The sequence below is a fragment of the Eleutherodactylus coqui genome, chromosome 3 (genome assembly GCF_035609145.1).
Source record: "Eleutherodactylus coqui strain aEleCoq1 chromosome 3, aEleCoq1.hap1, whole genome shotgun sequence".
NCBI lineage: Eukaryota > Metazoa > Chordata > Amphibia > Anura > Eleutherodactylidae > Eleutherodactylus > Eleutherodactylus coqui.
In genome coordinates, this window is record NC_089839.1 from 272,352,620 (window position 1) to 272,403,259 (window position 50,640).

At 44.4% G+C, this 50,640-nt stretch overlaps 1 protein-coding gene across 1 annotated transcript; it reads left to right on the forward strand.

Annotated features, from left to right (window-relative positions):
- The first annotated feature begins 2,489 nt into the window (after nucleotides 1–2,489).
- QSOX1 (quiescin sulfhydryl oxidase 1) lies at nucleotides 2,490–46,766 on the forward strand. The gene is made up of 12 exons (XM_066597434.1): nucleotides 2,490–2,779; nucleotides 27,806–27,906; nucleotides 28,053–28,101; nucleotides 29,367–29,469; nucleotides 32,382–32,472; nucleotides 33,924–34,069; nucleotides 34,149–34,280; nucleotides 37,383–37,512; nucleotides 38,480–38,602; nucleotides 38,739–38,883; nucleotides 41,508–41,684; nucleotides 45,771–46,766. The coding sequence occupies exons 1-12, from the start codon at nucleotides 2,545–2,547 to the stop codon at nucleotides 46,556–46,558; spliced, it is 2,220 nt and encodes a 739-aa protein (XP_066453531.1). The 5' UTR covers nucleotides 2,490–2,544; the 3' UTR covers nucleotides 46,559–46,766.
- Nucleotides 46,767–50,640: the final 3,874 nt, after the last annotated feature.

Sequence of the window (50,640 nt, forward strand, 5' to 3'; positions counted from 1 at the left end):
AGACAGTACATGTATCATGGAGGACAACCGGACAGTACATGTATCATGGTGGCCAATTGGACAGTACATGTATCATGGAGGACGACCGGACAGTACAAGTATCATGGCGGCCAACCGTACAGTACATGTATCATGGAGGACAACCGGACAGTACATGTGTCATTAAGGACAACCGGACAGTACATGTATCATGGTGGCCAACTGGACAGTACAAGTATCATGGTGGCCAACCGCACAGTACATGTATGATGGCGGCCAACCGGACAGTACATGTATCATGGCGGCCAACCGGACAGTACATGTATCATGGCGGCCGACCGGACAGTACATGTATCATGGCGGACAACCGGACAGTACATGTGTCATGGAGGACAACCGGACAGTACATGTGTCATGGAGGACAACCGGACAGTACATGTGTCATGGCAGCCAACCGGACAGTACATGTATCATGACGGCCAACTAGACAGTACATGTATCATGGAGGACAACCGCACAGTACATGTATCATGGAGGACAAGCGGACAGTACATGTATCATGGTGGACAACCGGACAGTACATGTATCATGGTGGACAACCGGACAGTACATGTGTCATGGAGGACAACCGGACAGTACATGTGTCATGGAGGACAACCGGACAGTATATGTATCATGGTGGACAACCGGACAGTACATGTATCATGGTGGACAACCGGACAGTACATGTATCATGGTGGACAACCGGACAGTACATGTGTCATGGAGGACAACCGGACAGTACATGTATCATGACGGCCAACCAGACAGTACATGTATCATGGAGGACAACCGGACAGTACATGTATCATGGTGGCCAACTGGACAGTACATGTATCATGGAGGACGACCGGACAGTACAAGTATCATGGCGGCCAACCGTACAGTACATGTATCATGGAGGACAACCGGACAGTACATGTATCATGGAGGACAACCGGACAGTACATGTGTCATGGAGGACAACCGGACAGTACATGTATCATGGAGGACAAGCGGACAGTACATGTATCATGGTGGCCAACCGCACAGTACATGTATCATGGAGGACAACTGGACAGTACATGTATCATGGAGGACAAGCGGACAGTACATGTATCATGGTGGCCAACCGCACAGTACATGTATCATGGTGGACAACCGGACAGTACATGTATCATGGTGGACAACCGGACAGTACATGTATCATGGTGGACAACCGGACAGTACATGTGTCATGGAGGACAACCGGACAGTACATGTGTCATGGAGGACAACCGGACAGTACATGTATCATGGTGGACAACCGGACAGTACATGTATCATGGTGGACAACCGGACAGTACATGTATCATGGTGGACAACCGGACAGTACATGTGTCATGGAGGACAACCGGACAGTACATGTATCATGACGGCCAACCAGACAGTACATGTATCATGGAGGACAACCGGACAGTACATGTATCATGGTGGCCAACTGGACAGTACATGTATCATGGAGGACGACCGGACAGTACAAGTATCATGGCGGCCAACCGTACAGTACATGTATCATGGAGGACAACCGGACAGTACATGTATCATGGAGGACAACCGGACAGTACATGTGTCATGGAGGACAACCGGACAGTACATGTATCATGGAGGACAAGCGGACAGTACATGTATCATGGTGGACAACCGGACAGTACATGTATCATGGAGGACAACTGGACAGTACATGTATCATGGAGGACAAGCGGACAGTACATGTATCATGGTGGCCAACCGCACAGTACATGTATCATGGCGGACAACCGTACAGTGCATGTATCAAGGCGGCCAACCGGACAGTACATGTATCATGGAGGACAAGCGGACAGTACATGTATCATGGAGGACAAGCGGACAGTACGCCCGGACAGACGGCAGAAAGCGGGCACTTTTTTCCTGGTTTCTGTGGGTAAAGCTAGCCGTGTGGGGGTATTTCAGCGGTTATCACCCGTCCGCCGCTCACCTATAGACTTCTAACATTTATATTCTTTATTAGTCAGTAATATTTAAAGTCTCCGGTGATTTCTGGATACATTGCCCAGAATAAGGAGAGCTGCCGGCCGCCCGGGTGTGGAGGGGCTCTCTGCGCATAAACCCCTAACTATCCCCAGCATGGGGGGTTGGGGGGGGGGGGGGTCTCGATCACCGCTACTGATGGCTGCCCTCATACGGCTCTCACCGCACTTTTCCGCCTTTTGGGCATTTGTGGGCGGGGCCAAACTCGGGGCTCAGCCGCCTGCGGTGTGTGGGTGGGGCCAGGTTCGGAGCCCCGCCGCCTGCGGTGTGTGGGCGTGGCCAGTTTCGGGGCTCAACCACCTGCGGTGTGTGGGCGTGGCCAGGTTCGGGGCTCAACCACCTGCGGTGTGTGGGCGTGGCCAGGTTCGGGGCTCAGCCGCATGAGGTGTGTGGGCGGGGTCAGGCTCGGGGCTCTGCCGCCTGCGGTGTGTGGGCGGTCCCCTCTACCTCTGCCCGGGATGTCGCTCCTGTACGCTCGGGCTCAGAGGTGTGAGGATGCCGGGAATGGTGCTGGGTGTCCTCGGCGTGTGGCTGCTACTGTCCGCGGTGCTGCTGCCGGGACAGGCTCACTTCTACGACGAGCATGACCCGCTGGTGTCTCTGGAGAAGGGCGCCCGCTCGCTGCTGCTCAACTCCTCCAGCTGCTTCTTCGCCCAGTTCTTCGCCAGCTGGTGCGGCCACTGCAGCAAATTCAAGCCGAGCTGGCTGAAACTAGCGGACGATGTGAAGGGTGAGATACATGTAGGACGTGCGAGGAGTGGGCTGCAGGACGGGACTGTGATGTGCAATACCCGGGTTATATCTGCAGTACCTGGGTATAGATGGGTGATACAGGATACAGCACCCGGGTATAGATATGTGATACAGTACCTGGGTATAGATGGGGGATACAAGATACAGCACCCGGGTATAGATATGGGATACAAGATACAGCACCCGGGTATAGATATGGGATACAGTACCTGGGTATAGATGGGGGATACAAGATACAGCACCTGGGTATAGATATGGGATACAGTACCTGGGTATAGATGGGTGATATGGGATACAGTACCTGGGTATAGATGGGTGATACAAGATACAGCACCCGGGTATAGATATGGGATACAGTACCTGGGTATAGATGGGTGATACAAGATACAGCACCCGGGTATAGATATGGGAAACAGTACCTGTATCTAGATGGGTTATATGGGATACAGTACCTGGGTATAGGTGGGTGATATGGGATACAGTACCTGGGTATAGATGGGTGATAAGAGATACAGTATCTGGGTGTAGGTGATTATGTTGTATGCAGTCCCCAGGCATGGGTGGTTATAGTGTATGGAGTACACTGACATAGATGGGTTTATAATGGGCAATACCTAGGTATAGCTGTTTTATTTGTAGTACCCAGCTAGAGATGGTTTATATTGTATACAGTACCTTGGCATAGATGTGTTTTATATAATATGCAGTACCCAGGTATAGGTGGTTATATTGTATGCGTTACCCAGGTATAGGTGGTTATATTGTATGCGTTACCCAGGTATAGGTGGTTATATTGTATGCAGTACCCTGGCATAGATGGCTTTATAATATGCAGTACCTGAGTATAGATGGGTTTATAATATGGTTTACCCAGGTATAGGTGGTTGCCTTGTATGCAGTACCCAGGTATGGATAGGTGATGTAATATGCAATACCCCAGCATAGATGGGATTATAATATGTAATACTTAGGCATAGATGTGCTATATGCAGTAAACGGGTGTAGATGGGTTATATAATATGCAGTACCTGGGTATTTGTGGTTATATTGTATGTAGTATCCCAGCATATATGGGTTTGTAATACTCGTTATGCAGGTATAGGTGGTTGTCTTGTATGCAGTACTCGGGTATAGACAGGCTATATAATATGCTGTGCCCTGGCATAGATGGGTTATATTATGTGCAGTATCTGGGTATAGATGGTTTATATTGTATGCAATATTGGGATCTAAATGGATTATTCTAAAAAGCAGTCCCCGGGCATATATTGTCATATAATATGCAGTACTTGGACATAGATGGGTTGTAGAATATGCTGTATCTGGGCATAGGTTATATTATATGCAGTACTAAGGCTTGGATGGGTTATATAATATATATGCAGTACTTTGGTATAGTTTGGTTATATACCATGCAGTCATATCCAGGCATAGATGAGTTATATTATATGCAGTACACATGGAACAGATTGCTTAGTGTAAATATTGTGTAGCATCTGAGCATATATAGGCTATATAATATTCAGTACCCGGATATAAATGGGATTCCGAGACCATGCAGCTAAGGCATAGATGGATTATATAATATGCAGCACTCGGGCACAGATGGTTTGGTGCTAACAATGTGGCGTACCCGGGCATAGATGGCTTATGTTTTGTCATATCCGGGTGGAGATTAGTTATATAATATGCAATATCTGGGTATAGATGCGTTATATTGTATGTGGTAACCGGGATATAGATGGATTAAATAAAATGCAGTACCTGGGCATAGATGGCTTATTATAAATATTGTGTAGTACCTGGAGGTAGAGGTTTTATGATAAACAGTACCTGGACCTAGATGGGGCAAGTACTATATAATACCCAGATATAAACGGAGCATAGTTGTGTTATATAATCCATAGTACTCCGACCGATATTATTATATGTAGTACACTGGCATAAATGGGTTATTATAATTTACAGTACCCGTGCCATAGATTGCTTATACAATGTGCAATACCCAGATTAATGATATGCAGTACTCTGGCATTATACATGAGTTATCATATGTTGCAGAACCAGAGTTTAAATTCTGGCCCTAGATCAGCCAATTTTACTGATACCATGCGTTCTCTACTCAGTCCCTGTGCCAGGCGTCTGTGTCCCAGTACCTAAATGATCCGACTCGATTCTGAAACGTACGTATCCTAAGCGGTTCATCTGTGAAAACAGGTTGCTTGGCGTATTATTCCCGAATCTTTCCATATGTGGGCATAGAAATGCTCTCCGATAAATCCGTATCTGCGCACGCGGACTATATTGGTTGGGGTATTTCTGTAGAACATGTGCTGTTGTACCGCTACCACCTATTTATGGGACTCTGTTATTATGAAATGATCTGACTCAGTTGCACAGCTTATTGGGCCAACAGGGTTGTTTTACCGTTCATTGACTCCAGGCTTCTCTGACGCTCACAGCGGGGTTGGAGGAATGTTGTGGCCCCTGCTGAACGCAATCTGCAGCATCGGCCTTGTTTTTTAAGACTTTCAACTCAAAATATTCGTTTTCTTTCCCGAAGGTTGAAGGAGAGGTTTTATAACTTCTCAGTATGGGAATGCTGTAAGCGCAGGAAGCTTGTAAGACTCTGATCTCTTCACTTCTGTGTTTGGGGTTTAAACTGAAACATTTGTGTCTATTTTTCTGTCTGTATTCCAAAATAGAGAACTTCTGTTTAGGCATACAGACAGAAAAATGGAAACAAATGTTTCAGTTTAATCTCCCATTTTCTCAATGGAGCTTTTAGGGGTTTTACTTTCTGCCCGTTCCATCAGCCTCTTGTTTACTTCACGGAAACAATACTGTAGTTTGCTGGGGGAGGGGGGGGGGGGTGTTACTAAAATAAAAAAGGAAATTTCTTTTCTTTTTTTATGTTGTAAGTGGGAAAAGGATGAAAACAGAAATCTATTTGATCCATTTAATGGATCCATTTTCTTCTGCACGTTCAGAAAGAAGTGCGGAAAAAAATCTATTTACACTCAAAAAACGGATCCTTTGAAACAGATACTAAAATTATACTAATGGGGGTTAAGGGCGGCTTCACATGAATGTATTTGAGCTGAGTCATACACAGAGGATAGAATCCATTAACGGTTTTTCTTGCACACATTTCGGTTGTGTTAAAAACCAAAGATAGTACCTGCTTTATCTTTCTGCGTATTTGCACACTAAAGGGCCCCATAGAAGTCTAGGGGAGGTACACAATTGTGCAATTCTGCGAAAAAGAGAACAGATCTGGACCTCATTGGGCATTTATCCGTGCCTGAAAGCGCTGCGGAATAAGTTAGCGCTATACAAATAAAGATTACTATATTATTAAATTACAGCAGGGGGTGTCTGATGCGCATATAACAGGCACAGTATAATGCACTGATACATGCGCAAAGCAATCTCGTTACCTGCGTAAATACGTTGCACTGAAGCGTACGCTTATTTGAAGAAGCCCTAATGTTTGGGGTTTTTGGATGGGTCTTTTCTTTAAAAGGAAAAAATGTGTTTTGTTTCCTTTATTTAAGGTTGGCAGCTTTTTAAAAAAAAAATGCATTTATGGGATTGTAGATGGATCTGTTAAAAACGAAAATGTGAACAGAGCCTAACCTTACGTCAGATCAGGGCAAAGGTTTTATATAATATATATACTTTTTTTTTTTCATTGTTCCTCATGGAGATTCCTATTTAATTTTTCTACTCATACACTTTTAGAAAATGTTATTTGAGGTCAATATATATTTTCTTTAGTCTTAGTTGCTCTATTTACTTATAATCGTTCAGGCTCTTGCCCCTTTTGGAGCAGAAGTATTTGGTATTTTGGGTATTGGTGGTCTGTATAAGGCTGTTTAGGCACAGACTGGTCAGAGTGTCCATGCTGACTCCTGTCCTCTGCTGAAAGTGCCTACAATGGCCACGTGAGCCTCAGAACCAGACCATGGAGCAATGGATGAAGGAGACTTAGTCTAATGAACCTCCTTGTCTTGTGGATGGCAGACAAGCTGGTGGAGGTAGTTTGGGCCGAACGAACTGCACATGCACCAGTCCGACTCCAGGGTGAGTGAGGGAGAAGACTTATCAAGATGCTCTCCCTAAGGAAAAAAATATAGCGTTCCTGACCCACATCACCGGCCTCCTGGTAGCCAAGTCAGAAACCTAATGCATACTGATGAGGGGCAAACACCCGGAAACAGCTGGATTCTGGCTTGGCTTTCAATTCCCAGTCATTGTTACAAAGCTTGTATAAAGAGTCTAACATTGACTTGCCGGAATGCTGCTTTCCAATAGGTGGCACTGCAGAGGTATTGTTCCATCTCCCTTATTTCCAGTCTGACTCCAGGGACGCTAGCATCTCTACAGGCAAGGAGTACCCCCTGCGTTGGTGCTAATCCTGCTATTCGACTACTACCCCATCTGTAAAGACCAATTAGAATAAAATTGCAGGCACAATATATTGCTATTCCGAGTGCTTGTTGTTACCTTTCCTCCACACTTGAAGAAAACAGAGTTTGGGCCCTAGACGGAGACCAGTCCAGGTTTCAAATGGATTATTTGCCCAGTCACTTCTTTGTATGCTTAGAACATGGCCTAGTTCTGTAGTCCTCGTAGACGAGCCGCTCTTATAAATATGCAGTCCTCCCTGCTGCTCTGGGATACAGAATGTGCTGAGGCTTTTCCTCTTCTAGTTGTTTTTGCAGGACAGCATGCTGCGTTCTCCATCCTAGGAGGTTTGTCCGCTCTGTCATTGCCTTGCAGCTCTCAGCTCAAAACAGAGCTGCACAATGTGAATTCTGAAGTCTTTTTTTGCAGTACATGTGTGTTTATATATAGTGTTTTGTTTTTTTAAATTTGTTTTACTTTACAAAATCAAGCACCTAGAAGAAGATGGCGTTTAGCTGCAAAACTTGGCATGCAGGTACATCTCCGGCAGCTATGCAAATGATTAGATGAACGGTCTGGTCACCTGAGGCTCTAAAAGTGGCTCCACCCTTGGTCTATAAAAAAAAAAAAAGCTCTCCTAAGGGGTCCTTGTGTGTAGTGACCTCTTCTTCCATTTGTTGACCACTAGACACTATGGAAGATTTCACCCCCTTACCAGAGTTTGAGAGGGGGCGCATTATTGGAATATGAGAAGCTTGATGGTCGTATCAACGAACTGGGCCGTTCTGACCAGACTGTATGTTAAGACCAGAGGATGTGTGAGGGCTTGCACATAAGGCGACTGGACTCGGGACGCTCTCGACAGACCACCAGTAGCATGACGAGCACTAGCAGCTCCAACTGTTTCATGTTCGCCCATCCAGAGACAGGTGGCACCATTGTTACAGTCCCTGTGTCTTTTGGAACCATTTTCAGGCTCTTGACTGAGGAACATTTGGTCTCATGGTGCCTGTCTTTGACACCCATATACCATCATCTCCATGTGCAACTGAACTGCTATCGAGTACAACTGGGTTGTCTTCAGTGACTAATCCAGTTTTGGTATGGGCACAGGTGACAGCAGTGTGTGTCTGGAGACCTAAAACTGAGCGTCTCAATCTGGCCTGTGCTGTGGATTGGCACACTGCCCCCACTGCTGATATGATGGTCCGGGGTCATCGCCTACGACAGTTGGTCACCCCTAGTAGTGGTACGAGGGACAATGACGGCTCAGCAATATGTTCAGGACTTCCTGTGGGTAATGCTCGGCCACACACACACAAGGGTATCAGAGGAATGACTCCACAACATTGTCACACGTCCATGGCCGTCTGGTCACCAGATGTATCACCCATAGAACATGTATGGGACCATCTGGAGACATGCAATGTGGCTTTGATCTCTGGAGGAGCCCAGGATGCTATTGTGGTTCATCTGTGGGGTGCAGGGCAGCCCGCTGGATGGAAATATGGTGTCATTAATAGGTTGTAAGCCTGAATGGTGCACTACATGTACCATGTGGCTTGACATTCTATGCAGCCTCCATTAATATAAGGAAGGTGTGTGAGTGGTTGTTCATCAGTACCTTCACCTGTGCCGTGGCTCCTCCATTTGTCAGTCTGGCTGTCTGCATATTGAGGGATGTGGTGTTCATGCCGGCCCTCTTGTATCAGTAAGTATATGGCTACTTTCTGTCATTCAAAAGAATAAGGTTCTTATCGCGTCTCACAACACATAAATCTTGCACGATTTTCTCAGCCGTGTGAAAGCGGCCTAGGGGATGGACTTTCCACAACTAAATCTTCAACAAAAGCTGCACTATTTTGTGTAATCTAGTGTTAAGCGCTGCGGAATAAGTTGGCGCTATACAGTAAAAGATTATTATTATGTTGGGCTGAAAAAAATACTTTTGTCCATCTAGTTCAGCCTTTTGATCCAGAGGAAGGCAGAGACCCAAGGAGGTAGAACACAATTTTCCTCATCTAAGGTAAAAAAAAAGGTCTTACCAACTCCAAATCTGGCAATGAGAATAACCCCCGGGTCACCGACCCTTCTGAAGTGATTGGAATCTTTACTACTGTGGATCTTCAGCAGAGTTGCTGCAGACCTGTCCAGTCTGAACATACCTTTTTAGTTCCCATTTCTTTTTCAATCAACCTCTGGCTTTGGCTCAAAAAAATACATCAAGAGCTGTAACGTTTTTCCAGCAAATTCAAACCCTATTGCAAAAAAATTGTCGGCCCAAAATATATGTATTTAAGTGAACAAAAAATCCCCCCCCCCCCCCCCCCCCCCCCAAAAAAAAGAAACGTTCACCATTGCCCTGTTAATCCATCCAGATAGTCATCAACTTTATAGCCATAGTAGTCACAATTGGCTCATTTGGCTCTAGGCTACTTAACCTCATGCCAAGCAGGTGTCCGGGATTCAGTGAGGCAATGCTGAATGCAGAGTGGCTGCTCGGGTATGTTCCTGTTAGGAGTAAGCTGTGGGGAAGATAAGTGTAGCGTTTCATTGGCATTGTGACTGGCACACTTAGTTTTTTGTTGCAACTACTGTTTGGGCTCTATTATGTGATTTTGAACAATGGCTTAAGGTGCTTTTAGACGGAACGATTATTATTTTTTTAAAAACTAAGCGACTCGTTCCGTCTAAATGTGCACCAACAACCAAACGAAAATCATGCACTTAACCCTTTGGAATTTCAATTTTGGATTCAGGGTTTCCTAGGGGGCTTTCTCTTTCTGCCATTATACAATGGCGCCATCTGCTGACTAGACCTAGTACTGCATTATGTGACATGCTGGAGAGACCCCTGACAACAGAGCGGCCAGTAATATACAGTAAGAATACCCTGCCGGACGTCTTCTGACATTGGAGCTGTACAGCCTTCAAATTAGAATGTCTTTAGACGTCAGACAGTGGATTGGAAAGGGTTAATGTTAGTCCGTTTGAGGCAGGCATAAAAAACATGGTTGGCTCATTCACTTATCGTTCAGTTAACCGTCGCTCGTTTCCTCCCTCTCATTCGCTGATGTGGGGAATGTGAAAGACTGAGCGATTTTATTTATTTATTTATTTTTTTCATTTGAACGAGTCATCGATGTGCGGCCGAACGAGCTAGCGATGACGTCACTCGTTCGTTCAAACAACAATTGGCTCGTCTAAAAGGACCTTAATTCTACACTGTGAACACTGACAGCAGGTAGCGCTATTAAAGGGAATCTCTCAGCTCACTCACAGCTACAAATCATTGAGGTTGGTTCCCAATCTCATCTGGTTATATTTCCTGCAGACCTCACATATCAAGAAATTGCTTTTTAAACTTTCACATGCTGCATGCAGATCTCGGCTGCCCAGAATACCTTCCATAACCCCTCCTCTGACTGTGCGCTGTGGATGACACCCCCTATCCCTGCGGCACCGCTGATCAGGGACATGTCTTCCTGGAAGTGGGATCCTTGCCGATGCATGCACAGATGACTGAACTGAATCTGCATACAAAAGAACCTACTGATCTGTGCATCATCTGGGGTGGGATCTGCAGGCACATGTACGAAATTTGGATCATCGCACAGTCTGAGGCTACAGAAGGAATGCCAGGCAGCAGAGATGGTTCAGTCTACCCACCGGACCGGTCGGCCAAGATTTGCAGCATGGTAAATTTTAAAAGGCAATCTCTTGAAGTATGATGTCTGTAAGAACTGCAAGCGGGGGAGATCTGCAAACAAATATACCTCCGTAATCCGTAGCTTTAGGCAGTTTGACACGTGCGGTCATGCTGACAGTTTCCCTTTAATACCGCTATTGTTTACTTAAACGTCGCAAGACAAAGTCCATGTTCTTGTATTATAAGCCCTTACTTGGAGGAGTTCCCCATGACGGCACAGATGTAGATGTTTAAACGGTGTCCTCTTTCCATTTTTTTGTTTGCTCTGACAGCCATTTACAATACAGATCATGTCTCTATAAGGCCGCCTGCAGACGGTCGGGTCGGATTCGGCTGCAAGAATCCTCGCAGCGGGACCTGACCCGAGCCCCTGCAGAGAGCGGCGCGGGCACTCACCTCTCCCGTGGCCCCGGCTCTTTCATGTGCCAGCTGCCAGGCAGCCGGCGGCCGGTGAGTGAAGTTTCTGTGCGGGGATCTGCGATTTAGTGCGGCCAAACCGCGGCTGACTGCATAGGATTGCGTTTAACGCAATCCTATGGCAGCTTCCAGCGGTGGAAATCCCGCCGCGAAATTTCCGCCCGTCTGCAGGCGGCCTAAGAATACAAAATTGTGCAAAGTTGCTGTAGTATGATGTGCCTCCATGAAAGTTTTCTTCTAGTATGAAGAATACCTGCTTTGTTTCACGCTCTTATGAAGTTGGCTGCACCTGAACCCATCTATGTGCATATGACCTCTTTCACACGGGCAACAAAATCGCTCCAAGCCTACAAGCACATGTATGTGAAGCCCAGGGTTTCCAATGGGTTCTTTCACATGAGATATTTTGTACCCTGAAAGAACCCATAGGAAAGCATGGGCTTCACTTACAAGCGGTTTGTAGTCCGTGATAGGCCTATAGCCGTGATTCATGGAAGAATCTTCTATGGACCTTTTTAAGAGACCGGGTGTAATATGGCTGATGTCCCAGTACTGCACTTCTTATAGTTTTAACTCAGTAAACCAAGGATGGAAAAAAATACTATAGTCTTTAGGAACCAGTAAGTGCTCTCTAGGAGGGAATTTGGCCCTTCAGGTGGCAGATTGGTAAGAAATTTACTAGCCCTCGATAGAAAATAAAGTTAAAGGGGTTATGCCACCAAAGATTATCGGCTGTTTATAGGCTAGATGATAAACCTATGACAACAAGGCGTCTGACCACTGGGAGCCTCAGGGATCACAAGTGGGCGCATCCACAGTCCCTCTAGTGAATGGAAAGGCGGTGTGCATGGGTGGCCACCTCTCTGTATACTTATATGGAACGGACAGCCAAGTGCTGCACTCGGCTGTCTCTATAGACATTGGGGCAGTGGTCACTCATGCCCAATACCTACCACCCCATTCACTAGGGAGTTCTAGGGATTTAATCTGTAGGGGTCCCAGCGATCAGACCCCTGGTGATCCTAATATTTTTGGTGAGAAAGCAGCCTTAAGACACCAATAGTAAATGGTATATTGCCTAACAGTTTATCAAGTGGGTTGGCAAGCAGTGAGTCCTAAGCAACTAGTTTGGCTCAGTCTTCAGTTCAGGGAACAATTCCCACTGAACTGAGGCTGGAGAAAAGTCAAGGAAGTTTGGCAGGCCTTAAAGGGAACCTGTCATCACTTTTGAATCCCATATTTGAGCAGGTGAATAGTGATATGTTATTTGGCCATTTTTAACACTAAGACTGAATCCAGAAAGACTTGTGACAGTTTTTTGACCCCTCTTACCCCAAATAGGGATTTGACTTCTGATATTGTCTACAATACTTAAAGGGGTTGTCCGGCCATAAACATTAGGTCTCATTACTTCTGTTTGCCCAATACAATGCACTTTGTAATATACATTGTGCATTGTAAATTAGGCAAACAGAAGTTATTCACTTACCTTTAGGGTTGCGCCCCCCCCCCCCCCGTGTTGCTCCTCGGTTGCCATGGTTCCTGGTTCCGACAAGTTTCTTCTCCTCTTCTTGTCGGAACGACCGGGGACGCGCCTCTCCAGCACAGCTCTGCGCATGTGCAGAAAAACTTCAGCCTGGGAAGCTGCCTGCAGGGGAGGCGTGTCTGCTGGCTCTTCAACTCCTAGGTAAGAATGAGAGGAGGGGCGGGCTCTCGAGGGAGGGGGGAGGATGGATGGATGGATGGATGTGTGCAGGGGGGGGGTGCAGTGATGTGTGTGTGTGTGCACGGACCGGCTGACAGAAGTCCCGGGGGAAGGGGGGGGGGGTGGAGAGGGAGAGATCGATGGATGGATGGATGTGTGCAGGGGGGGGGGGGTGCAGTGATGTGTATGTGCATGGACCCGGCTGACAGAAGTGGGGGGGGGGGGGTCATTGTGAGAGGGGCACTATGAGGGCATGTGTGTGTGGGGAAATGTTTTACTTTACTTTAGCAGGGGGCAGGGCCTGGGCGGGGAGAGACTGTAGAGCAGTTCAATAGAGGTGGGCGTGTCGTGGGCAGGGCTAGCACGTGAGCTGAGGGAAATCCTGCCTTTTCATGTCTCTTACTACCATCGGGAGCGTGCACACAGAGGAGGGAGAGCGCAGGGCATGTGAGAAGGCAGCACAGAGGCGCCATCTTTGAAAGCTGCAATGAACATCAGAGTCTAAGGTAAGAAACTGACATTGCAGCTGATCTACTGGCCGGTTTGAGCCCCTGTATGCTGTCTGTTCCTATCCTTACTGAAAGGAAAGCAGCAGCATTATAAAAATTTTTACCCTGTGTGGCCGGACAACTCCTTTAAAGCATGATGTACTTGGGCATATTCGAATCCTATACAACCTGAGTAGTAGGGAGTTCACAGACACAGTAATCTGGGGAAGGCTTCCCACCAGTGGGAGAGCCCACCGCTCAGGACTACCCCAAACTCTTAAATGCACAGTGCTTGCAGCGCCTCACTACTAATAAGATGGAAATATACTTCAGTTTAAATGAATTTACATGTAAAATGCACTAAGTTGAAATGAGTGGGGTTTTCGCTACTTTATACGCCTTAAATGGAGCAGCATTAATCCCTTCCCCCTGCAGCCAGTTTTGGCCTTTCATACCCCCCACCCCTATTTTTCAAATCTGACGTGTCCCTTTAAGTGGTAGTAACTTTGGAATGCTTTTACCTATGCAAGCGATTCTGAGATTGTTCTATCATAACGCATTGTACTTTTGTTAGTGGTGAATTTTGATCGATTATGTTGCATTTTATTTATATAAAAAATTCCTAAATGAACAGAAAAGTTTTGAAAAATTTGCCATTTTCAAGCTTTGAATTGTTCTGCTTGTAAGACTGATAATCATGCCACACACAATGGCTACTAATATTTACCATATCTGCTCTGTATGTTTTACATTTTGAAAACATCCCTTTCCTTACTTTGGATTTCTGAAAGTGTATAAATACAGGGGCAATTTTTCAAATTTTAATGAAAATATCCAAAAATCAAATTTTTTTTGGAGGGACCAATTCAGTTCTGAAGTAACATTGAGAGACCGATATATTAGCAACCACCATGAACCTCCTCATTTTTAAAATTGCATCCCTCACAGTATTCAAAACGGCATTAACAAAATCTGTTATTTCCTTAGGTGTTTCACAGAAACTAAAGCAAAGTGCTGGAAAAATGCGAAAAATTCATTTTTCTTGCAGATTTTCAATTTTAATAGCTTCTGTTGTGTTACAGGAAAACAAATGAGAAACAAAATGTAATATTTCTAACCACATCAGCACGTCTTAAAAATATCTCACACGTGCCCTAGTGTGTAACATGCCTCAAACACAGGCCTCAGAAATCTAGAACACCTTGTCAATTTTTTTATTTAATTTTTTTTCCATTGGGCTAACACTGTGGGGGGTTATTTTTTGCGCGGTAAGATGCAGTTTTCATTGGTACCATCGTACCAATTCTGACCGTGTATTTTTATTTTTTTTTCTTGTAGGGCTCCTGTCTATGGACGATAGCTCATTGCGTTATTGCTGAATTTTTGGGTACATACAGGAAACACAGTACGCCACTAGCGCTTGCCAACGCGGGATTGTACATGGCACACTATTGGCTGATTGAATGTGTTCTGTATCCTGGGCACTGATTGGCTCACTGATCGTAGCATCGGTCTGTTTGTTCTCTTTTGCGGTTGTTTGGCAGTTCACCCGACAGATTCATTTGTGTAAATATAACGCCGCTACTTTGTGGATTTTCCCTTATCGCGGGGGTCTCTGGAATGTAACCCCCGCAATAGACTAGGGACCACTGTATACAATATATTGAAAAATCTTTTAGTGTTCAAGGTATTATCAGTTCATCACTAACAGGAATACTCACAGGCACGGCATCACAGGGTGCTGATGGTTCCCACGGCAGAAATGCCAATAGGGTAAAGGAGCGAGCACTCTCCAAACACTGTAGATGCCACTGTCTGCATAGATAGCGGCATCTAAAAGGGTTAAATCAGCAGGATCAGAACTAAGTTCAATCCCGGGGAGTGTAGCAAAACCGCGGTTGTGAGTTAGTCGTGATATCACTTTAAGCCCCCCGGTATTCGTTGCTGTACATGTCCAGCGCAATGCGGGAACTTACGGGTTGCTACGCCATATATGTACAGGAAGGAGTTAAATATGTAATTAACTTTAAGCATAGTGATGCCAGGCCAGACCTGGGCGAGATGGAGCCTCTGAGCTTGTTTAGTCTGAATTAGGAGTCCTACCTTTTTATGAGCACTGTGACATTTTAAAAATATCCCAGGTGTCTCTTGAATTAAAGGGAAACGGTTATCACTTTTGCATTCATAAAATCACCTATAGCAGTAAAAAAAAAAAAAAGGTGCTTCTCTTCAATTTTTTTTTTTTAAACTTTTTGATCGATTATAAACCTTTTCTTAAAAGTCTGAAACTCTTCATGTGCTGCTAATTACCAGGCGGGTGGCACGGACTACATCCCCTATTGCCACCCCTTTCTGGCACTATGACCTAGGAGACTGTGGGTTTCTATGCCACTATGGGAAATTCACGGCAAATTTTGCAGAATTTCCAACATGTGTGGAAATGTTGTTCTATTTGGTGCAGGGCATAAGATGGCGGTGTGTGACGCTGAGGTTTAGAGGGCAATTCAGAGAATTCCTGTGTCGGTCACCGTCTTCTTACAATGGTTTATAGCGTTTGCACATTTTGAAAGAACTTGTATCGATAATTGTTCCTTATAAATTAGAGATGTTTGTGGAATTTATCATCCAAATCTCCGCACTTGCACTGGGGCAAATATGGGAAAAGTCATTGGGATGCCTGCACTATCTCCATATACCAGGAGCGCAGTGATGGCGGAGATATCAAACCTGAGAATCGCTGTTTAAACAGCATTGAGATTATGAGCATACCGATTTTTACCTTGGTTACAAAGTCCCTATAAAATCACAGCAGAAATGTTAGTCCTGGCTAAATATTTACAAATATTTACTCGGCGACAGACTTTTCTTTTATTGTATTTGTAGAGTATTTTTCTCCACGGGTAGTAAAATTCCGTCTGTATTAGAGCCCGCAGTCCTCCTAGTCCGCAGATACATCTAACAGTTTAGTTGAACTAAACACGGATGTATGTAATCTTGGTCTGTTAAAAACGCATCATTTTCACAGCGTGTGTATGTACGTGTAACATGTTTTTGCTGTGTATTTATGTCCCTGTTGTATATCCATTTTTCAAAAGTGGGGTTTGGTACCATGTTAGCCAGTAGAGCTGTTGTAGATGTTGTGTACCTGATCCTGTGCAGTGAATGTCCTGTTGGGGGGCTTTATAGACGTATCATAAAACTGTCACATTCCTGAGCTCAGTGGACTGATTAAGTATTTGTCTCAGCTCAGTTTGTCTGGTGTCTTAAGTTTTGAGTACAGAACAGTCTCAAATTTATGTGTGGGAACATTTCTATTTAGATCAAGAGAGGTGTCGTCTCTGCTATTGCATATTATATATGTGCCCCATCCAAACAAATTCCATTTAGCCTGATGAAGGGTCGATAGAAGACCCAAAAGCTTGCTGTAACATGTATTTTTGTTATCCATTAAAAGGTATCATATCTACAAGATTACCTGGTTGTTCTTACTGAGAACAATCGCACTATCTATTTTCCACGCACGCAAAACTCAAGAAGATTCAAGTGATGTCAGTTTTGTCACAACCTACAGAAAATGGCATGCGCAAAGAAAACGCTGTGAACATGGATGTTAATACGCGTTTGCAGGTTTTTTTCCCTAAGGCATCCATACACTTTAATGCGTGATTTAGGACATGCCACTTTCTTAACACGCAGCATTGGTCTGTGTAAAAAACGTATTGTGACTAGACCAATTTAATTCAGTGGGTCCATATGCCGTCCGTATCCAGTCAGTGAAAAATATGGACAGAAAATACACCCGCATGAATGGACTCTTGGTATTTTCTATGATTAATTGTTACAATGCCTGATTAATTACTCCTCCCTTAGCTTCCAGAGCAAGCTCTATGCATTCACCAAGGTCTGCTACACAGGATCTTGTGCACTGAATAGGTCGTTTTTTTTGTGTGCGCATCAGGATATTTTATAGAATTTTTTTTTTGCCCACACAAGGCATGTTCATTAGCACACAGCAAAAAAAATGCATTGATTGAAATGGCCAATTAGTTCCAGATGTGTTTTTTCCAGTGCAATTATGCAATGTTTCACAGATCTCTGCGTATTGCATGTGTATTTGCCCCCCCCCCCCCCCCTCCGTCCTACACACACACCCTCAATTGCCTTTTATGTGGACTTTTGGTGTGCAAACGCGCAAAAAATAGAACATGTTCTAATTTTTCTTTTTTTTTTTTTCTGCACAACCAAAATGCGCACACAAACTATGGAAATGTGAATGGACCCATTGAAATCAATGGCTTCTAATCTCTGTGTTACGCCCCCTGTGAGACTGGCCTAAGGCTGTATTAACGTGGATGATGTGAGTGGCTGTGTGAGGTACTGGTCTCCGCACATTATATGCCCTCTTACCGTGTGAGACTGGCACCAACATAAGATATGCTGCAATTTTTTTTTCCAAACTCAGACCGTTGATCCAACTGTAAAATTGCTTATGTACATGAACCCATTCAAATTAATGGATTTTTTTTTTTTTACTCGTGCGAGTTCTACCCATATTGCATTGGAAAGAACACACATAAATTTCTCACCCGTGTAATTACAGCCTGAGGCTGGATTCACACGAGCATCAGCATTTTTACGTTTGCCTGCCGTCGGTGTAAAAACGTGTGAACGGGCGCCTAAATCTAACGTTTGTACGCCCGTTCAGATGGCCCTGGGCAGGCTCATATACACCAAGGCCGCAATGCCGTTGGGTGGGAGGAGACAGTTTAGCTCTGCAAAGCTGTTCTCCCCCCCCCCCCCCCCCCCCCCTCCTTCCCCCTCGCTGTGTCTCAGCAAGGGGAGGAGACGGGGCGGGAGCTAGTGTGCTAAGTTCCCGCCCCTTGTCGCAGCCAGCAATGGGAGAGGTTAGCACAGGGGGTATAGCTTAGCTTCGCCTGTGCTCCCTCCCATTGCAAACAGCCGGCAAGGGGCAGAGAGGAGCAGGGAAGAGGGTGGGAGTTTAGTAGTCATGCTGCTAAACTCCGTTCCTTCTCCAGCAGCTGTCATAGGCTCCCATAGGAGTCTATGCAGCCGCCACTGGCGTAAAAGCACCTGGCGGAAATGCACCCTTTTGGCCAGCCGTGGGGCCAAAGCTGCGGAAATACCCCCATGTGCACTGATGCATTTTAAACCAATGCATCAGAGGGGCAGCATATATCGGCTGGGCTAAAAACCCATACGCCTGTGTGAATCCATCCTGAGTCTGCTACAAAGCAGGGAAATTTCAGCTGTGAAACCTGGAACTGTGCGCAGACACAAGTTGTAACTCGGGAGCGGTACAGGATATGGCATCGATTTCAAAAGTTACCCAACTTTTTATGTAGATTAATTCTAAACTGTAATGGTGTCCAGACGTGGACATTTACTTTGCTTGTTGTCCTGGACAACTTTCCCCGTAAGCATGGGCAATGTGCTTGGCTGAGCTTCAGTGTTTCAGGAGGAAGAGGGAAGCCGGCCGCTGCCAGAGACCATCACTAGAGTCCTGGAGGATCCCTGGCTTGGCCTGTAACGTGGGTTATTGTAGGTGCTGGCTCTTGAGCAGAGTTGTTGGACAGGGGTTCTTTCGCTGTGCCACATTTTTGTGCAGCTCCTTCTTGCTGAACCAACTCTTCGGAAGCTGTATAGGGGATTTACTGAACAGCAAGTAACCACTTTAGGGATGTCTGTGGTTTGCTACAGAGAACAGCATTATGTATCTATGAAATGAAACTGCAATATTTCCAAAAATTCTTTGAGACCAAACAAAAATATGCAGCTTAAGGGAACTATTCTGTAACAGAAAACAATATATACATATAATTTTTTTTTTTTTTTTTTTTAAGTATAGTGTGGCAAATAATAAAATTTGTGAAAATGGACTTAGCAGAACCCAAGTCTGGAATAAACCATGTGATATTGTTGTATAAGGTTACATCTATTTAATAGCTATGCCCCGAGGAATGTCTTTTACTTGCCGACGGATAACTTTCTTAGAAAGGAAAGTATTTCCTGTGTCGTCTGGGATGGATTTGACTGCAAGCGTGGAATGGAACAAGTTGGTTACAAACTGTATTTGGTTGGAAACATAGGCACAATAATTACCAGGTTAGTGAAATATAACGCTCTAGTTCTAGAAACTGTAATATGGTCGTCCTGCCAGGTTTATACCCCAAGGTAATGGGATCAAATCTTCTGCGGAGGAAATCGTCTCTGTATTCTTCATAGGATTCACGATGTCTTTCCTTCTGGCATTTAATCCACATTTAATTATATGAATTGATATAAATGTTTTATAGCAACGTATGAAAAACCACTAAATGGCTAAATCAAAGTTTTAGTTTGAGAATTCTGCATTGCCTGACTATATACACTCATTGTTAACAACATCAAGCACCTAGAAGAACTTGTCGGAATTTAAAGAAAAACTTTCTATGTGTGATTGTAACGTTGATACATGTTCTACTGACAATATATCCTGCGACTGGGCAGCCACAGAAGTGTGACAATGTTGTGGGGACATTCCTGTGACCCCCTTGTGTGTGCGGCCGAGCATTATCCTGTGGAAGCCTATTAGAAGCTGCCATGAGAGGAACACACGTGGCTGCAGGATGTGCTGAACATATCGCTGAGCTGTCATTGTCCCTCGTACCACTATTGGGGGTGACCAACTGTCGTATGTGATGGCCCCCCAGACCATCACACCACCAGTGGTCTCCAGACACGAACACTGCTGTCGTGCGTTCCCAAACTACATTTGGATCCATCACTGAAGACATCCTGGTTCCACTCCGTTGCAGGTAGTTCATTGATACAACCATCCAGCTTCTCACATTCTTATAATGCGCCCCCTCTCAAACTCTGTTAACTGGGCAAAATCTCTTCTATTGTGTCATAGAGGCGTCTATTGGTCAACAAGCTCTACACAAGTGGATAAATAGCTCCACGACACTAGAGTAGCCTCCGGGAGCCTTTTTATAGGCTGAGGGTGGAACCACTTTTAGGGACTCGGTTGACAACTGTTCATCTAATTACACCATAGTTATTGCATATCTGCCTGAGATGTAACTGCATGCTGAGTTCTGCAGCAAAAGACAACTCCTCCTAGATTGATTTATCTTGACGGAGTGAATTTGGTCCATTCTTCCAATAATATTCGTCTGTTGATCGTAGTCCTCGTGAGAATCATATGGAAACCTTCCAGCAAGAAGTGGGAATGCCTTGATGTGCTGGCTCTGTTTTTCTCTTTTAGAATTCGAGCCTCACGCTGTTCCAAGGTTTCTGTAGCCCTTGATGTCCTGGCTCTTTCCTGATCAATGTTAAAATCCATTGTGTTGGAGTGACTTCATACGTGTCTGGCAGCTTTCTTGCCCCAGAGATGGTGATCCATGAAGTGACTAAACCCCAAGTGCTCACATCATCTTTTAAAAAGTACCGTCACTCTGCTCCCACCACCACAATCCAGTCCAGGAAGCTCCTGCAGTGGCCACGTACCATTCATCATTCACATGACCGCTGCAGTAAATTATTGGCCTCGGCTGTCACATGACAGGATTGACGAATCCAGTGATTGGGTGCAGAAGTCACATGAATGACATGTGACCACTACGGAAGCTTCAGGAGAGTGGAGTGACGGCATTGGCTCTGTGGGACTAACGAGGTGAGGACTATTTTCATTTTTCCTTTTTTTACATGCCGTTCCCTGGATAACTTTACAATTTCAGAAACCCCCCCATTACATTTATTGCATATTCTGATAAATCCAGGAAGCCTCCTTTTGTTGGGCGCAGGACAAGCCCATTTGGAACAACTTCTCAGTTTGTCATTATGTTGCCTTTAAAGTACAGTTCTGGGGGAAAGAATGTTGTGTGCTAAAAAATACGGATGGATAACAAATAGAATTGGACAAAACCGCTTTCATTCATACTTGGTGGACTGTACATTGGAACGAAGCCCTGTGATCCCAGACCTGTGATGAAACGAGAGCAGATTCAGAGAACTGACAAAGCAAATGTTTGCACATGTATGTACGTGAGTCCTGACTGTTTACAGTGGGTGGACCCGCTCGCTGCAAATTAAGACTACGGGGAGGTTTCATGTATTATATTGAGCGTTTCAGTAAAATCAAGGGGTATTTCCAACTAACCTGCGGTTATGCTGTAAATGTCTACGGTGCAAATGCCACTTTACTGTATATAAAGAACTAGTTAATCGGCCGATACCACTTATCAGCTGTTCTCTTCATTCTGGATTATTGCAAAGTGCTGCAAATCGGTCATATCCACTACACTGCAGTACAGCTCAGCATAGGGCTCCTTTACTGGACGGGGCGGGTGGAGTAAGGGCTTATTCAGACGTCTCTATATCAGTTGGGTTTTCATGCCCGGCCGATATACGCTGTCCCTCTCTGTAGGGGGAGGAGGCAGGATAGGAGCAGTGCAATGAGCTCCCGCCTCCACTCTGCCACTCGCCATTGTTTGCAATGGGTGGGGGCAGAGCTGAGTCCCGCCCCCTCCCATTGCAAATAGTGGAGAGGGGGTGGGAGCTCGTTGCACTGCGCCTGGCCAATCCCACCTCTTCCCCCTGCCCCTGCAAAGAAAAACAGCGTATATCGTCCGGGCGTGAAAACCCGACCGATATACGGACGTCTGAATAAGCCATAAAGTTTTTATTTATTTATTTTTTCTCCAAAGGCGGTATATCCTCGAGGCTATGCTTGCATTTCCTCTTAATATTTGCCTGACCTTTTGGAACGTGTAAAAGGATCAACGATCCACCGACGAATGAGCAAACGCTTTTCCATTGGTTGTTTGACTTGCTTGGTCGTTTGTACACCTACCTGTATTAACAGGGAGATCTGCAGTTAAGTTACGAAACTTCTTCCACCCCTTCAGAAGATAAATAAGTTTTGTGTTTTTTTTATTCCACCTTGATAAAAAAAAATACCACTAATGTAGGAGCATAAGATAAAAACGGAGGCTTTCAACCACAAATACTTGGCCCTTAGGACTTCCCCACATGGCCTATTTGCATATGTTTTTGCATGCATAAAATATACGCACGCACAGCACGGAGAATCGAATCCATTGATTTCGATGGGTTTGTTTCTATGAGCATGTTTTGCACGCAAGGAAAAAAATCAGACCTACTGTCCTTCTGCGTTTTGTACAGTAAAGGCTTCCATAGAAGTCTATGGTAGGTGCGCAGATCCGCAAGAGGAAGCGTGAAACACTGTGGGCGAAAAAACACATCTGAAGCTAATAGCCTTTTAATCCACAGAAAGACTTGTGTCACACGTGTGTACTGGCCCTGCATGCGCAGAAAGTACAGTTCTATGCGCAGACATGCGTGCAAATACGTTGCGCCGCGGTGAGTAAAAAGCACACACACCCCTTGCATCTAATTAGTCACATGTTCAATAATTTTAACCCACTAGTGGCCAATATCATCATAAAAACGTATATCAAGAGGAAAAAAACTATACATGGATTAGTCAAGTTTATCGCTAAAGTAAGATATTTCTTTATGCTGTATAGACAGGACGGACTTGGAAAACAATGCTGTACAAATATATGTGAACTCGTACTGAAGTGTTAAGCAAGTTTTAAAGGATTTATTCATTTTTGGTCTATTTTCTGGTTTATGGCATTTACAGCACATGCATGTCACATGTGTCAGGGAATGCTCCACACACTACACGGCTTCCTGCACCACTATGGATCCCAAGAAAGTCCTTCTGGCATCTTATAGATTGCTCTGTCAGTATACTTTCCTCCCCCCACTGAACGCACCTCCTGTCGGGCTTTTCTATCCAGCTGGGCACTGCATAAGCCATATACTACATTGTATACAACTGCATAGCAAAAGTAGCCAACTCCTTCAACCTCTACCTGCAATGTATATATTATATAGATGTTTGATGGGGCTTTAAACCGAAAAAGAATAGAATCCCTGCGCCTTGCTGTGCATTTGACCTCTTATCTTTGGTTCTACATCCCGGTTCGTGGCATTCTGCCCCTCCAGCGTTTTTTGTGTTTCTGTAGTTTTTGGGAAAGGTCCCTCATAGAGCTGTAATTAGAGGAAGGCACATCCTGTGTACAATTACCTGTATGAAGGAGCTAATCTGTAATGACCGGTTGGGTTGGTGCACCTCCCCAGCATTAGCATAAGTTCACACAGCCAGACTGTGAGTCACAACCCTGAACTTATTCTGAAGCTTCAACTTGGAGTTACTGTCTCCTATATAAGAGAATTGCAGAAAGTCCCTGGGCGGCTGGAGGTGTCTGATTATAAAGTTGCAGGGCTGCTATGGGAATTATATATTTCCCCACTATCCTGCATGTTAGCCCATTTAGGGCTCATTCCCACTAGCGTTCAGCCTGTGTTCGGGCTTTCCATCGTTTTTACAGCAGAGATGCAGAATTAAAATGGAAATAAATAGTTCAGTTTCTTGTATTTTTTTTTTCTTCCATTTGATTTGTGTTTTTGTTTGTTGTTTTGCTTTCAGTTTCTGTGTAATGGAACAATTGGCACATTCTGCAGCGCTATTTATTTACACCAAAACAATGTTTTTCTGTTTTGCTGTTGTTTTTTAGGCTGGATTCACACGGGCGTCAGCATTTGTACGTTCGCTTGCCGGCGCGAAGTTTAGACGGCCCTGGCCCGGCACATATACGCTGGCATTGGGCAGGGGGGGACAATTTAGCTCTGAGGAGGCAGGATGGGGTTGGAGCTAGTGTGCTAAGCTCCTGCCCCCTTGCCACAGCTAACAGACCTTAGCTACGCCCCTGCCCCTCCCATTGCAAACAACCGGCAAGAGGCGGAGAGGAGCAGGGAAGGGGGTGGGAGTTTAGCAGACACGCTGTTAAACTCCCTCCCTTCTCCGGCAGCTGTCATTCGCTCCCATATGAGTCCATGCAGCTGCTGCCGGCGTAGAAGTGCCCAGCTGAAATGCACTATCTTGGCCTGGTGCTTTTACACCGTGGAAATACGCCCATGTGCACTATGCATTGTAAACCAATGCTCAGAGGGGCAGTGCATATCAGCTGGGCGTGAAAACCCAGCCGATATACACCCGTGTGAATTCAGCCTTAAACCTATGGAAATCAATGGGGAAAATACACAACTGAGAAGAAAAAAGGGCTGCAAGCAAAGTAACGGCAGAACTCTAGAAAATGAGTGAATATCCTATGCAAAATTTTATTGAAATGAATACCAAAAAAGACTAAACATATTAAAACCTTTTTTAACACACTACTGTAGCCGGGAAAGACCACCCAAAAAAATAATACATCAACGGTGGTTACATGAGTAATCCAAAGCATGTATGTAACAAGAGAATATAGTAAATAGCCCCCCGTATACATAAATACTCGCTCAGCGTGCAGGACTCTGTTCAAGGAAGTATACCAGAACAATTTCTAAGGAAGCACCACCAGAATAAGGAGTGAAGCAAGGGTCTCCCGAAAGAGAAGGATAAAGGCCACATGTGGTCAAGCCATGGGTGGGCTGACTGCAGAGGGGCTGGTTTCTGGGTTGCATTTAGATTGTGTACAAAGAACAGTGCTTTGGCACATCTATGATCTACACTACTTAAGATGAACTTTTTATCCTCCCAACCACATGATCCATTCCTGGGGTGTTATTCCTAGTAAACGGGACTCTGGGTGTTCATGAAATGACACCCTATGATTGTGAGAAGGTGGAGCAGGTAGTTACTTGAGTCCTTGCTTTCCTTGACTGCCAACAGGTTATCTTCGCCTCATGATTCTACCTCTTTTACAAACTTCATGTGCCTCTCATCTAATTTTGTAACTTCTAATGGATAACCAGGGCAAAGCAAATGTGTGCCATGATTACAAGGATATGGTTCAGCCTTTATTAACTCAAGGCCTAATGGCTCAGGCTTTGCGGCACAATTGTTAAAGGGACTTCGGCAAAGACAATCATTCCTATTAGAGGGCTTTTTGTAGTATTTTCTAATAACTTCTGAATAACCACCTAAGCTGATTATTTTGGTCATAAATCAGTTTAGAAGACCATTCATGGGAGCTGGAGATTGGGCCATCAGACAAGCTCACTGCCAGCACTGCTAGTGAAAGGCTTTCTGCAGCTTGCATATACAGTGATTATATAGAAGTTACAAAAACCAAAATTTTTTTAAATAAAACCCTATGTCAGAAATGCTTTTCTGCCACAAACTACACGCGGTTTAGGGCTTGCTCCCAGTTGCAATGTGTAAATAGGTTGATCAGCTCCATCCTAGGAGCTCAGCAACGGTCAAACCGGAAGTGGTGGGTCTGGCACATACCGGACTTGAACTGCAGCAGATGGACAGCGTGGACTATAATGGAGTCCGTCTGGATTTTCTTATGCTCTCTGGCATTATTTGGGTTGAAATGGCATTGGATTTTAATGGAAATCGAAAGAGAACAGAAACTCCAATGTGAACAATGCCTAAATAACATTAATTTATAATAAAATGGTCCCAAAGGTGGCCGTAGCCTTTAAATGACTCTTCACATACCTCCCTGAGCCCGCAGCACATGTAATCTCTTGGGTACACATACTACGCAGTTCTTCTAATACTGTTACAGCCCCATACGTCAGCAGCAGCCTCCCCAATGGAACAAGCAGAGGCTCATCCGTAAAACTGTAGATAATCCTACGGTGAAGAAGGGGGTCTAGGCGCACCTGACAAGAGGCAGAGAAGTGCAGGAATACTGTTTAGTGAAGCAGCATGGTTCAGCGCCACATTGGCACCTTCATCTGGCTTAAATAAGAAATTACAGGATATTTAAAAGCCGCGGGATTAGCGGTAGGAGGTGTCATGTGATCAAGTCACATGACCACTTTCGCTTGTTTAGAATAAAGCAAATACAGTCAAACCTCTCGTTTCATTGGTAATCCATCTAAAAGCAATCGGCCAAACTTGAAACCAATGAAACTCGAGGTAATTATTTTCATAGGAATCCAATGTAAATCCAATTTGTTTGTTCTAGGCATTCCAAAAAACACGCCAAACCACTTTTAATAGAGAATTAAATGTTTTTTAATACCAAAAAAGCGACCTAATGTAGAGCTGCGCGTTATCTGTGCTGTTACATAGGACTGCAGGTCACATCTACCGCATTATTTGTCCTAAGAGTTATCACTGTATTATCTGTGGTGTTACATAGGACTGCAGGTGGCATCAATACTCTCCTCTCAGGTACCGTCGGGATCCCCACCACTGCTTTTAGAACTTTTGGACGGCTGCTGGGCACTTGTCAAGCCGGCAAAGCAGCGATTGCTAGTGACGGGGATTGAATTCCCAGCCTCCCAGCAAGAGATTGCCCTGATTGGCTGAATCGGCTGAGTGACAGCCCTCTCAGCCAATCACAGCCAGCCGGTGAAACTAGAAGCAGCCACCGAAACTAGAGGCAAAATTCTGGCTTTAACAATCAACGAAACTGGAAACTGGCCACACTAGAAGACAACAAAACTAGAGATTTGATTGCAAACCATTAAAATAGAAGAAATCAAAGGTACAGCCAAAATGAAGCAATTATTAAAATGGTAATCTAGCAGCAAAGTAGTGTAAGAATAAAAAGAGCATAAAAACTTGAGGGGTAGAGGACGTCGCTAGGGTCATGTGGCCATATCAAATGGAATATGGGGGCATCTTGACTTTTTCCTGATTGATGATGGTGTGGGAAAGCAGGATCAAGAATGTTGAATTTCAGCACATGTTCCTTTTCTTCTTCCTGGAGATAAGCTGCGGCCAGAGAAGCCTAGGTGCGGCTTTCTCCATTCTCTCCATGTAAAACACACGATTGTTTTATCTGAATCAAATATTAATGTGTACGAAGGAAGCAGCCAAAATGGGTGACAGATGAGCAAGTGTTCAGCCAACCGCTATTGAAGATAAACGGGCATCGTTTAAGAGTTCCTGATCAGGCAGAAGGTCCTGCTGCCCCAGGTCATGGTTCTGGCCTGGCATGGGCACTCTATCAACAGCCTATTAAGACTAGAAAAAGTTTGAGATGCCTTGGCTTGGAGAACCTCCATGTTCCCATATGTTTACTTGAATGGGAAGAAAAGTATTATTCTTTAACTAAATCTGGCACAATATATAATGCCTTATCTTGTACGCAAGTAGCAGTTACCGATTGATATGAACTCCTTACCCGGTCCTATTATAATGGTGGCCAAACCTGCTAATATTTGTGCTCCTCACAGTGAAGCCTGCGGCTAATGTAACACTGCTTCCTTATACAGATTGGAGACCTGCGATCTATCTCGGTGTGTTAGACTGCGCCCAGGAGTCCAACAGCAAGTCGTGCAATGAATTTGGAGTGCTAGGATACCCCACTTTAATGGTAACGGTCTCCACTATTTTTATGTCATCTTTCCTGATTGTCGTCGGTCTTATTACAAAATTTGTCTACAGTTTCATTTATATATAAACAGATTCAATTTTTCTGTGCAGTCTAAAGCCTGAGTAACCCTGTCCTCCCCCCCACAGTTCTTTAATACCTACACAAGAAAACCATCAGATGCCATCAAGTACAAAAGTAAGTGAACTGCAGTCGTCTTTATCATTGATATTATGTGGAAGGGAAGGACATCAAGGGACATTTATCAGAGTTTTAGGCCTCCTTCACACGGGCAAAAAAGTTGCGTGATTTTGTTGCGTTGCTACAAATCTATGTATGAGAAGCTCATGCTTTCCTATGGGTTCCTTCACACGTGCGATGTTTTGTAGCATGCAACAACCCGACACAAAAACCTCACGGGTCTGGCGATATACACACGAGGCTTTGTAGCCCATGTTTCTCTATGGAGTCTTCCTCCCTGTTGCATCGCATCGCACGAAAACATGATTTTCTTGCAATGTGATGCAACTCTGACAGTAAGAAATCATACTGTCCCAGTATAATCTAAGCCCTAACTGCAGAAAGAAATAAAAAAAAAGACTTAAATCACCTTAGAAGCGCTGTCCGCCGCCACAGCTTCTCCCCAGATCCCGGAACTGCTTCTCTTCTTCATCTTCTGACCAGGGATTTAAAAATCCCCGCCTCCTGGAAGCACTAGCTGTGATTGGCTGACACTTTGCCATTCATCGAGCACATGCTGTGATTGGCTGTGATTAAACCAAACATTTTGTTTGCCTTTTTAACATGTGTGTAAGTTCTGTGTTCATCCATTCTAGTCTCTTTAAATGCCTCCTATTCTTCCCTATTATTGAGAGTAACAATTGTGCCTTGAGAATCTCATTTCGCAATATTTCCCAACCTTCTCGGATGTTTCTGTCGTTAAGAACATCCCATCCATCCATTGGATCCTTCCTACCCTCTTTCTGAGTCCATTGAAATCTGCCTTTTTGAAATCCAAGCTTGAAGTCTAATTCCTCACAAGTCTTTCTTCCTTATTAGCTGTGCTCTTAGCTTATCTATGTGAATCTCTCTTTTTCTGTTTCCGTCCAGATGCTCTCTCCTTCTCTGCTTTCTCCTTTCCATAAACGTTTGTGGACAGCATGGGTCAACAGCCTTTCCAACTTCCTATAATCCATTTTTTTTGTCTCAGAGACAGTTTTTTTTTACTTAGCAGCAGTGGACAGCATGTTAGAAGGAAGGGAGGCCCCTAGTGGCCAGTGCAAAAATGACATTTTTTTTGTTGAATGTTTACATTTTTCTAGTTCCCACATTGACTCACATTGACTATCCTATCAGCCTAGGTTTATTCAAAGTGCAATGACCATTTTTCCTCTCATCGCTGTTTTTCCATCTAAACTCTGCCTGTATCTCCCCCTCTCATATCATCCACCTCATTTCTGCAGAGCTTGATCGTGAACCAAAACAGTTGAGACGCTTCATAATAGATAACCTAGAAGCACATAAGGAGTCTCCACCCCCTGCGTGTCCTCCTCTTGAGCCAATCAGGTATGACTGCAGCTGAACAATAGACACATGTATTTATACCCTATCTGATGAACATTTTGAACTGTCCTTTTCATGTTACAGCCAATCAGTATTCGTGTACAGATTAGAAATTTGCAGTTGAAAAGCTCTGTTAACACCACAGTTAAAGGGACTGTCACCTACTCCAAAGGTTCATTTACACACAAAGACAATCTTTCAAACGATTCAAAGATTGCCAGTTCTAGCAATCATTTTGCATAAAGTACTAATGGGCACTAATTCCCATTAGCACTTTATCAGCTTCATTTACATGTAAATGAGCATCCTGCAGCTGTTTGCAAATCTCAGCATGTGGTCTGGACTCAGCTGCATTGTCTTCACACAGGCTGCCGCTTGTCAGCTGAACACAATGTAATCAGTTGTTCCTGTGGAGAACATAGCATGCGGTTCCTGCTATCTCTCTTTAGCTGAACGATGGATTTTATGCTCACCTAAAAATCATCGTTCAACTCGAAGAGTAAAAGATGGAAGCGTTTACATGCAACAATTATCGCTCAAAAGCCATCGTTTGAACAAATTTTGAGCAATAATCGTTGTGTATAAATGGGGCTTTAGCCCTATAAGCTAAGCTTATGGCCTGAAAGTAGGTGTCCTGTGGAGTTAGGGGATGTAGGTGTTATACTTACCTTTCCTCAGTGTGAGCGCTTAAGCCCGCCACAGAATGCATTGATCTGCACTGCTAAATAGTCCGCCCATCGTAAAATTAGTACAAAAGGACTACTTAGCAGCACCGCTCAATGCATACAGTGTCTACTTTCAGTGCTCACACCGAGGGAACGACTGGGTAGGTAGGTATAACACGTCCTCTGACTCCACAAGTTATCTACTTCCAACCCATAAGCTTAGGTTATAGGGCTAAATCCCCATTTACACGCACCGATTGTTACTAAAAGCAGGTGAAAGACTCCCTTTATATAGATTTTCCAATTATAATAATTGATGGTATATAGCTAGAATATGCCATCACTTCCTGATCATTTGAGGTGCTGGCATCCTCAGAATTTAAGAACTGCAGCACTAGAATAACGCTAAGTTATAGTTCCCGTCACAGTGGGTAGACATGAGCACCATTATGCAGGGAAAATGCTTGGTCCCGGACTTAAAGCCCAGCCATATGTAAAATCACGGCAGGGATTAAAGCCTTCTGCTTCTGCAATCAATCAGAAGCAGGACGGTTTGTCAGCTGTTAGTCAAAGCTAATAACACGGGGGAGTGGGTTTAACCCTTTCGCGCTATTTACTAAGAAGTGAAAGTGGAAGTATTTCTTCCACTATGCAAGCCCAGGGGTCACGTGACGGCCGGGATTCCCTGGGATAGCAGAGCTGCGTGGTCCTAAAAGACCCTAATCAGCTCTGCCAGTGACTATTTTCACTACAGGGGGATGTTTCACCCTGTAACTGGGGCTCCTTATTGATGCCTCAGCTACAGTGGAAAAATGTCAAATAAAAAAAAAAAACATGTGAATGTCCCGCAGAGGCCTTACATGACATCATGGGGGACATAGATAGTAAAAAGAATTACATAAATAAGTAAAACAAAATTACAGAATAAAACAACAATATATACATAAGAGAGAAAATAACCCAAAGCCGACGCCAACCAAAACTGTCGCTATATACAGCCTATAATCCCAAACTATGCATATTATATATCAAAACGTCCGGAAAAAAATGAGGAACCCATTCCCATACTTTATTTTAGCGTAAATATACTAATTTACAAAAAAAAAAACTATAAATGTTAAAATCAATTTTTTTTTTTTTTTTTAGCTTTTTACCCCCAACCCCCTATAAAACTAAAAAAACAAGTCAATGAAAAGGATTTTTAAAAAATAGACCTATATGTCACGGGGAAAAAAAGGCAGCAAACATAATTTTGTTAGCAAAAGGAAAAAAAATAGGGCAGTAAAACCACCACATGGGTAATATCCCTAAAAATTGTCTGGTCCTTAAGGTACAAAACAGCCTGGTCCTTAAGGGGTTTAGAAAAAAGACACTATATTGTGAAAACAAACCGCGTTGTCGTACGTTTAGGGCTATTTTGCACTCAAGCACCGCTTTTTCCGAGTAACCGGCTACTCGGGCGAAAAGATTCGGGGTGCGCCGGGGGTGAGCGGGGGATTGCAGAGGAGAGTGGGGAGAGGGAGAGAGAGAGTTCTCCCCTGTTCCCCACTGCTACCCCCCGGGGCTCCACCACGCCGCTCCCCGAATATTTTTGTCCGAGTAGTCAGTTACTCGGAAAAAGTGGTGCTCGAGTGCAAAAACGCCCTAAACGAGTAGGTTCGCTCATCTCTAGTATGTAGCCTTTAAGCTGGGTTCACACGGGGCGGATTTGCCGACCGCAACATGTCCATTTTTTTTTTTTCCACTACGGCCACACTCTCCTCTATGGGAGCGCCGGCCGCAGTGGAAGAGCGAGCGGCCGGGCCGCTTAAAAGCTGCCGCGGGTTTTGCAGCGGAGGTTCTCCCAGCGGAAATCTTGCGTTTTTTTGTTGTGGCCAAATCGCGAGATTTCCGCCGAGAATCCGCCCCGTGAGAACCCAGCCTTAATGTTTGAGAAAATCATGAACGCCCACAGAAAGGAGCCAACATTGTTAGATCTCAGGGGGTACCATGCCATGCTTCAATCACTAACTGGGATAATTCCCTTGTAAATCGCTGATTACAGAGCTTTCAGTTTTGCGACTCTGCCATGATCAGCTTCACAATGTGTTGCTACATTGGGTCAAAACCCATAAAATTCCCCCCATAAAGACATCCCCAGGGGCAGCATGACTAGCAGACTGAAAAAGCTCACACTGGATAAGCCCTAATTGGTACAATATAATACAAGGAATGTGATATTTGACTGATCAGTATGGACTTCTCTTTTAGTGCCCCTGAGGTTGACTACTTTTTTGAGAATAACGATGAAGCCTACCTAGTTTTGATCTTTGAACAACCTAAAGAGTACATGGCAAGAGAGGTAGGAACCGCACATTAAGACTAAAGGTCATTTCATCCTGTAGTACTCTGTCATATTGGAATAAGAGGTTGTCTCATGAAGACTGGGCAGGGAAAATATATAATGGGGCTTATGCAGGGTGCTCATGATTAAAGTATCCCTATTCAGAAATGCAGAGAAAGACCTCTAGTGGGCGTAACTGAACCAAACTTGGTGGTAATACTATTCAGGACATGCGGAAGTGATCCACGTGGAAGAAACCAATTCTGCACGGTTTATGTCTAACTGTCTTGAATCAACCAAGTACACTGCTTGTCCCTTGCAAAATCTCCATAGACCCCTCAACAACAGCTGCAGCAATTTCTTCTGTCTGTTGTTAGACGTTGGCTTCTGTCCTCTTCCAGGTCCGGCTCCCAAGCCTCCTGTTTGTTCGAATTTCACCACCATCCTTCTCAGTACACTTGGTGTCATTGCGCTTCCTTGCATTTGATGATGCCTGTCTAGACCTTTTTAAATAGGGATATTTTAATTCATGACTCAGTAAATATCCACCCCCTTTCTCTCTATGATGCAAAGCTGCAGGGTAGGAGCAGCATGCAACCTGTTGGACTCAAGTTGCCCTTGTATTTTGCATCTGATCGACCACTATTTAATTGCTACTTTTTTGCCTCCTGAAACAATCCCTGGAAGGTTATGACGACTCTCAGCGGAAATGCTGCACATTTCCTGCAGCAACAAAATCTGCCTCAAAAATTGCGTCAGAATCCGAAACCATTAGTGCAGATTTTGACTAGGAATTGGTTGCATATCTGCAGCTGATTTCAGCAACTACTGTGCCCCCTCCCCCCACCCCTCACCTTTTGGCTGTCAGCCTCTAGTGAGCACTGCACCTCTGGTCAGGTGATGCAAGAGGTGAGGCGGGTCAGGGTGGGGGGCGCTGTAGCTACTATGGTTACCCAGCTGATCCCTCGTCAGAATACACACCAGTGGTTCAGATTTCAACGTGTTTTTATGATGCGGAAATGCTGCAGAAAATCTGCAGCGTTTCCACTAAGTGTGAACATACCCTTAGTCTGTCTCTGAGGTCACACCGGGCATTGCTTCCACTCACAACTGTACTTTAATTATGGAGTTGGAAACCTAAATACGCCTGTTGTCCAGAATAGACAGTTGGCATAGTCGCTGAGTGGTGTAGCATATTCCATAATCCACAAGATGGCGCTTGTCTATGGAGAAATGCTCATGCCTGTAAACTTATGCCCACTCCAAAAAGCGTTTGCTATTAATATGCACCGCACAGCTTGCCTCCCATGGTGTGAATCTTGTTCCACTCCTTGATGAGTGATTGGTTTGGTTTGAGCCTCCAACTATAGTGTATTACAATATTCTTTTCTACATGAACCTTTAGGATTATTGTAGATTTTCCTACCTGTGGTTGTTGGATTAATTGACGATGCATTCTACTCTCTCAGGTGGCTATGGACATGGTGCAGTATCAGGGGGTCTCTGTACGTAGAGTCCTCCAGGACCAGACTGACCTGGTAGAGCGGTTCAAGGTGACCTTATTCCCAACTGGTTTCATTCTATGTAGAAATGGATCTATTAGTAGAATTAACCCGTGAGTATCCGGCAGTCTAGCCGCATGTATCATCCAATTAGTTACGTCGGATGTTTCTCAACTCATTTGTTTTTCACAGGAAGGTAGAGTCTCGCGAACAATATAGAGATTTGGTACGGGCGCTTCCTGGGGTGAAGAGGGTCACCCAGAATCTCATTGGATGGTCTGCAAACCCTGTTGATGACACAGTGGTTCAGAGGACTGTAAACAGGTACGAATAAAGGGCTTCTCAGGGGGCCTGCTTGCCTCATTGTAAACTTTACTTCACTTCTATATAACCAGGTCTTGCGTTGCACGGCTCATACTGACCACTCCTGGAATATTAGGTGCAGATTTGATTTCCTGTTTATTACTTTTTTAAGGTTCCTTTACATGAGCTCCTAAGTGACCAAGCTTTTTTTTGTTTTTCCATTCTTACCAAAAAACGTATTTATCCATCGCCGTCTCTCTATCAGGGCTTGTTTTTTGCGACATGAGTTGTATTTTTCAGTGGTACTATTTAGTGTAGCATATAATGTACTGAAAATTTTTTTTTAAGACAGAGTGACCAAAAAAGCGCATTTCTGGCGTACTTTTTTTTTTTACAACGTTCACCATGTGGGGTAAATGCATGGCTTTGATAGATCAGACTTTTACGGACTCAGCCATACCAAATATCTATTTTTGTTTTATTATTTAGATTATTTAATGTAAATATGGCAAAAGCGGGTTTTTTAAAAAACTTTTATTATTTTTTATTTTTCATAGTAAAACTTTATTGATCTTATTTTTACTTTTTTTTTTTTTTTTAGTCCCCAGAGGGAACAACACGAAGAACATACGATGCTTTAATCGCTCCTGCAGTATGATGTAACGCCATAGCATTACATCAGACTGCCTGCCCGATAGCGTTATATCGGCTGCCATGACACCCGCATGGCTCCCTGCAATCTCATTGCGATATTTGGGGGATTTAAATGCTGCTGTCAGGAGTGACAGCGGCATTTAAAGGGTTAATAGTTCCGGAACTGTTGCCACCGGGTATCGGCTGTAAAAAATAAAAAAAACAGCCGGCACCTGCATTGCATGGAGGGAGATCGCAGCACGATCTCTCTTCATACATAGATTGCCAATGCAGGCCGTTTAAAGGTGTATCAACAGTCACTAAGGGGTTAAACAATGTGCTGGTGAGGATTAGTGTACCGCTAGTCTACCGGACCTTCACATGGGCCAATTCAGACATCATTAGAGGACGAGCATTTTTTCGATCATTTATCCCCCATGGTTTCATCATTGTCAGCAGCACATCCCCTGTTCGTATGGGAAGGTGTACTGCTGCCAACAATCGTTTCGGTTTTTTGTTCACCCTTTTCACCCGTTTACGTTCACCCCGACAATCAAGAGTCTGTTCCTTTTTATTGGGTGGTCAGCGTCCCCCTAAATGGCATGATCATCTAGCAAAAGAATGCTCCTGGGAACGCTCTTGCCCAATTATCGAGCCACGTAAAGGGCTCTGTAACATTGCTTAGGAGGGTTCATGCAGATACATCTTATACATTGTAGCGAACTGCTGGCAGACATTTGTGCTGCTGATGCATTTAGCTCTGAGATTTGCCTAGATTGGATACAAGTTTAGCATCTCCGCTATGAGACATATTGGGTCTGCACCGATTTACTGACAGCAAGAAGAAACTGCGATTAATAGAAGCATTAAATATTAGAAAATTTGCATAATTTTTGTTTTAGGATCTTGTTTATACTCTGGGTTTAATATTGTTTCTGAGGGGCTGCAGGGACTCGATACACCTAGATAAACTTTCACAGCTGGTTTCTTTAACCCCTGTAGCAATCGCTGCCTTATGAGAGATCCACGTTGTGTCTGTAAGTACTTGCCCAGGTCCTCCTTCCACGCTTTACAACGTGGAAGGAGAAAAAGCCATTTATTAGGGGTTTATATATTTTTTTGTCCAGTACGTAGTAGGAGATAATACTGTTCCTAAATTAGACGCCCTCCAAGATTCTCCTTCAAAATGTCTTCATAACGAAGCTGAATATATAGTTTAGCAATCCCTTTAAAATAAAGCTCTTATGACCTAAACTCTTCCAAAGACTGTAAACTAAATCCTCTTTCTGTCGGGCCGGTTTCAGAAGAGCATATTTAAATACGTCTGTTATACGGAGCCATATTGGACGTGTTGGAGATGACGTAACCTCCATATATTAGACGTGTTGGAGATGACGTAACCTCCGTATATTAGACGTGTTGGAGATGACGTAACCTCCGTATGTCAGCAGTATTCCATTAGTATTTGCCTCTGTATTGTTTTTATTTTCTACTGGGCAAATACTGATCCGTATTTGCCAAAATGAAAGTAATCGCAGTATGGCGGCAGGTATAATATAGGCCATGCTGCTTTATAAAAGATGCCGCAGGGTGGATAGGGGGTTTAGATTATTTCTTCTTAATTTTCCCATGCTGCACAGTAGGATGCCAAATGGGATAGGGAGGTCAGGAGAGCAGGTCTTCATCCAACCATACCTGGCCAAAACATCAGAGTCCTTTTTTGGGGGGGATACAGACCTCCAAACCTGCTGCATAGACTTAGATCTAAAAACCTAACGTTCTGCCTGCATCCGCCACTAGAGGGAGCTTTATGCATACTGTGTTATTATAGAGTTCAGCAGTATGCAGTAACCTTCCAGACTTCAGTAGTTAGCCAGAGTGTTGTGTTTTAAATGTATATCTATGCAGAAGATTTGGAGCTCTGGGTCAGTAAAATAAAGCACAAAAGTTAATTACGGCAGAGTGCTGTATTTTAGATTGCGAAAATGATGCTGAAAGGGTGAAAATTTCACTTTAAGGGTGTCTAGAAGCCTCCTATAAGTAGGCTGTACTGTTCCACCAATGATCGCTTTATGAACAGGCAGGGACTTCGGTAAGGTCCTTTTACATGCAGCGATTAATCTTCGGAACAAGTAGTTTGCTTGCAAATGATGTCTGTTTACACGTAGAGATAATGGTTACAATTTGTTTCCTCATTTGCTGGTTCAGTCTTTCTTTAGTCTGTCCGGGGAGTGTTTACACTCTGCAATTAATAATTGCCCTCCCCTCTTGGTCTGCGAACGACTGATTTCTTTTCACACGAAACAACTGGCAAACCAGGAACGATCATTTCATGCCTGCATGGTTCGTCGGTCAATGCTTGGCCAACTTTACGATTATTGTTCAGTTTTGCATCGTTCGATGATTAATTAGAACAGTAAGAGGATGCTTTACTTTACAATATTTTCTATCACTTTGGGTAAAAACCCCTGTTCTTTATTCTCTTTGCAGTTCTGCTATTTACATGGCGGATCTTGAATCCTCTATCCATTACTCCTTGCGAGTGGAGATTGCTCGATACAGCACGTTCAATGGAGATCGTCTCAAAGCTCTGATTAATTATGTCTCCGCACTGAACAAGGTAATGAAGCGCCTGTAACTTTTAAGATGCTTATGGGATATGCAGATCTGCGTCAGCTATTCTGTAGACTGGACCATAATGGGTATGCTTTCAACCGCGTCATATCCTGATGTAGTAAGAAAGAACCGATTCACTTCAGCACACATCTCCATGCTAATAAAAAGTGCTGCGCCATACTCAAGTAGGTGTTACTGTAATCAACCCTAATACCCCACTACACAGGGCTCCAGGGAGCTGGAATATGAAAGGAATTGCTCTCATCAGTAGTGAGATCACTCAAGGCATTTCATATATTACTGTTTGGGACCCCTATGAATCTGAAGTGGAAACAAAGGTCGGACCACCACTGATCAGCAAGTTATCCCTTATCCCATGGACAGGAGATAAAGTGCTGAGCTAGGAATACCCTATTAACAACCATGTTTCCCTGAAAATAAGACAGTGTCTTATATTTATTTTTGTTCAAAAAGGTGTAACTTTTTTACATGTATAGCTGCCTGGACACTATTTAAATTGACTTTTTTAATTAACTGTTAGCAGGGCTTAATTTTGGAGTAGGGCTTATATTTCAAGCATCCTCAAAAAGCCTGAAAAATCATGCTATGTCTTATTCTCAGGGTATGTCTTATTTTCAGGGAAACGGGGTAGGTTTATATTTTAGCAGACCTATTGATGCATAGTTGAATCATTCTGCACTTTTACGTAAAGTGGCCACTAGAGGGACCCCACTATTTATTTTAATCTCCCAGCACTGTCTAGTTTTTACTCACTGATTGTAAAACTAAGTAAATCGTTTATTTTGTTTATTTTTTGTATTCTTGAAGCCTAGGTTTTATGAAAAAATAGTAAACTTATTTTGTGTTTCCATTTTACGTTTGCTGTTTGTTTTCTGTCACTTTTCCTGTATATTTTGCATGGAGAGGTGAATATTTTGCTATGATGTGATCCTATTCTACTTCTATCACAGTACTTTCCTGCTCGCCCCTACTTGAGCACGCTGCTGGAATCTCTATATTCGTGGCTGTATGAACGAAGGAAAAGTATGGTGTTATATAAGGATTTGGCAGATGTTGTAAATAGCAAAGATCAGGTAAGTTGGTTTCGGCTTTGTTGCATTCTGCATGAAAAATACTGTACCACAACGGTGGACATGACCGAAGCTTAAGGATGATACTGAACCTTAATACCGGATATCACATGTGCCTTGTTCTCTACCATGTGTTTAGGAACAGAATGCTGTGCTGACTCCTCATGTCAACTATGTCTGGTGTCAGGGTTCCAAGCCGGAATTTCGAGGCTTTCCATGTTCTGTCTGGACACTGTTCCACTTGTTAACAGTCAGAGCTGCAGAGCTTGAATCTGAATATATCAGTGAGTGTGATTATGGTTATTTTAACCCCTTCCCACTGCAGCCCTTTTTGTGTGTGTTTTTTGTTTTTTTTCCATCCCCACTTTTAACCCCTTAGTGACCACCCCATTGCCTTTTTACGTCCTGATTTAGTGGTCTTTAATCCCCAGGGATGTAAAAACATAGCCCTGCAGGCTCGGGACGTGACAGCTCCATGCTGTCTGTTCCCAGAGAGATGTACTCACCCCCATCCTCCGCGATGTCTGCATGCACAGAAGGCTGGGACCCCTGTCAAATTTTCACTCTCCTCGCTACTGAAGGTAGCCGGGAGGCAGGAGATATCACCCGCAGTGAGCGGTCCCCGGGCCCATGATTGCCGGTATCCAATGGATAATAGCGATCACGGAAAAGTGAAGAAAAAACTTAGTTTCAGCTGCCCTCCTGGATCAGATCCATGAGTGCAGCTGAAAATACTCAGCCCGCTCCTCCGTGATGTCCCGCGGTGATCTGCACCTGTCACGGGTTTCTGCACATGCACCGATGTGGAGCGCTTGCGCAGAAGTCGGGAGAGCCCGGCAAATTTAAAATCTCCCTGCACCCAGCTGTCAAAGATAGCCGAGTGCAAGGAGATGTCCCCGGGGACCGCTGTCTGTAGTTCCCAGTCACAAGATCACCGTTATCCATCAGATAACAGTGATCATGTAAAGTTAAAAAGTGTAAAAAAAAAAAAAAAAAAAGGTTAAAAAGTTACTTTCATCTCACTTTACAGATTGTAACCGTGAAGGGGAGATGAAATTACATAACCAAGGTCCCCGGATTTGTTCCCCGATGGGATCTTTATCCGCGTACCTTTCCCAGCTACGTCACATTCGCCCGACAGCATAATGGCGGACGCGTGCGCAAAAGTCAAGGATTGTCCTGGAGATTTAAAATCTCCCTGCTCCTGGCTACCAAACGTAGCAAGGAGATTGGAGATTTCATGGGGGCCGCGGTGAGTGATCCTGGTCACATGATTGCCGTTATCCAATGGATAATGGCGATCACGTAAAAGTTAAGGAAAAAAAAAAAAACGTTGAAGTTTCATCTCCCCTCACCAAAGCGATGAGATGAAACTTCTTACTGGAGGCCTCCCCATTTGAACCCCGATGCAATACTCCTCCATGGACCTTCTGCGCATGCGCCCCGGCAGAATGCTGGACACATACACAGGTCCCGGGCAGCGCAGGAAATTTAAAATGTCCTTGCTCCCGAGTACCAGCAGTAGCCAAGAGCCCATAGCAGTGACCGTCTGTGGCATCATTGAGCGGTCCCCGGTCACGTGATAAAAAGGTAGTGATCTACTTTAGGCCAGTCTCACATGACCATATAGAAATTGTGGATTCAGAATGCGTTTGATCCGCGGTAATATGCAGAACAATCAAATGCACTGGATTACATAATTCCGTTCACATTGTGCTCTATGGTCGCAGATATACCTGCAGTCCATATGTAACTACATTGTGTATGGCGCGATGGTGTGGGAAATATAAACAAGAAAAGGTCTGTACTGCGCATGACCGCCTGTGTGAGTATGCAGTCATGCGCAGTACATTAGGCGGCCACTTGTGGGCCTCCGCAAGCGGATTCTGCATACGTCCGTGTGAGCCCGGCTTTATTCAAACCTCTATCTGTAATATGTAATTTACAAGAAGCCCCGGGAACGTTCGCCTTCCTGCAGTTCCAGGAGCAGCTTGTTGAGCGCCTTCTGTTTGAGACCGCCGCACCGCAGCAAGATTGCGAAGCCTCACAGAGCACCACTTTTTACACCCCATCCCTGCCACTGGGGTCAAGAAATCCCCCTCCCCCCAAAAAAAAAACAAGGGAGGAGGGGAGATGGGATACCCAGTTTCATTGCCCCATGTGCCCATTCCAACTAGCGTCCATAATTACTCCTGTATTCGGACATACCACACCGTTTACATGATTACTTTTATCTAAGATGTTTTTTTAGTCCCCAGAGGGCACAACAACTTGCGATGCTTTGATCGCTCCTGCAGTATGATGTAATGCCATAGCATTACATCATACTGCGATCGTGCAGGCAGTCTATCGAGCCACCCCACGGGGATAGCTTGATAGACATTCTGCCATGACAGCTCTGTGGCCTTTCAGAAGGCTGCCGGCTCCCATGACACCTGCACGGCTCCCTGTGATCTCATCGCAGGGGTCCGTACGGGAACACCTGAACATCGTTTGAGAGATTTAAATGCTGCTGTCAGAATTGACAGCGGCATTTAAAGGGTTAACAACTCCGATCAGCTGTGTGGTCAATCGGAGCTGTTGCTGCCGGGTGTCGGCTGTATGAAACAGCCGGCACCCACGATGTGTGGAGGGAGATTGCCGGGCGATCTCCCTTTATGCATAGACCACCGATAGAGGCTGTCAAACGTGTCCACTTAAGGGGTCATTAAGGGGTTAATTGAAGATCCATCTGTGTTCAAGGGTAGGCATACAATACGCTCATTATTAAAATACCATCTTGCATGCACATTAATAAAATACTACTTCCACTGTGTCCATGATATTGATGTTCCCACGAATGCAAAAAGATTTAGAAGAAGTTCTGCCTTTTTGTCTAAAATCCTTTTTTTTTTTTTGTTCTGTTAAGATCCACAGGAGGTTTTGAGGGCCATGCGCAGTTATGTCCGCTACTTCTTTGGCTGCAGGCACTGCGCTGAGCATTTTGAGGAAATGGCTAAAGAGTCGATGAGCAGTGTCCGCTCTCGAGAGGAATCCATCACATGGCTGTGGGCCAGTCATAACCGGGTTAATAAGAGACTGGCAGGTAAGTACTAAATGGACCAGGAAGAATACTAAAATGTATAGTGTGTAGCAGACACGGCACATCACATATACCAATCCTTAAACTTACATTATGGGCGGGGCTGGATTGGCCATAGACTCCATTGCAGGAAATACCAGTGGGCCAAGTTCTTCAGTAAAATAAAGAAAAAAAAACAACTTAAGCTGCATTTACACTGCAAAGATGATCACTTAAAAGATGGCTTTTGAGCGCTCATTTTGCATAAACTTAGTACTAAGGCCTATAAGTAGCAGTGTGTGAGCCACAGAGAGCTTTAATCAGTAAACACACCACTTGCTGTTCCCTGATTACTTACGCTTTGATCGGCTGATGGGGCTGACAGCTCAAAACAGCTTGAGACCAAGCAATCAGCTGTTATCAGCTCTTCCCTGGCAGAACACAGTGTGCGTTCCTGCTTATCAGCTGTTCTGCCGAATGATGGTTTCTAGGCAGAACTGAATTCCATCATTCGGCTGAACAGTGAAAAATGGGCACATTTACACACAACGATTATCACTCAAAAGATAGCTTTTGAGCGAATTTTGAGCTGTAATCGTTGTGTTTAAATGGGCCTTTATACTCTCCTGGCTGCTGCGGTCTGCGCCTCTTACTGACTTCCAGGTAGTGCGATTACGGGACTTGAGACAAGGCTTCTCCCTTCCTACCAACGTGGCTGTGGCTGGCGGTTTGCTGCCACCTGCCTACTTGAGTTTGCCCCACTTGCTGCTTTGTCCCACCTACAAAGCATGAGGCCACGTAGTGCGTCATTTTTTTTTTTCTAGGGCCACTTTGGGTTCTGAGTCCTTCTCTGATCGTGGTGTTTAGGGTGCTACCAATGGCAATTAAAACTTTTTTTTTATTTGAACACTTTAAAATGCTTGTTGCTCCCTTAGCTATAACCTGCAAAGTCCATTATTTGTAAATATGTATGATTAAAGGGGTTGTACCTGAATTATGAGTTACCCCCTATCCACTTGCTGATTGCACCTATTCTGAGGAAAGAGCATCCTGTATCCCCCGTCCTTCTCACTGTGGGCTTACTGCAGCGAGCAGGTTGAATTGAGCGACTTCTCCATTCCTTTTCAGTGGGTCTGCTGGAGATAGCCGAGAGGCAAGTGCTCAGATATTTCTGGTAGCCCACTGAAATGAATGGACAGCACTGCACACGCTCAGCCAGTGCTCCATTTAAGGTGACATCACTGCAGGTAGAAGAAGCATCCCTGCAGTGACAAGAACGGGGAGACCCTGGACCGTGGTTCTCGGGCTCGGTGGGATCTTATTGGTGAGACTCCCACCAATCGGCAAATAAATTGTAATTCTGGTACAACCCCTTTAATATCAATGTAACTGTTCAGTCTTTTGCTAAGGAGCAATTGAATGTCAGTAATAATTAAAAACTGCATACTAAATATCCAAAATTAAGGTGTATTTACATGGGGCGATACTCCTGTGTGAGTTCTATCGGATTGTGATATAGATGGAACTCGTATGGGACAAGAACCCATCCATCTTAAACGGGTTCATGTACATGAGAGATTTTTCACTAGGACTGTCGGTCCGAGTTTGAAAAATCACTGCATGTCCTATTTTTATGTGAGTCTCGCGTGAAAATAGGACATGCAGCATTGGAGAATTTCAGGTGCAATTCATATTACCTGTGTAAATAATAACATTCCGCAGCGCTTACAAAAACAGGAGGGATACAGAAGGACTAAAGTACAAAAGTACAAAAACACGGTTACATGTCGTAATCAGTTGATGGAAACAGTAGGGGTGCGGGTCCTGCTCCAACGACCCTACATAGTAATAATGGGGTGATACAGAAGATAAAGGGGCTGGAGAGCGAGGGGTGCTATACACGTAGACAATGGTCAGACTTAAGCAGTATAGTGGCTGAATTGGTATGACTGCAGGGGCAGTTGATTGCAGCTAGCAGGAACTGCAGTCGGTAGGACAGGGAGCATGTTATCAGGCGGAGCACTGAGGGGTTTGCTTTAGGGGATATGGTATGCCTCCCTAAAGAAGTGCGTTTTTAGAGCACGCCTGAAGTATTGTGAGTCAGGGACATGTGCTGCTCTGGAGAAGTCTTTGAGGCGGAAATGAGAGGTTTAAATTAAAGGCGCGTCTATACTGAATTAGTTAGCAGAGCGGAGGGCGCAGACTGGGTGGTGGATTGAGATGAGGAAGGCAGTGTAGGGCCCGTCAGTCTTATGGAGAGCTTTATGGGTGAAGGTAGTGAGTTTAAATTGAATTCTGTATTTAATAGGCAGCCAGTATAGTCACTGGACAGGACAGGAAAAGGAGCCTGGCTGCTGCGTTCAGGATAGATTGGAGAGGGGAGAGTCTGGCACAGGGGAGGCCGATCAGCAGCGAATCGCAATAATCAAGCCGAGAGTGGATGAGGGCAACAGTGAGCGTTTTTTAGCATGTCCACGGTGAGAAAAGGGCGGACTCTTGCGATCTTCTTGAGGTGCAGCTGACGTGTTCAGGCCAGAGATTGGATGTAGGGGGTAAAGGAGAGACCAGAGGCGAATATAACCCCAAGACAGTGGGCGTGCTGTCTTGGGGTTATATTCGACAGCCTTAAGAGTTGTGCAGGATTAAAATAGTAATGTGCCTTTTTTCCCAGAATCTGTAATAGGTTTGTGCCCTCCCATGTGATCATGTGTATATGTATTTATATAAATGCGTCTTTAGATCTATTCCATTATGCCGGAGGAAGAACCCTGCGTAGGTTGGAAAGCTCGCTGTAGCATCATGTATTTTTGTTAGCCATTAACCCCTTGAGTGGCACGCCCGGAAATTTTCCGGGACGAGCTCCACTGCTCATAGCAACATAGCCCGGAAGATTTCCGGGCTATGTATCACTATGGGAGCTGCAGAGCACAATGCCACAAGCTGTGACAGTGTGCTCTGCCTGCACAGACCCACATAGAGCAGTGCAGGACTTTGAAAAACCAGCAGAAGATATTGCCGAGATGTCGGCAATCTCCTGCTTTGTTTACAGGTTGCCATAGAGACCATCGGCTTGTCAGAAGCAAGCCGATGGTCTCTGTGGCAGGGAGAGCTGGTTGTTAGCTGTCAGAGGACAGATAGGTACCAGCTCTTACAGCAGAGATCAGAGAAAACCTCCGATCTCTGCTGTGTTAACCCTTTACATGCTGCAGTCTATGTGACTGCAGCATGTAAAGGGCTGTCACTGCAGCATGTAAAGAGCTGTCACCATCGGACCCCCGGAATGTGATCAGGGGTCCTGATGGGTCCCTGTGGAAGTCCCCTAAAGGGACAAAAAAAAATTTAAAAAAAAAATTAAAAAATTATAAAAAAAATTATAAAGACACTTGTCTCCCTTTACTTTGTAAAAAAAATCAAAAATACAATCACACATGTGGTATCCATGCGTCGTAATGACCCAGAGAAGGAAGTTAATGCATTATTTAACCCCTTAATGGCATGGCCTCTTTTTTTCTTTTTTCCCCATTTCTGTTTTTCCTCCCTCCTGTTTAAAAAATCACAACTTGTCCCGTAAAAAAACAAGCCCTCATATGGCCATGTCAATGGAAAAATGAAAAAGTTATGGCTCTTGAGACGCAACTGCAAAATTAGTTGAAATTCAATGATTAGACCATTTTAAAAAACCTGCCCTGGTGGGAACGACAGGGTGGTAGGAAACCTGCCACTCAAGGGGTTAAAGGGTATCATATCTACAAGATTACCTGGTTCTCATACTGAGAACAATTACTTTTCTCTGTATGGGATGTTTCATATCAAAACCATTCCCCTATTCAGTACAATACCAGCCTCAGCCCATAGACAACAGTAGCACAGTTGCTGGAAACAAAGTCAACTATTTAATTTTTATCCTAGACAACCCCAAAGTGTATTTCTAATATCTAAAGGATGCCTAGGTATCCTTTTTTGTATAGACCCGATTTAAGCCAAGCCACAAATACAGCACTAGGAATGGTACACAAGCCCTGATTAACATTATCTTTTATGCTTTTTGCTCTATTAATTTTTTTTCTGGTTTTGGACTAGTTACATTAACCACATACCGCCTTTTCTTAGGAGATTCAACCGAAGATCCAAAGTTTCCAAAAATTCAGTGGCCCCCTAAAGAACTTTGTCCTGACTGCCAGGAAATGGTAGATGATAATGTAACCTGGGTAGACACTGCTGTACTCAGTTTTATGAAAAAACACTTTGCTGAGAACAATTTATCACATGACTACTTGGAGGACGAAGCGGTCCTTTTGGAAAATCAGAGAAGAGCTACAAGTAGAGTCAGAACCATAAGGGCGGCTGAAGATGAAGAAACTGATTCGAAAAGACAGACCGTAATGGATGTCACAAACCCCCCAGTTAAGGCAGAAGAACCCGGAGATATAGCTACAGTTGCTAAAGGAAAGCCAAATCACACGCCCACCATAATAAAAATGAAATCCAATGCAGCTTTACAAGATGAAAAGAAGCAAGAAGACATTTTGGATTTGGATTCCGTTCATATGTTTCCCCGTAGAACATTACAGGATTCCAACTCTCACAAGAACAGATATGTCATTCAACCGGAGAGAATGTTGGATCTTCCTGATTCCGAATTTGACCCAGACGCAGTAAAAGCTCGCCTGCTTAAAAGAGGGGTTGATGCAAACTCTGTTTATGGTATGGCATTACAGAATGAGGGTGTGAACTGGAAAGGGCGTTGGGTTAGGATGCTGGAAGTTGGATTCTCTCGACTGGACATCAGCATTTGTGTGATACTGTATTTCCTCACCACCATGTGCCTATTGTCTATGTACCTGTATCTAAATTTCCGGTCCCGGCTCAGGCAGCGGCGGTTTTGTCCACAGCCATGACACAAGTACTGTTGTGCAGTTTTATAGTACGACAGACTTGATGTTTTATGGACGTGCACATTTTACAATAGAGCAGTGTGCCTTTTTTAATCTATGGAAGTTCTGTACCAATAGAGCACAACCACTGAAGACCAAAGCTAAGCTCATTGTAGTTGTCTTATCGACTCGTGTTTTAAAGAATAAAATCGGACTGTTTTAAAAAAAAAAAGTGTGGGTGTGTTAAAATTATTGGGGTACCATGTTATATTGGTATCAGCACATATGTTTACAGTCTTATGTTATATGTAACAGATACAATTATGTGCTGGCTGCACAGAATAAGAGATTTCAATTGCAATTGACTGGCTTTTGCAGCATTTGTGATCCACACTGTGTGTAAATGCAGAATGCAGCCTAAGCCTGTTTTAGCGCAGTACAGGTGCGTGAAAAAATCTCCCCTATACTGTGCTAAAAGTTACGTGATTGGGCAGCTGCTCCAGGAGGAGAGAGAGAAGAAGCCATGCAGGGCTTCCAGGTTTCCCCATAGCAGGGGGAGAGAGGGCAGGGCTATGGGGGGATTAACCCATAGCCCCACTCTCTTTCCTTGCTATGGATTAATCCCTTATAGCCCCGCTTTCTCTCCCTGGTATGGGGAATTAACTCATAGCCTTGTTCTGTCTCAACCCTGCTATGGGGATCCCTGAGGAATATCCCTATAGCGCAGAGAGAGGGGGCAGGGGCTATAGGGCTTCTCACAGGGATTCCTCACAGCAAAGATAGAAGGGGTGGTGCTAGAGGGTGGATCCCTCTAGCCCTGCCCCCTCCTACCACTCTCTCGGGGAAGCCCTGTAACCACACACCCCTCTCTCTCCCCGCTACAGGGAAATCACTTGGGGAGAGAGGTGGAGGAAGTTCCCTACTGCCCCCAGCTGAAGGAATATCCCGCTGCTTACAACAGGACATTTAAAACGTGCTGCCCAGAAGCACATTTTAAATGTCCCGTTGTAAATTTTTGTTACTCCCCGTGGGAATTAAGGGAATCCCTCAGGGAGTCCCCTCATCCCCACAGGGACAAACAAGAGTTTCAAGTGGGACATTTAAAATGTGCTTCAGGGCAGCACATTTTAAATGTCCTGCTGTATGCAGTGGGGTATTTCCTTGACCGGCAGAAATCTTCTTTTCCTGCGCTGGGATTTCCATTAACTCCTGCTCTCATAGGAGTCAATGGAAACTCCTGCGCAGCTAGCACCAAAGATGGGTCAGGTGCTATCCTTTCACACAGCACGGACCCTAGATGTGGGCATTGTAGCCATGCATGGCCTATCTTTTGATGGTGCGAGTATGGTGGAATGGTGGCTGTTTAATCTGCACGATGAGCAATGATCTTCATCGCTCATCATGCAGCTTAAACAGCCGCCGTTCAATTGCGAATGGCGCCTGTGTTATGTAAATGGAGAGGGGCGAGGGAGTGAGAGGAGAGAAATCTCCTGCACTGCACCGCCAATCTGCTGGCGGCTCCATGTGCGAGCCAGCTGTGCTAGCTCCACTGGGGCACGGGGATACAGGGACGAGTGTCGGGCATCATTTGGCCGACACTCGCCCAGTGTAAATGAGCCTTTACGTCTCTGTTTGTAGTTATCAGTTATTTATTTAATTTATCAGTTTTTCATTTAATTTCTTTTTCCTCTATTTGAACAAGATTGTCACAAAAACTTGAGGCCAAGGCTCATCTCTGCTCACTCTCTGTTCTGCTGCTACCCCCTATAGCACTTGTAGTCCCTCAAAATGTAATAGTATGCCCTCTGTGGCCTCATAAAGTAATAATGTGCCTTCTGTGATCTCCACAAAGTGCCTCTTCTGTGGCTCCACAAAGTGACAACGCCCCCTGCAGTCCACCCCCCTTCAAAACTCCACCCAGCAGCGCAGTTATCATACTACAGCCGGAGGCTGCGCTGCTGCATGTAACACATAGCCCACCTCCTCCTCGGCTCTCAGGGCTGTATTTGTGCAGGAGAGTAGGAGATAAGGGGATGAGTTGGCCTTTATATTCTCCTGCAGTTATGTAGCATCCAGCAGTAGTATGAAAAAAGAAGATTGCTCTACTGCTGAATGGAGGGGGGGCTTGGTGAGTCGGTGATGGCCAAGATCTATGGAAAGATCGCATGAATATAGATGTATGCAGCCTGTATAGCTCTCTTCATATACTGGGATTTAGACCCAACTGAGAAAACGTATAATTAGGGCTCCTGCACACTTGCGTTTTTCCTTGTGCGTTTTTTCACGCGCTATCGCTGCGTTTTTTTCAAGCAATTGTCAATGGGATTTCTACTGCTAAAAACGCATCACGAGTTAGTGCTATGCAATTTTTTGTACGATGTGTTTTTAAGATTAGAAATTCCCATTGACAATCGCGTGGAAAAAACGCGCAAGAAAAACACAAATGTGCAGGAGCCCTTAGAAGGATTTGGACATCTTAGTTTAGACCCACTTCTAATTTCGGCTTTCAAATTCTCATGCTAAATATTGACCGAGTCACTTGTGTGTGAATTGGGTCTTGCGTTAAGAAAAACTGTTGCAATGGGCAAACTTCAGATATTGAAGAGAAGCACAGATATGAGGAAATTCATCTTTTATTGTAAATTTAAAATTGGATTCAATGTCCAGACAGGTTGGGACTATATGGGCACTGGCTGACATGAAGTCAAACATGAAATGTGAATTTGACTTTCTCAAAGTTCTGAACCTAAAATAGAACTTTTATTCATTAAAATAAATAGAGATGAGCGAACGTACTCGGTAAAGCACTACTCGTCCGAGTAATGTGCTTTATCCGAGTACCTCCCCGCTCGTCCTGAAAGATTCGGGGAGCGCCGCTGCTGACAGGTGAGTTGCGGCGGGGAGCAGGGGAGAGCGGGCGGGAGAGAAGGAGAGAGAGATCTCCCCTCCGTTCCTCCCCGCTCTCCCCTGCAGCTCCCCACTCCGCGGCACTCCCCGAATCTTTCAGGACGAGCGGGGAGGTACTCGGATAAAGCACATTACTCGGACGAGTAGTGCTTTACCGAGTACGTTCGCTCATCTCTAAAAAATAAACCATGTGACCACCAATAATGTATGCGACTTGATTTCTCTAATATGATCTGTCTCCTATCTCCTGTCACACCTCCAAGGTATTTATGTCCAAGCAAGAAAAAAGAAGCAATCCAGATGGAAAAAAAGATAGCAAAGATTTTTCTGTCTTGACACACCCCTAAGGAGTATTGAAATAGATCTCGCACCCGAACAGTTAATTTTAACCAACCAGTTGCTGGTGTGTGCGTTTCCACACGGGTTTCTTCACTGAGAGTGAAATTTATAAAGTGGACCCCGTAGTTCACAATTGTGAGATTTTTGAAATTTCTTTAAACCCAACATTGCCCCTCTGGGAATTTGACTTAATTTTAGTTGTTCCCTATAAAAGAGTCACAAACAATATTGTGACTGTCACAAAATTTCCAACCATGTACTTCCAACTTTCCAATAAAGAACAGATGCATTTGCATTGCAACAGTGTCTTTACCGCAAGTTGAATGAAGCCCCAGACTTGTAATCCAAGATGAAGGTGCATATTGTGAATATAACAGGTTGTTAAATTCCATTGGAAGTTAAATGCTGGTAGCACCTACAGGAATTTTGCTGATATGGATTCTTGATTTGGCCATACAACCTCCCCTGATCCAGAGATATAACCTAAACGTATAATACATACTCATAGAAACATATAGACTCATTGTAAAAAAAAAAAAAAAAAAAAGAGAAAATCCCCCCCTAGAAGTTGTTGTTGGAATCGAATGCAGCTTTCTACGTGTCCTTGTGATTACAATGTCAGAGCAAATGGATAATTTATTGTACAAAAATGACCCCTTGGGCCCCCTCCAGCTTGGATGTAAGACATAATATGGGTGGGGATGCAGGCATACAGGTTCTTTTTAGTGTCCTGCAGCGTATCTTTCAATTTTTGCTGTAATTGAGCCTACAGATCATGTAAACTTATAGACTTTGAACCTTGGCGTCCCAGATGGGCCCATACATGTTCTATTGGCAATAAATTTGGTGACCGGGCAGCC

Coding starts and splice junctions, on each gene's coding strand:
- QSOX1 (XM_066597434.1), top strand. CDS start 2,545: ATGCCGGGAATGGTGCTGGGTGTCCTCGGCGTGTGGCTGCTACTGTCC. Junction 32,473..33,923: donor AAGAGTACATGGCAAGAGAG/GTAGGAACCGCA, acceptor CTACTCTCTCAG/GTGGCTATGGACATGGTGCA. Junction 34,281..37,382: donor GTTCAGAGGACTGTAAACAG/GTACGAATAAAG, acceptor TTCTCTTTGCAG/TTCTGCTATTTACATGGCGG.